Here is a 71,762-nt window from a genome sequence, read left to right as displayed (position 1 = left end):
GTTCATGCTGGGCCCACTCTCCCTCCTGCTGTTCATGCTGGGCCCACTCTCCCCGTTGCTGTTCACGCTGGGCCCACTCTCCCCGTTGCTGTTCATGCTGGGCCCATTCTCCCTGCTGCTGTACGCGCTGGGCCCACTCTCCCTGCTGCTGTTCGCGCTGGGCCCACTCTCCCCGTTGCTGTTCATGCTGGGCCCACTCTCCCCGTTGCTGTTCATGCTGGGCCCACTCTCCCTGCTGCTGTTCGCGCTGGGCCCACTCTCCCCGTTGCTGATCACGCTGGGCCCACTCTCCCTGCTGCTGTTCACGCTGGGCCCACTCTCCCCGTTGCTGTTCACGCTGGGCCCACTCTCCCTGCTGCTGTTCATGCTGGGCCCACTCTCCCTGCTGCTGTTCATGCTGGGCCCATTCTCCCTGCTGCTGTACGCGCTGGGCCCACTCTCCCTGCTGCTGTTCGCGCTGGGCCCACTCTCCCCGTTGCTGTTCATGCTGGGCCCACTCTCTCCGTTGCTGTTCACGCTGGGCCCACTCTCCCCGTTGCTGTTCATGCTGGGCCCACTCTCCCCGTTGCTGTTCACGCTGGGCCCACTCTCCCTGCTGCTGTTCACGCTGGACCCACTCTCCCCGTTGCTGTTCACGCTGGGCCCACTCTCCCTGCTGCTGTTCATGCTGGGCCCACTCTCCCTGCTGCTGTTCACGCTGGGCCCACTCTCCCCGTTGCTGTTCGCGCTGGGCCCACTCTCCCCGTTGCTGTTCATGCTGGGCCCACTCTCCCCGTTGCTGTTCACGCTGGGCCCACTCTCCCTGCTGCTGTTCACGCTGGGCCCACTCTCCCTGCTGCTGTTCATGCTGGGCCCACTCTCCCTCCTGCTGTTCACGCTGGGCCCACTCTCCCCGTTGCTGTTCGCGCTGGGCCCACTCTCCCTGCTGCTGTTCGCGCTGGGCCCACTCTCCATGCTGCTGTTCACGCTGGGCCCACTCTCCCTGCTGCTGTTCACGCTGGGCCCACTCTCCTTTCTGCTGTTCACGCTGGGCCCACTCTCCCCGTTGCTGTTCGCGCTGGGCCCACTCTCCCTGCTGCTGTTCACGCTGGGCCCACTCTCCCTGCTGCTGTTCACGCTGGGCCCACTCTCCTTTCTGCTGTTCACGCTGGGCCCACTCTCCCCGTTGCTGTTCACGCTGGGCCCACTCTCCCGTTGCTGTTCATGCTGGGCCCAGTCTCCCCGTTGCTGTTCGCGCTGGGCCCACTCTCCCCGTTGCTGTTCATGCTGGGCCCACTCTCCCCGTTGCTGTTCATGCTGGGCCCACTCTCCCTCCTGCTGTTCACGCTGGGCCCACTCTCCCCGTTGCTGTTCGCGCTGGGCCCACTCTCCCTGCTGCTGTTCGCGCTGGGCCCACTCTCCCTGCTGCTGTTCACGCTGGGCCCACTCTCCCCGTTGCTGTTCGCGCTGGGCCCACTCTCCCCGTTGCTGTTCGCGCTGGGCCCACTCTCCCCGTTGCTGTTCATGCTGGGCCCACTCTCCCCGTTGCTGTTCACGCTGGGCCCACTCTCCCTGCTGCTGTTCACGCTGGGCCCACTCTCCCCGTTGCTGTTCGCGCTGGGCCCACTCTCCCCGTTGCTGTTCGCGCTGGGCCCACTCTCTCTGCTGCTGTTCATGGTGGGCCCACTCTCCCTCCTGCTGTTCATGCTGGGCCCACTCTCCCTGCTGCTGTTCATGCTGGGCCCACTCTCCCCATTGCTGTTCACGCTGGACCCACTCTCCCTGCTGCTGTTCGCACTGGGCCCACTCTCCCTGCTGCTGTTCATGCTAGGCCCACTCTCCCCGTTGCTGTTCGCGCTGGGCCCACTCTCCCTGCTGCTGTTCGCGCTGGGCCCACTCTCCCCGTTGCTGTTCACGCTGGGCCCACTCTCCCCGTTGCTGTTCCCGCTGGGCCCACTCTCCCCGTTGCTGTTCATGCTGGGCCCACTCTCCCCGTTGCTGTTCACGCTGGGCCCACTCTCCCTGCTGCTGTTCACGCTGGGCCCACTCTCCCCGTTGCTGTTCACGCTGGGCCCACTCTCCCTGCTGCTGTTCATGCTGGGCCCACTCTCCCTGCTGCTGTTCGTGCTGGGCCCACTCTCCCTGCTGCTGTTCACGCTGGGCCCACTCTCCCCGTTGCTGTTCATGCTGGGCCCACTCTCCCTGCTGCTGTTCGCGCTGGGCCCACTCTCCCCGTTGCTGTTCGCGCTGGGCCCACTCTCCCTCCTGCTGTTCATGCTGGGCCCACTCTCCCTGCTGCTGTTCATGCTGGGCCCACTCTCCCTGCTGCTGTTCACGCTGGGCCCAGTCTCCCTGCTGCTGTTTACGCTGGGCCCACTCTTCCCGTTGCTGTTCACGCTTGACCCACTCTCCCTGCTGCTGTTCACGCTGGGCCCACTCTCCCCGTTGCTGTTCACGCTGGGCCCACTCTCCCCGTTGCTGTTCGCGCTGGGCCCACTCTCCCTGCTGCTGTTCGCGCTGGGCCCACTCTCCCCGTTGCTGTTCACGCTGGGCTCACTCTCCCCGTTGCTGTTCGCGCTGGGCCCACTCTCCCCGTTGCTGTTAACGCTGGGCCCACTCTCCCTGCTGCTGTTCGCGCTGGGCCCATTCTCCCCGTTGCTGTTCACGCTGGGCCCACTCTCCCCGTTGCTGTTCGCGCTGGGCCCACTCTCCCTACTGCTGTTCATGCTGGGCCCACTCTCCCAGCTGCTGTTCATGCTGGGCCCACTCTCCCTGCTGCTGTTCATGCTGGGCCCACTCTCCCTGCTGCTGTTCGCGCTGGGCCCACTCTCCCCGTTGCTGTTCACGCTGGGCCCACTCTCCCTGCTGCTGTTCACGCTGGGCCCACTCTCCCTGCTGCTGTTCACGCTGGGCCCACTCTCCCTGCTGCTGTTCACGCTGGCTGTAGAGCCGTTGGCGATTGCGGTGAGAGCTGCAAAGGGGTGGAAGGGGTGAATAGGGGGGGGTGGGGGGGTGGAACAAGAGTCTCTCTCTATGCGGACGACCTGCTCCTGTACATGTAGGACCCACTGGCCGGAATGGAGAGTATACTGGAAACATTGAAGAAGTTCGGCCTGTTCTCAGGGTGCAAATTAAATATGGCCAAGAGTGAGATGTTTGTGGTGCAGGCAAGGGGCCAGGAGAATAGACTGAAGGAGCTGCCATTTAGGCTGGTTGAGGAAAGTTTCTGGTACTTGGGGATACAGGTGGCACGAGACTGGGGCAGGTTGCAGAAGTTAAATTTGACTAGAGTGATGGAACAAATGAAGAGGGAGTTCCGGAGATGGGATGCACTCTCGCTGTCACTGGCGGGGAGGGTGCAGACTGTAAAGATGACAATCCTCCCTAGATTCCTGTTCATCTTCCAGTTCCTCCCGATCTTTATCCCACGGTCCTTCTTCGAGAGGACTGGCAAAATCATCATGAGCTTTGTCTGGGCGGGAAAATCCCCGCGGGTGAAGAAGGTGATGCTTGAAAGGAGCCGCAGCGAGGGAGGGCTGGCATTGCCGAGTCTGATTAACTATTACTGGGCGGCTAACATAGCCATGATAAGGATGTGGATGGTGGGTACGGGGTCTATCTGGGAGCGAGTGGAGGCGGCTTCGTGCAGGGGCACCAGTTTGGCAGCCCTGGTGACGGCTCCTCTACCGCTGTCGCCGGCCAGGTACTCCACCAGCGCGGTAGTGGGGGTGGCCCTGCGGATATGGGGCCAGTGGAGGAGGCATGTAGGGGAGGTGGGTGCGTCTGTCTGGGCTCCTATATGTGATAACCATCGATTTGCCCCCGGGAACATGGATGGAGGGTTTCGAACATGGTGGCGGGCGGGGGTGAGGAGTGTGGGCGATATGTTCCTGGAGGGGAGCTTTGCGTGTTTGAGGGGCTTGGAAGAGAAATTTGGGCTGGTAAAGGGAAATGACTTTAGGTACTTACAGATGCGGGACTTTGCCTGCAGACAGGTCCCATCCTTCCCATGCCTCCCGCCAACGGGGATCCAGGACAGAATAGTCTTAGGAGGAGAGGGTAGAGTCTCGGATATTTACGAGGTGCTCATGAAGTGGGAAGAGTCCCAGACGGAGGAACTGAAACTCAAATGGGAGGAGGAGCTTGAAGGGGAGATGGAGGACGGGCTGTGGGCGGAAGCCCCGAGTAGGGTAAACTCAACTGCAACATGTGCCAGGCTCGGTTTGATTCAATTTAAGGTCGTTCACCGGGCCCACATGACGGTAGCTCGGATGAGCAAATTCTTTGGGGTAGAGGACAAGTGCGCTAGATGCGCGGGAGGACCAGTGAACCATGTTCACATGTTTTGGGCATGTCCTAAGCTTAGGGGTTACTGGGAGGGGTTTGCAGGGATCATGTCCCGGGTGCTTAAAACAAGGGTGGTGTTCAGTCTAGGGGTGGCAATTTTTGGGGTTTCAGAAGACCCGGGAGTGCAGGGGGAGAAAGAGGCCGATGTTTTGGCCTTTGCTTCCCTAGTAGCCCGGCGGCGAATACTGCTGGCACGGAGGGACTCTAAACCCGAGAGGACCGAACTATGGCTTTCAGACATGTCTAGTTTTCTGGTATGGAAAAAACTAAGTTTGCCTTGAGGGGATCTGTACTGGGGTTCTCCCGAAGGTGGCAACCTTTCATCGACTTCTTCGCGGGAGAGTGAACGTCAGCGGGGGGGGGGGGGGGGATAGGGCGGAGGGAGTAGAGTAGAGTAGGAGGGATAAATAGGCGGGTAGTGTCTATGGGAGAGGAGCGGGTTTGTGCAGTATGGTTCGATTGAGACATTGGTTTTACGTTGGTGTTTGCATTTTTTGTCTTTTTTTCTGTTTGTTATCTGTAACTGTTTACAATGCTGAAAAACACCTCAATAAAATTGTTTGTTAAAAAAAAAGTATTCGAATAAAAGTATTAGAATAGGAAAAGTATTAGTATAAGAATTAAAAAGTATAAAAGTAAAAAGAATTAAAGAATTTAAAAAATAAGAATTAAAAAAGAATTAAAAATTCCTTTGAATGAAGGCCCAGGTTAATAAAATTTTAAGTGCCTCTCCAGAGGAAATCTTGGAGTACTGACTGAATTCTGTCGCCAGTAGCATTCAGTGGCTACGATCCCGAAGCATCCTAGGAAGACAACTTGCTGCAACAACTTCAACATCGGAAGCGAGGACATTCATCTGAAGCGGGCAGCACGGTATCATGGTGGTTAGCACAATTGTTTCACAACTCCAGGGTCCCAGGATCAATTCCCGGCTTAGATCATTGTCTGTGCGGAGTCTGCACGTTCTCCCCGTGTGTGCGTGGGTTTCCTCCGGGTGCTCCGGTTTCCTCCCACAGTCCAAAGATGTGCAGGTTAGGTGGATTGGCCATGCTAAATTGCCCTTAGGGTCCAAAATTTCCCTTAGTGTTGGGTGCGGTTACTGGGTTATGGGGATAGGGTGGAGGTTTGGGCTTGGGTAGGGTGCTCTTTCCAAGAGCTGGTGCAGACTTGATGGGCCGTATGGCCTCCTTCTGCACTGTAAATTCTATGATTCTGTGATTTCATATTAGACCCCTTATTATTTTCAACCATTCCAACCCCCTCTGTGTGTGTCTGTCTTGTGTGTGTTTGGGTAGAAGGTGTGACAGTAAATTAGCTGACCGTTATTCCATTGTAATTACTGCAATATTTCAACTTTGTTTCTGTTAGAAATTAATAATTATTGTGTTCAACTTCCAAACCTGGTGGCAATAACTTATTGAGCAGTCAAAGGGCCAAAGATTCTGCAAATATACTAATTATTCGTTAATTCACTTGTGTTTGGACTCCGGGGTCTCTGGGGCTGAAATTGACCATGCACTAGCCCAGGATGCCATAACAAAACTGATATCCTCTTTTATTTGGGCAGGTAAAACTCCTGGAATCCATAGTATTTTGCTCTGAAGGGAGAGTCAGTCCTGGTGCTTGGCCCTCCCCAATTTTTTGTTTTATTTTTGGGCAGCGAACATTGAAAAAATACTGTTCTGAGTTAGCGATCCCGGATCCATTTGGGGACGAACTCTTCTTGCAATAATTATGGAATCATTGCCTTTCTCACTGGTTAGATTTTTCTCAAATCCAGTTTAGGCAGCATTTTAAGGGCCCCAACATTGATCCCTGTGGGACACCACTGGACACAACCTTCCAGTCAGAGAAACACCCCTCCACCATCACCCTCTGCTTCCTGCCACTCAGCCAATTCTGGATTCAATCTGCCAAATTTACTTGGATCCCATGGGCTTCCACCTTTGCCATCAGTCTCCCATGTGGGACCTTATGTGTCCATGGGGTGTGGGTACACAGGTACGCCCACAGTGCTGTGATGGAGGTAATTCAAGGACTTTGTCCCAACGGCAGTAAATCACAGGCGTGAAGGAGGCCATTCGGCCCATCGTGTCTGCACCAGCTCTCCAAACGAGCATCATGACTTAATGCCATTCTGCTGCCTTTTCCAATACCGTAGCACATTGTTTCTATACAAATAATGATCTCATGCCTTTTTGAATGCCTTGATTGTACCTGCCTCCACCACACTTCCAGGCAGAGCATTTCTGTGAAAAAGCGTTTTCTCACATCACATTTGTTCCTTTAGAAAATCACTCTCAATCTGTGCCCACTTGTTCTTGATCCAAGCAGGAACAGTTTCTCCCTGTCTACACTGTCCCACCCCTTCATGATTTTGAACATCTTTATCAAATCTCCTCTTAGTCTTCTCTCCAAGGAGATTTACCAGGATATTGCCTGGGCTGCAGGGTTTTAGTAATGAAGAGGGATTGGATTGTCGTGCACAGTTTTGATTGAAGGAATTGAGGAGGGACATGACTGAGATGTATAAAATTTTGAGGAGAATAGATAGAGTAGACAGGAAGAAACTGTTTTTCTGACTGGAAGCCTGTGTCCAGTGGGGTCCCACAGGATCAGTGTTGGGGACCTTGATGTTTGTGGTTTATATAAATGATTTAGATTTGAATGTAGGAGGGTTAGTCAGTAAGTTTGCAGATGATACGAAAATTGGTGGGGTGGTAAATAAACAAATTTTAAAAAAAATCTCAGGCTGGACTCTCCATTTCAGCGGCTAAGTGCCGGCTCGAACGAAGAATTTGTGGGAGTTTTATGACCGAATGATTGGCGCCGACCCCTCACTGATTCCGGGACCGGCAAAGGGCTAGCAGTGGCGCTGGATGAAACTCCCGGTACCTGTGCCGAAAGCAGCTGGAGAATGGATGGATACTTGGCCGCACATGCGCACGGCTGACGATCTGCAGCAGTTGCACCGTACAAGATGGCACTGACCATGCGCCGACCCAACCCTCCATCCTCGACCCCACAGGCCACCCCCCACCAGGCCCCCAGCCCACGCTGAAGCCCCCAGGCCAGCGGCATGGATCCTGGCTATGTGTGGCGGCGGTGGGCATAGTCTGCAGCTGCCACACCGGGATCCTGATTGCTGAGACCACACGTGTTCCACGCAGTTGGAAACCCGGCCCATGGGGGGGTGGAGCATCGCTGGAGGGCCTGCCGATAACGTGACAACGCTGTTGCAACGGCACGCATGTGATTATGCCATTTCCGAGGGGACGGAGCATGGCTGACCAGCGTCAAACTGCCGCTGGCCCTGATTTGGATGTCAGAGTCGATTCTCCACCTGATCACCGATTACGATATCGGCGTCAGGCAGTGTTGAATCCTGCCCCTCAACTTCCCCAGTCTCTGCTGATAATTCTATTCCCTCATCCCTCATCACATTATAGGAACAAAGTGATTGCACTAGAGAGGGTGCAGAGGAGATTCACCAGGATGTTGTCTGGGTTGGTGCATTTCAGCGATGAAGAAAGGCTGGTTAGGCTGGGTTTGTTCTCCTTGAGCTGAGAAGGCTGAGGAAGGACCTCATTGAAGTGTGCAAAATATTTTCCCTCGGGCGAGGGGTCAATCACCAGGGGTCAGAGATTTAAGTTGTTGTGCAGGAGATTTAGAGGGGATGAGAGGAAAAATCTTTTCACCCAGAGGATGGTGGGAATCTGGAACTCACTGTCTCAAAGGGTGGTAGATCCAGGAACCCTCACTACATTTAAGAAGCATTTAGATGAGCATTTGAAACGCCATAGCAAACAAGGCTACGGACCAAGTGCTGGAATAGATAAGGGCCGGAATTCTCTGTCTGGGAGATACATGTTCCCGCCAGGACTACTTGTGATTCACGTTTCCATTGGGGTGCCATTTGGTAAGTGATTCAGGACATGCTAATGACCCAGCACACTGGCGGCGCGGACTGAGAGCAATACCCGCCTCAGCGGCCGTTCTAACCGCTGGAGCCTGAGTTGGCGCTAGAACGTCTGGCAGCCGGAGCAGTTCTTAAGTGCTCCACTTACCATGCACTCACTGCAGTCACCAAGATGACTCCTGGAACACCTGCCCCCCCCCCCCCCCCCCCCCCCCCCCGGGTTCGGGAGACCAAGATGGACCTACTGCTCTATGGCATTGAGGAGAGAAGGGCTACCCAGGGTGGGCTGCAGACTAATACCTGCCTTCCTGAACAATGCCTGGGAGGTGGTGGCAGAGACAGTCAGCATTGCCAGTCTCACCAGGTGGAGACAGCTTGGAAGAATGGAGGTCATGGGTGAGGTCTCTCCTGAGAGGGGCAGGGAACCAAAGGTCACATTGTAGGTGTCCTCTGGTTGGGGTGGATTCTGCTGATCCCCAGCTTCCTCTGCAGTGAGGCAGTGCTTCTGAGTGTCAACACCTGGTGGGCCTCTCATTGAGCTTAGTTACTCCCATCCCTTGGTGAAACCAGTGGGTATGAGGTTGTCCAGAGGGGAAACCTGGGAGGGCTCCCAGATGACCAGAGGCTCTCTGAACATTTACAGGACACAGGGAAGACTCAGTAATGTGTGTAGTCAGGAGCCTGTAAGTAGTACCAACACTTTAAAACACATAAAACTCCCAATAGTCCCAGATGAACATAGGCTGCAGTCACCCTTTGAGGGAGAAGAGCTGACTAGTGGTGATTTAAGCTGAGGATCACCATACCTCAGGCGAGGGGCAAGGTTGAGAAGGCGGGACCTTCATGAATAACCTCAGCTGGTACAGGAATTGAACTCACGCTGCTGGCCTTGCTGTGCATCACAAATCAGCTGTCCAGCCCACTGAGGTAAACTGAGCTGCTAATGATAATTAAATTCATGCAAATAACAGTTTTGCATGGATCCATCACGGGACACAAACTTAGGTAATGCCACCAGCAAGGGATCGGAGCATGGTGCTGGAATTGGCGCCAGCTGCAAAACAAGGGTTGGATTCTCTGATTTTCAGGGTATGTCCGGAGGAAGTGTCTGGTTTTACGATGAAAAAGTTGGTGCCGACCCCACACCGATGCTCCGACTGGTGAGGAGCTAGCAGCTGTGCCACATAAAACTTCCAACCTCCACAAAATAAACGGCCGGAGAATTGCCGGGTCGGTGGCCGCGCACGGCTACGACCTGCAGCGGTCGCGCTGTACAACATGGCGCCAGCCATGCGCGGACCTGGCCACCACCCAACAGCACCCCCCAGCTCTCGCCGAACCCCCCCTCAGCCAGCAGCACCACTCCCAACCCAACTGTGACACAGTCGCAGCTGCCACACCGGTTTCCCGGAAACTGAGAATACACATCCCCCATGCTGTCGGGCACTCGGCTCATTGGGGGTGGAGCATCGGGGGAGGGCCTTCAGGTAATAGAACATAGAACAGTACAGCACAGAACAGGCCCTTCGGCCCTCGAATTTGTGCCGAGCATTGTCCTGAGGCCGTACCAATGGCGTGCAGCTTACTTCTCAATGATGTCGTTTTGTAGGGGGCGGAGCATCCATAAACAAGCACCGCCCCGATTGGGGCGTAAACAGAGATTCTCCGCCCGATTGCCGATTAGGATGTCGGTGTTGGGCAACGGAGAATCCCACCCTGGATTTTTCCATTGTGTGCGATTCTCCACCCGATTGCGATTCTTGATTCCGGCATCGCAAAGCGGAGAATTCAGCCCACGTGCTTGATGGCTGTCATAGACAAAATGGCTGAAGTCTCTGCTCCAGTTTGAGTAAATCTCTTTTGTGCCCTCTTCAAAAGTGCAGAGCAATGACAGTGATCTATTTCTCCCTAAGTCCCAAATATTTGTCTATGCTGTGGAGTTGATCTTCGTGACAATCATAAACAAAAGATTTTCTCAGATCTACAGTTGATTCTGGGATAGGTTACTGAGGCTGGCTGACAGTTAGTAGCTTTGCATATAGAACGACACAGAATATACAGCACAGTAACAGATCTGTGCCAATGCTTAGCTCCAAACTAGCTTCCTCCCACCCTTTTATTGCAGCCTGATAGAGGTCTACAAGATTATGAGTGGCATGTATAGAGTGGATGGGAAGGCACTCTCTCCCAGGGTGAAGGGGTCAGTCACCAGGGGGCACAGGTTTGAGGTCCATGGGGCAAAATTTAAAGGAGCGTTTGATAAAGTTTCCGTTGGCAGGTTGATGGAAAAAGTGAAGTCGTATGGGGTTCAGGGTGTACTAGCTAGATGGATAAAGAACTGGCTGGGCAACAGGAGACAGAGAGTAGTGGTGGAAGGGAGTGTCTCAAATGGAGAAGGGTGACTAGTGGTGTTCCACAGGGATCCGTGCTCGGACCACTGTTGTTTGTGATATACATAAATGACCTGGAGGAAGGTATAGGTGGTCTGATTAGCAAGTTTGCAGATGATACTAAGATTGGTGGAGTTGCAGATAGCGAGGAGGACTGTCAGAGAATACAGCAAAATATAGATAGATTGGAGAGTTGGGCAGAGAAATGGCAGATGGAGTTCAATCCAGGCAAATGCGAGGTGATGCATTTTGGAAGATCAAATTCAAGAGCGGACTATATGGTCAATGGAAGAGCACTGGGGAAAATTGATGTACAGAGAGATCTGGGAGTTCAGGTCGATTGTACCCTGAAGGTGGCAATGCAGGTTGATAAGAGTGGTCAAGAAGGCATACAGCATGCTTGCTTTCATCGGACGGGGTATTGAGTACAAGAGTCGGCAGGTCATGTTACAGTTGTATAGGACTTTGGTTAGGCCACATTTGGAATACTGCGGCAGTTCTGGTCGCCACATTACCAGAAGGATGTGGATGCTTTAGAGAGGGTGCAGAGGAGGTTCACCAGGATGTTGCCAGGTATGGAGGGTACTAGCTATGAAGAAAGGTTGAGTAGATTAGGATTGTTTTCGTTGGAAAGACGGAGGTTGAGGGGGGACCTGATTGAGGTCTACAAAATTATGAGAGGTATGGACAGGGTGGATAGCAACAAGCTTTTTCCAGGATTGGGGGTGTCAATTACAAGGGGTCACGATTTCAAGGTAAGAGGGGGAACGTTTAAGGGAGATGTGCGTGAAAAGTTTTTTACGCAGAGGGTGGTGGGTGCCTGGAACGCTTTGCCAGCGGAGGTGGTAGAGGCGGGCACGATAGCATCATTTAAGATGCATCTAGACAGATATATGAACGGGCGGGGAACAGAGGGAAGTAGACCTTGGAAAATAGGAGACAGGTTTAGATAAAGGATCTGGATCGGCGCAGGCTGGGAGGGCCGAAGGGCCTGTTCCTGTGCTGTAATTTTCTTTGTTCTTTGAGATGTGCGAGGCAGTTTTTTTACGCAGAGGATGATGAGTGCCTGGGATGTGTTGCCAGGGGAGGTTGTGGAAGCAGATACATTAACGGCATTCAAAAGGCATCTTGACAAACACATGGATAGGATGGGTACAGAGGGATATAGCACGAGGAAAGTGCTGAGGGTTTTGGCAAAGGTTGGTATCATGACCGGTACAGGCTTGGAGGGCCGAAGGGCCTGTTCCTGAGCTGTATTGTTCTTTGTTCTATCAGCAGATCCTCCAATTCCTTTCTCACTCCTCAGCTTATCCAGTTTTATTCACTTCACTCCTTCAGGTTGTGAGTTCCACTTTCAGCACTCCGAAAGCCCCTGTCTGGATTTATTATCTTCTGGTTTGAATTCCTCTGCAAGTGAAACGTTATGCTTATCCCATCACACACTTACATAATCTTAAACACTTTCCTTAGTCACCACACAGGCTTCTCTTTTCTGTAGAAAACTGCCTGACACGTGCTTAATATGAGAGTTGGTTTGTTCACCATCCCCTGCTTTCCAGGAAGGATTGGTTTGCCAGGCTCCACGCTAGAAGGAGTTTGCAGAGAGGGATTTGAGTGGTTAAGTTTGAAGCAGAGACAAAGAGAGAGAGAGAGAGACAGACAGCAGAGGGAGTCTGGTGAATGGTTCCACATGTAAGGAAATGACGAGGAGGAAGCAGCCTTGGGGGCTGTGACTGGGCTGTTGATGCGGGAGGATTCTTGCCGAGTCCCGGGCACTGAGCCCCGTCACCTCCTCTGCCCTCCCAGCAATGCCCATCCCGCATCTGCACTCGATGTTGGAGTTTGTCCCGTTCCTGCTCCTGTTACTGTTGCTCCTCTCGCTGCTCCTCGTCTTCCTGTACAGCCAGCAACCTGGCCCGGACTCCAAGCGGATTTGAGCCAGGCTCACCTGGAGCTGCTGCCAGGTAAGTGACGCAGAGACTGCTCCTCTTCACAGGACAGCCCGAGCCAGGGCCCCCTCTCCAGGGGCACTTCCCTCTCCCCGGCTGCCTCCACCCACCGGCTCCTCGGGGAGGCAATTCGTTCATAGGAGGCATCATCGCCAAGATCCAGATCCTGTCCGTTTGTGAGTGCACATTCATTTAGTATAGTCACAAACACTGAGCACTAACTCACACTCAATAATACAACTCACAAACTCATTTTCACGAACACACACTAACCCACATACACTAACGCAGTCACACATATACCAACCCTCTAACAGTCACACACTAACACAACCCCACACTCACGAACACAAAACCACACTCACTAATTCACACTCACTAACACAACTCACAAACTCACTTTCACTCACTAACACACAACTCACAAACTCACTTTCACTAACAGTCACACACACACACACGAACACAACCCCACACTCACTAACACACACACAAACACACTCACTAACAAACTCACACCCACTCACAGTCATTCATTCACAAACATACTCAGTAACACACTCATAAACACACATACACATTAACTTAAATACACTTATGCACACACAAGCACCCGCACAACACACTAACACACACACCTGCAAAACTCACTCACACATCTGCACACACACCCACATCCCTGCGCACATACAGCTGCACAGACACACCCGCACACACACACACGTGCACACGCAAACACACAGCTGCACAAACACACTTGCAAACACACACACACACATATACCTGCACACACACAGGCATAAACACACACACACACACACACATACCTACACACACACACACACACCGGCACAAACACACGCACACACACCGGCACAAACACACACACACAAACACAACTCACATTCATCTGCTCACAACCACACAATTCACTCACACATATTCACCCACACACTCATACACGCGCCCGCACATCTCACTCACACACACCCACACACTCTCACACACTTGCACGCACACCCCCCACACACACACATACACACACACACTTGCACGCACACACACCAGCACGCACACACACCTGCACACACAAACTCCTGAACACTCTGACACACGCACACAAACTCACATTCACCTGCTCACACCCACACAATTCACTCACACACATTCATCCGCACACTCACATACTCACGCCCACACATCTCACTCACACACACTCACACCCATTCATGCACATGCACACACACACACAAACCCACACAACTCACTCATACACACACCTGCGCAATTCACACACACACACTTGCACACTCTCACACACTCACAGACACCCCCACGCACACACATACACACCCGAATACACATACATACCCGCATACTCACACACACACTCACTCACTTACTCACACTAACACTCGGGCTACCCACATTCATATTCTAAGACACATTCTTGCAAAAACTTAACACACATCATGCACGCTTACATTTTCACTTAATCTCACTTTGTCACTCTCACATTCTCATTCACACACTTACTCAAACTCTCATCCTTTCGTTCAAACTCACTGAAGAACTTTGCTTTTCACCCCCACACATGGGAAATTTCCAATATGGAATCAGTGACAGGTCTAGGGTGGGGTGGAGATTTTCTGCACCCCCCCCCCCCCCCCCCCCCCCGCCTCCACCCCTCACCATCTGAGGACACAGGTGGGGGCACCAGAGATCTACTAAACAACCTTTCATAGATACATAGAATATAGCGTGCAGAAGGAGGCCATTCAGCCCATTGAGTTTGCACGGACCCACTTAAGCCCTCACTTCCACCCTATCCCCATAACCCCTCCTAACCGTTTTTGGACACTAAGGGCGCTTTATCATGGCCAATCCACCTAACCTGCACGTTTTCGGACTGTGGGAGGAAACCGGAGCACCCAGAGAAAACCCACACAGACACTGGGAGAACGTGCAGTGACCCAGCAGGGAATCAAACCTGGGTCCCTGGTGCTGTGAAGCCACAGTGCTAGCCACTTGTGCTACCATGCTGCCCTGTTCATAAACAGTTAAGAATTGTTACTGTCAGTATTTCATATTGGAAACGTTTTACTGGTGGTGCAACAGGGTAGATTCAAATCTAAATCTTTCCTCCTGTACAGGGTGAGTTTTCTGGGCTGCTCCTGGGGCTTTTCTCACACCTGAAACCCACACTGCACACGTCAGCCATACCTTAGTGGGAGCAATTCCCCATCTGGAGATTGTTGGTTTGCATCTCTCTCCATTTCCAAGTGTTTCTCTATTGATATAAGGAACTGAAGGCACCGTTGCTAAGTTTGCAGATGATACAAAGATCTGTAGAGGGACAGGTAGTATTGAGGAAGCAGGAGGGCTGCAGAAGGACTTGGACAGGCTCGGAGAGTAGGCAGTGAAGTGGCAGATGGAATACAATGTGGAAAAGTGTGATGTTATGCACTTTGGAAGGAGGAATGGAGGCACAGACTATTTTCTAAATGGGAAAAAGGTCAGGAAATCAGAAGCATTATGGGACTTGGGAGTTTTTGTTCAAGGTTCTTTTAAGGTTAGCGTGCACGTTCAGTCAGCAGTTAGGAAGGCAAATGCAATGTTAGCATTCATGTCAAGAGGGCTGTTGGGGAGGGTTTAAACTAATGTGTCAGGGGGATGGGAGCCAAATGAGGAGATTAGTGGACAGTAAGGAGGTAGTAACTAAAGCCTGTAAGGAACTAGATCATGAAGTCAGCGAGACTAAGGGGAAGAGTAGGCAGGGAGCAGATGATGAATGCAAAGGGACTGGTGATCTGAGGTGCATTTGTTTTAATGCAAGAAGTGTAGTTGGTAAGGCAGATGAACCGAGGGCTTGGATTAGTACCTGGGAGTATGGGGCAGCAGGGTAGCATGGTGGTTAGCATAAATGCTTCACAGCTCCAGGGTCCCAGGTTCGATTCCCGGCTGGGTCACTGTCTGTGTGGAGTCTGCACGTCCTCCCCCTGTGTGCGTGGGTTTCCTCCGGGTGCTCCGGTTTCTTCCCACAGTCCAAAGATGTGCGGGTTAGGTGGATTGGCCATGCTAAATTGCCCGTAGTGTCCTATTAAAAGTAAGGTTAAGGGGGGGGGTTGTTGGGTGACGGGTATAGGGTGGATACGTGGGTTTGAGTAGGGTGATCATGGCTCGGCACAACATTGAGGGCCGAAGGGCCTGTTCTGTGCTGTACTATTCTATGTTCTATGTTCCATAATGTTATTGCTATTACTGGGACTTGGTCGAGGGAAGGGCATGATTGGCAACAAAATATCCCAGGATATCGATGCTTCAGGCAGGATAGAGAGGGAGGTAAAAGGGGTGGAGGAGTTACATTACTGGTCAGAGAGGATATCACAGCTGTGCTGAAGGAAGGCACTATGGAGGACTCGAGTAGTGAGGCGATATGGGCAGAGCTCAGAAATAGGAAGGGTGCGGTAACAATGTTAGGGTTGTACTACAGACCTCCCAACAGCGAGCGTGAGATAGAGGTACAAATATGTAAATAGATTATGGAAAGATCTAGGAGCAACAGGGTGGTGGTGATAGGAGATTTTAATTTTCTAAACATTGACTGGGATACACTTATTGTCAGAGGCCGGAATGGAGCAGAATCTGTAAGGAGCATCCAGGAGGGTTTTCTAGAGCATTATGTAAATAGTCCAACTCTGGAAGGGGCCATACTGGACCTGGTGTTGGGGAATGAGCCCGGCCAGGTGGTTGAAGTTTCAGTTGGAGATTACTTTCGGAATAGTGATCACAATTCCGTAAGTTTTAGAATACTCATGGACAAAGATGAGAGTGGTCCTAAAGGATTGGGGGAAGGCCAATTATACCAAAATTCGGCAGGAGCGAGATAATGTGGATTGGGAGCAGCTGTTTGAAGGTAAATCCACATTTGATATGTGGGAGGCTTTTAGAACATAGAACATAGAATTTACAGTGCAGAAGGAGGCCATTCGGCCCATCGAATCTGCACCGGCTCTTGGAAAGAGCACCCTATCCCCTACCCAAGGTCAACACCTCCACCCTATCCCCATAACTCAGTAACCCCACCCAACACTAAGGGCAATTTTGGACACCAAGGGCAATTTATTATGGTCAGTCCACCTAACCTGCACACCTTTGGACTGTGGGAGGAAACCGCAGCACCCGGAGGAAACCCACGCACACACGGGGAGGATGTGCAGACTCCGCACAGACAGTGACCCAAGCCGGAATCGAACCTGGGACCCTGGAGCTGTGAAGCGATTGTGCTATCCACAATGCTACCGAGGTAGATTAGAGTGCAGGACAGACATGGCCCTGTGAAAATGAGGGATAGAAATGGCAAGATGAGGGAACCATGGATGACAGGTGAAATTGTGAGACTAGCTAAGAGGAAAAAGGAAACATACATAAGGTCTAGGCGACTGAAGACAGACGAAGCTTTGGAAGAATATCGGGAATATAGGACCAATCTGAAATGAGGAATCAAGAGGGCTAAAAGGGGTCATGAAATATCTTTAGCAAGCAGGGTTAAGGAAAATTGCAAATCCTTTTATTCATATATAAGGAGCAAGAGGGTAACTTGAGAAAGGGTTGGCCCACTCAAGGACAAAGGAGGAAAGTTATGCGTGGAGTCAGAGAAAATGGGTGAGATTCTTTTTTTTTTAACAAACAATTTTATTGAGGTAGTTTTTGGCATTGTAAACAGTTACAGACATGGACAGAAAGAAAGCAAAAAAGGCAAAAATGTGCAAACACCCACGTACATTCAATACTTCAGTCATAGGTTGAACTCCATCTGCCACTTCCCAGTCCCGTTCTGCATCCTGTCAATATCCTGTTGTAACCTGCAACAGTCCTCCACACTATCTACAACTCCACCAACCTTCGTGTCATCGGCAAACTTACTAATCTACCCTTCCACTTCCTCATCCAAGTCATTTATAAAAACCACAAAGAGCAGAGGTCCCAGAACAGATCCTTGCGAGACACCACTGGTCACCGACCTCTAGGCGGAATACTTTCCATCCCCTACCACTCGCTGTCTTCTTTCGGCCAGCCATTTCTGTATCCAGACAGCCAAATTTCCCTGTATCCCATGCCCCCTAATTTTCCGAATGAGCCTACCATGGGGAACCTTATCAAATGCCTTACTGAAATTCATATACACCACATCCACTGCCCGACCTTCATCAATGTGTCTTGTCACATCCTCAAAGAATTCAATGAGGCTTGTGAGGCATGACCTGCCCTCAAAGCCATGCTGACTATCTTTAATCAAACTATGTTTTTCTAAATAATCATAAATCCTATCTCTCAGAATCCTTTCCAATATTTTGCTCACCACAGACATAAGACTGATACGACTGTAATTCCCAGGGATTTCCCTATTCCCTTTCTTGAATAGGGGAACAACATTCGCCTCCCTCCAATCATCCGGTACTACTCCAGTGGAGAGTGAGGATGCAAAGATCATCGCTAACGGCACAGCAATCTCTTCCCTCGCTTCCCGTAGTAACCTTGGGTATATCCTGTCAGGCCCAGGGGACTTATCTGTCCTGATACTTTTCAAAATTTCCAGCACATCCTCATTTTAATATTGACCTGTTTGAGACTATTAACCTGGTTCACGCTGTTCTCATGAACAACAAGGTCCCTCTCTCTAGTGAATACTGAAGCAAAACATTCATTTAGGGCCTCCCCCATCTCCTCAGACTCTAGGCACAAGTTCCCTCCACTATCCCTGATCGGCCCGACTCTCACTCTGATCATCTTCTTATTTCTCACATAAGTGTAGAACGCCTTGGGGTTTTCCCTAATTCTTCCCGCCAGGGTTTTTCACGCCCTCTTCTAGCTCTCCTCAGTCCATTTTTGAGTTCCTTCCTGGCTACCTTGTAACCCTCTAGAGCCGAGTCAGATCCTTACTTCCTCAATCTTACGTAAGCTTCCTTCTTCCTCTTGACTTCTCTTCTCTTCTCTTGTCATCCAAGGATCCTTCACCTTACCATTCCGTCCTCGTCTCAGTGGGATAAAACTATCCAGCACTCGCAGCAAGTGCTCCTTAAACAACCCCACATTACCGTTGTCCATTTCCCCCAAGAACAATTGTTCCCACTTTATGCTCCTCAGCTTCTGACTAATAGCAGTATAATTTCCCCTCCCCCAATTAAATACCTTCCCATACTGTCTGTTCCTATCCTTCTCCGTGACTATGGTAAAGGTCAAGGAGTTGTGGTCACTGTCACCAAAACGCTCTCCCACCGAGACATCTGACACCTGGCCTGGTTCGTTGCCGAGCACCAAGTCCAATATTGTCTCCCCCCTAGTCGGCCTATCTACATATTGAGTCAGGAACCCTTCCTGTACACACCTGACAAAATATACTCCTCCTTATTTGCGAGATGAACAAAGGACAAAACAGATTCACAGTTTAATACAATTTTATTCACAATTCTATTACTCAAGAAAATATGACTCAGACTCACGGCTGAGCTTTGGGTTTTGCCCGCACTTAGTGAAGGAGGTGGCCAGGCTACGATCACTCCATGTGGATATCTTCTCTGTGTTTGAAACCAGGGTCCTTTCTTTTTGCGATGGTTGTGCCTGGGGGCTCCCAGGTTATCGCTCAAGATCTGTTCGATGCTCCTTTCTTTATGCTTGGATTGAGTCATATGTATATGCCCACGACCGGCCATTGTCCGAGTCAGACCCCACTGGTTAATGGGAAAGACAGGATATTCCTATATATCCATGGTGGTTCAATCAAGACCCATTGTTCTCTGAAACTCCCTTTGTCTGACCAGCCATCAGCTCATTATGGAGTTTGTTGGCTTCTTTTGTCTGTCCTTTGTCCTGCTGCAAAGTTGATCACCTGTGTCTGGAAGTTTATTACATATCCATAGTCTTTGGAGTGAGTAATCACAAAGTCCATATAGCAATAACAGATTTATGCTTTGATTTTAGTCTTTGGAGTGAGTAATCACAAAGTCCATATAGCAATAACAGATTTATGCTTTGATTTGAGTGCTTTTGCAGATGGCCAGTATCGATTCCAGCCAGGGTCTCATGAGACAGTTTCTGTTCCTAGCCTATCTGTATCTTCTCAGCCTGTTTTCAGTACCACATTGTCGTATGAGGAACGGTTGAGGACTCTGGGTTTGTACTCATTGGAGTTTAGAAGGATGAGGGGGGATCTTATTTAAACTTACAGTGTACTGTGAGGCCTGAATAGAGTGGATGTGGAGAGGATGTTTCCACTTGTAGGAGAAGCTAGAACCAGAGGGCACAATCTCAGACTAAAGGAACGATCCTTTAAAACTGAGATGAGGAGGAATTTCTTCAGCCACAGGGTGGTGAATCTGTTGCACTCTTTCCCGCAGAAGGCTGTGGAGGCCAGATCGCTGAGTGTCTTCAAGACAGCGTTAGATAGGTTTATGATCAATAAGGGGATCAGGGGTTATGGGGAGAAGGCAGGAGAATGGGGATGAGAAAAATATCAGCCATGATTGAATGGCAGAGCAGACTCGATGGGCCGATTGGCCTAATTCTGCTGCTAGTGTTATGGTCCTCACTACTCCCTCACTGAGGACATACACATTTTTGGGTGTAAGTGGGCAATCTAGGTTGGTTATTCAACCAAAGAGGCATTACCGGCAGGCCACATTTTGTCTGCACCTGGTGTCCTGACCCATTTGATTTCCAGCAGGGGTGACTGAACAGTGAGCCGGAACATTGTGGGGTGCAGATTGTGTCAGGAATTCAGAGTCTCCGAGCTGACTTTCTGTAAAAGAGAGGAACATTGGCTAGCAACGGCTTGGTTGTGAAGCTGCACAGAAGAGGAATCCAAAGTGGGATCTGCCTTCTCAATTACTCACTCGATAAATGGGCAGCTAGTGTGATTAGATGATCATGGTCAACATGACCATCGGGCTGTTGCAGCTAGCCCCAGTGCCCAGCACTGAGAGAAGGGAAAGATCAGCCAGGATTCCTGATCCTCGATTTAAAAGAAATTCTCCAGTGAGATGTGGGGGGCTGTTGGAATACCATTATTTATTGCCTCTCCCTAATTTCCCTTGAGAAGGTGATGGTGAGCCACATTCTTGAACTTGCTGCAGTCCCTGTGGTACAGGTTAAAAAAATCCTTCCACAGGGTGTGGGTGTTACTGTTTGGGCCAGCCTTTGTTGTCCATCCGTAATTGTTCTTGAACTGAGTGATTTGCTGGGGTAGTTCCAGAGGGCAGTCAAACACCAACCACATTGCAATGGATTGGGAGCCATATGTAAGTCAGACCGGGTAAGACGGCAAATTTCCTTCCCGAACGAGGATAGCTGGGTTTTTACAACAATCATTAATAGTTTCACTAGCTTTCAATTCCAGATTTTATTAATTTGACTTAGATTCCCACCATCTACCTTGCCGAGATTTTAACCTGTGTCCCCAGAACATTAGCCTGGGCCTCTTGATTACTAGTCCAGTCACATTATCACTACGCCACCATCTCTGTGGGACACCCAAATGCTGTTATGGGGGAGGGGGGAGTTCCAGAATTTTGAGCCAGTGCCAAAGGAACGGCGATATACTTCCAAGTCAGAATGGTGTGTGACTTAGAAGGGAACTTCCAGGTGGTGGTGTTTCCAGGTCTCTGCTGCCCTTGCCCTTCCAGATGGTAGTGACCATGGGTTTGGAAGGTGCTGTCTGAGGAGGCTTGGTGAGTTGTTGCAATGCATCTTTTGGATTGTATACGCTTCTGCCATTGTCCATTGTTTTTTTTTTTTAAATTTAGAATAGCCAATTATTTTTTCCAATTAAGGGGCAATTTAGCATGGCCAATCCACCTACTCCACACATTTTTGGGTTGTGGGGGCGAAACCCACGCAGACACGGGGAGAATGTGCAAACTCCACACGGACAGTGACCCAGAGCCGGGATCGAACCTGGGACCTCAGCGCCGTGAGGCGATTGTGCTAACCACTAGGCCACCGTGCTGCCCTCCATTGTCCATTGGTGATGGGGGGAGTGAATGTTGAAGGTGCTGGATGGGGGTCGATAAAGCATAGCTGCTTTGTCCTGGATGATATTGAGCTTCTTGAGTGTTGTTGGAGGTGCATTCATCCAGGCAAGTGGAGAGTATTCCATCACACTCCTGAATTGAGCCTTTTAAATGGTAGACAGATTTTGGGGAGTCAGGAGATAAGTTACTCATTTCAGAATTTGTCCTTCTGACCTGCTCTTGTAGCCACAGTATTTTTATGGCTGGTCCAGTTCTGTTTCTGGTCAATGGTAGCCCCCAGAATGTTGATTGTGGGGGATTTAGCGATGTTAATGCCATCAAATGCCAAGGGGTGATGGATTGTTTCTCTCTTGTCATTGCCGGCCACTTGTGCGGCATGAATGTTACTGGTGACTTATCTGTCCAAGCCTGAATTCTATGCAGGTCTTGCTGCATTTGGGCATGGATTGTTACAGTATCTGAGGATATGAATGGTGGTGAACATTATGCAATCTTCGGCGAACATCCCCAGTTTTGACCTGATGTTGGAAGAAAGGTCATTGATGAAGGAGCTGAAGATGGTTGGGCCCAGGACATTACTCTGAATGATTACCTGCAGTGATGTCCTGGAGCTGAGATCATTGACCTCCAACCACCACAACCATCTTCCTTTGTGCCAGGCATAACTCCAACCAGTGGAGTTTTCCCCCTGATTCCCATTGACTCCAGTTTTACTAGGGCTCCTTGATGCAATGTCGATTAATGCTGCCTTGCTGTCAAGGGCAGTCACTCTCACCTCACCTCTGGAGTTCACCTCTTTTGTCTACGTTTGAACAAAAGCGATAATGATGCCAGGAGATGAGTGACCCTAGCAGAATCCAGATTGAGCTTCAGTGAGCAGGCTACTGCTGTGTAAGTGTTGCTTGATAGCACTGCAGGCAACACTATCCAACACTTTACTTCAATGCCAGGAGCATCCGGAATAAGGTGGGTGAACTTGCGGCATGGGTTGGTACCTGGGACTTCGATGTTGTGGCCATTGCAGAGACATGGATAGAGCAGGGACAGGAATGGTTGTTGCAGGTGCTGGGGTTTAAATATTTCAGTAAGCTCAGGTAAGGTGGTAAAAGAGGGGGAGGGGTGGCATTGTTAGTCAAGGACAGTATTACGGTGGCAGAAAGGACGTTTGATGAGGACTCGTCTACTGAGGTAGTATGGGCTGAGGTTGGAAACGGGAAAGGAGAGGTCACCCTGTTAGTGATTTTCTATAGGCCTCCGAAAAGTTCCAGAGATGTAGATTGCAAAGATGATTCTGGATAGGAGCGAAAGTAACAGGGTAGTTGTTATGGGGGACTTTAACTTTCCAAATATTGACTGGAAACGCTATAGTTCGAGTACTTTAGATGGGTCCGTTTTTGTCCAATGTGTGCAGGAGGGTTTCCTGACACAGTATGTAAATAGGCCAACGAGAGGCGAGGCCATATTGGATTTGGTACTGGGTACTGAACCAGGACAGGTGTTAGATTTGGAGGTAGGTGAGCACTTTGGTGATAGTGACCACAATGGATTACGTTTACTTTAGTGATGGAAAGGGATAGGTATATATCGCAGGGCAAGAGTTATATCTGGGGGAAAGGCGATGATGCGATGAGGCAAGACTGAGGATGCATCGGATGGGGAGGGAAATTGCAGGGGATGGGCACAATGGAAATATGGAGCTTGTTCAAGGAACAGCTACTTCGTGTCCTTGATAATTATGTACCTGTCAGGCAGGAAGAAGTGGTTGAGCGAGGGAACCATGGTTTACTAAAGTAGTTGAAACACTTGTCAAGAGGAAGAAGGATGCTTATGTAAAGATGAGAAGTGAAGGTTCAGTTAGGGCGCTCGAGAGTTACAAGTTAGCTAGGAAGGACCTAAAGAGAGAGCTAATAAGAGCCAGGTGGGGGCATGAGAAGTCTTTGGCAGGTAGGATCAAGGATAACCCTAAAGCTTTCTATAGATATGTCAGGAATAAAAGAATGACTAGGTTAAGAGTAGGGCCAATCAAGGACAGTAGTGGGAAGTTGTGCATGGAACTGAGGAGCTAGGAGAGGTGCTAAATGAATATTTTTCATCAGTATTCACACAGGAAAAATACAATGTTGTCGAGGAGAATACTGAGATACAGGCTAGAAGGCCTGAGGTTCATAAGACTAGAAGGGCTTGAGGTTCATAAGGACGAGGTGTTAGCAATTCTGGAAAGTGTGAAAATAGATAAGTCCCCTGGGCCGGATGGGATTTATCCTAGGATTCTCTGGGAAGCTAGGGAGGAGATTGCTGAGCCTTTGGCTTTGATCTTTAAGTCATCTTTGTCTACAGGAATAGTGCCAGAAGACTGGAGGATTGCAAATGTTGTCCCCTTGTTCAAGAAGAGACAACCCCGGTAACTATAGACCAGTGAGCCTACTTCTGTTGTGGGGAAAGTCTTGGAAGGGTTTATAAGAGATAGGATTTATAATCATCTGGAAAGGAATAATTTAATTAGGGATAGTCAACATGGTTTTGTGAAGGGTAGGTCGTGCCTCACAAACCTTATTGAGTTCTTTGAGAAGGTGACCAAACAGGTGGACGAGGGTAAAGCAGTTGTTGTGATGTATATGAATTTCAGTGAAGCGTTTGATAAGGTTCCCCACGATAGGCTATTGCAGAAAATACGGAGGCATGGGATTCAGGGTGATTTAGCAGTTTGGATCAGAAATTGACTAGCTGGAAGAAGACAAAGGGTGGTGGTTGATGGGAAATGTTCAGACTGGAGTCCAGTTACTAGTGGTGTACCACAAGGATCTGTTTTGGGGCCACTCCTGTTTGTCATTTTTATAAATGACTTGGAGGAGGGCGTAGAAGGACGGGTGAGTAAATTTGCAGATGACACTGAAGTCGGTGGAGTTGTGGACAGTGCGGAAGGATGTTACAAGTTACAGAGGGACATAGATAAGCTGCAGAGCTGGGCTGAGAGGTGGAAAATGGAGTTTAATGCAGAAAAGTGTGAGGTGATTCATTTTGGTAGGAATAACAGGAAGACAGAGTACTGGGCTAATGGTAAGATTCTTGGTAGTGTGGATGAGCAGAGAGATCTCGGTGTCCATGTACATAGATCCCTGAAAGTTGCCACCCAGGTTGAGAGGGTTGTTAAGAAGGTGTTAGCTTTTATTGGTAGAGGGATTGAGTTTCGGAGCCATGAGGTCATGTTGCAGCTGTACAAAACTCTGCTGCGGCCGCATTTGGAGTATTGCGTGCAATTCTGGTCGCCGCATTATAGGAAGGATGTGGAAGCATTGGAAAGGGTGCAGAGGAGATTTATCAGGATGTTGCCTGGTATGGAGGGAAGATCTTATGAGGGAAGGCTGAGGGACTGAAGGCTGTTTTCGTTAGAGAGAAGGTTAAGAAGTGACTTAATTGAGGCATACAAGATGATCAGAGGATTAGATAGGGTGTACAGTCAGAGCCTTTTTCCTTGGATGGTGATGTCTAGCATGAGGGAACATAGCTTTAAATTGAGGGGAGATAGATATAGGACAGATGTCAGAGGTAGGTTCTTTACTCAGAGAGTAGTAAGGGCGTGGAATGCCCTGCCTGCAACAGTAGTGGACTCGCCAACACTAAGGGCATTCAAATGGTCATTGGATAAACATATGGATGATAAGGGAATAGTGCAGATGAGCTTTAGAATGGTTTCACAGGTCGGCGCAACATCGAGGGCCGAAGGGCCTGTACTGCGCTGTAATGTTCTATGTCCTATGTTCAATGATGAATGAAAGTAGACTGATGGGGCAGTAATTAACCTGATATGGTTCTGGATTGATTTTTGTGGACAAGACGTCCCTGGGCAATTTTCCAACTTTTGGTCACATGTCAATGTTGTAGCTGTTTTGGAATAGTTTGGCCAGGGCTGTGAATAGTCCTGGACGAAGAGTCTTTTGTACTATTACCTGAATGTTATCAGGACCTTTGCTGTATCCAGTGTCTCCCATTTGTGCAGGCTTGGCTGAGAATTGGACCCGGCTAAAGCATCTTTTACAGCCCCAGAACATTCAAATGAAATGTAGTCACTGTGGTAATGTAGGAAACATGACAGCTAATTACACAACAAACTTCCATAAACAGTGATATGATAATGACCAGATAATGTGTTCTTATATGATGTTGATTGAGGGATAGAATGCCATGGATAACTCACCAGCTCTTCTTTTGAAATAGTGCCATGGGATCTTTTACACCCACTTCGGGGGCAGATGGAAATGGAAATCACTTATTGTCACAAGTAGGCTTCGATGAAGTTACTGTGAAAAACCCCTAGTCGCCACATTCCGGCGCCTGTTCGGGGAATTGAACCCACGCTGCTGGCCTGCCTTGGTCTGCTTTCAAAGCCAGCGATTTAGCCCAGTGTGCTAAACCAGCTTTATTGTTTCATGGAGAAGTGAACACCTCTGATAGCGCAACACTCCCTCAGTAGTGTAGGCCTTGAATATATGACGTTTTGACAAAGTTGATACTGACTGACCCACAGCGGACATCAAGTTGAGAACGGGATCATGCTCGATTGCCTCTGAAGGTTATCATTTATTTTATTCATTCAAGGGATGTGGGCTTTGTTGCCAATCCGAATTGCCCTTGAGAAGGTGGTGGTGAGCTGCCTTCTTGAACTGCTGCAGTCCATGTGATGTAGATACACCCACAGTGCTCTTAGGGAGGGGGTTTCAGGATTTTGTCCTAGCGACAGTGAAGAAACAGTGAATGTTTCCAAGTCGGGGAGGTGAGTGACTTGCCAACTTGGAAATATATCAGCCATTCCTTCACTGTCACTGGTTAAAATCCTGAAACTTTTTCCCTAACACTGCAGTGCTGTACCTACAGCAGATGGACTGCAACAGCACAAGAAGTATCACCACCTTCCCGAGGGCAATTAGGGATGGGCAACACATGCTGGTCTGGCCAGTGAAGCTCACTTGAATTATTTTTAAAAATTCACCTTGAGAGGTAATTGAGTACAATCTCAACATTCACTACATTGACAACTTGGCTGAGGTATTGGGGAGGCTGCCGGAATATATGGAACCCCAATCCCGGCACAAGTCAGAAAGGAGCAGAACAATGGAGACGTGGCATTTCAATATTTTCATTACTCTCGGCTAATCGACAAGCCCTGTTGCCTGTGATTGGCCTGTGTTAGGCTCCATTGAACAGGAACTGATGAATTAAATCCCCAGACTTGAGTAGACAAAGGCAGTGTGAAATTGTGATCCTTGTGATTCCCATTCAACTGCTGCCAGCCCAGTGCTGAGCTGGCACATTGCATAGATGCATTGTGGGGGATGTGGGTGGGGTTTCAGACAGTGACCTGGACACTGGATGCTCCCTGGTCCAGTGGCAATCAGGAAGGAAGCAGACCATCAGAGAGGAAAGCGAATCCAGGAGATCAGCTTTCCACACACAGGATATGGTAATCCTGGGATGGGGTGCTGGGCTAGCCAGGCTGAGAGGCTGCTGTGATTGGTTTAGGGTAGAAGGAGGGGTAGGGATGTAGGAAAGGCAGGACAACGGTGGTAAAAGAGCCCCTGAATCTCTTGGATTGATTCACCCATGTGCTTGAAGAAAGTAAATCTGCCGTCCTTACCCAATCTGGCTGACATGTGGTTTCAGATCCAGAATCGTAGCAGCCCTCTGAAAGTGACTGATAGGATTGCACAAAGCAGGCCTAACACCACAGCCTGCTCGAGATGAAGAGAGAGGACTGAGAAATGCTGGCCTAGCCAACAATGTCCATATTCCAAAATTATAGAGACAAGGAAGAAACGTCAAATTCAAGGGGCTGGTTTAGCACACTGGACTAAATTGCTGGCTTTTAAAGCAGACCAAGGCAGGCCAGCAGCATGGTTCAATTCCCGTACCAGCCTCCCTGAACAGGCGCCAGAATGTGGCGACTAGGGGCTTTTCACAGTAACTTCATTGAAGCCTACTCGTGACAATAAGCGATTTTCATTTCATTTCATTTCAAAATATACAACAGGTCTATCAGCATCTGAGAGAGCAAGTACTGGGCGAACCTGTCACCCCCCGACCTGGCTCAGGAAGACTCTACGCAGTGATATATTATGGATCTCGCCAGAAACTTGGACTAGCTTCTGCTCTTTCTTGACACTGAGCGAGCTGCAGTATATTTGCTGATTTTAGGCCGTGTACTGGTGCTACAATGGTTAGCTATGCAGCAGGAATCCTGCTGAACTTTTGGGCTGTGGTTTGCCCCTGGGCCCTGTCCTTTATCCCTCATCATCTCTGGCTCCCTCTTCCTGTATCATTTCCCTTTCAGAGTCTATCAGCTTCGAGGTTTTGCTTTGGTGTTAATATTGGACACAACCTGATTGTTTACCAGCTTTGTTGGAATGGTCAGAATATGGATGTTGTTTTCTCTGATAAGACTTGGATGTAGGGTTAGAAGGTACTGTAGCCAAACTTGCGGATGACATTAAAATAGGTAGGATAATAAGTTGCAATGAAGAAATAAGACATTTTAAAAAATGGATACAGGTAGGTTAGGTGAGTGGACCAAGATTTGGAGATGGAGTTTGTGTGAGGTTATTAGCTTCGGACAGAAAAATGTAAAGGCAACTTATTATCTAAATGGAGAGAAACTTCAGAGTGCTGGGTGTCCTCATGCATGAACCTCAGAAAACTAGTAAGCAGGTAGAGTAAGTATAAGGAACTTTGGCCTTTATACCTAAAGGTAGAGAGTATAGAAATGGGGAAGTGTTGCTGCAACTGTATAAGGCATTGGTGAGGCTACACCGAGAGTACTGCGTACAGTTTTGGTCCCCTTATTGGGGAATGCGGATTACAGGGTCAATGGCAGGGTTCTGAGGAATGTGGAGGAACAGAGAGATCTTGGGGTTCATGTCCACAGATCTCTGAAGGTTGCCACTCAAGTGGATAGAGCCGTGAAGAAGGCTTATAGTGTGTTAGCGTTTATTAACAGGGGGCTTGAGTTTAAGAGCGCGGGGTTATGCTGCAACTATACATGACCCTGGTGAGACCTCATTTGGAGTATTGTGTACAGTTCTGGTCACCTCATTATAGGAAGGATGTGGAAGCATTGGAAAGAGTGCAAAGGAGATTTACCAGGACGCTGCCTGGTTTGCAGGATAGGTCTTATGAGGAAAGGTTGAGGGAACTAGGGCTTTTCTCTTTGGAGTGGAGGAGGATGAGAGGCGACTTAATAGAGGTTTATAAGATGATGGGGGGATAGATAGAGTGGACGTTCAGAGACTATTTCCTCGGGTGGATGTAGCTGTTACAAGGGGGCATAACTATAAGATTCAGGGTGGGAGATATAGGAGGGATGTCCGAGGTAGGTTCTTTACTCAGAGAGTGGTTAAGGTGTGGAATGGACTGCCTGCTGTGATAGTGGAGTCGGACACTTTAGGAACTTCCAAGCGGTTATTGGATAGGCACATGGAGCATACCAGAATGATAGGGAGTGGGATAGCTTGATCTTGGTTTCGGACAATGCTCGGCACAACATCGAGGGCCGAAGGGCCTGTTCTGTGCTGTACTGTTCTATGTTATTTGAGGAGGGATGTAGTTGCATTAGAGACAGTTCAGAGGAGAGTTACTAGATTGATTCCAGAGAGGAGGGGCAGGATCTACCAGTCGCATTGCGCCCGAAAAGCAGCGCGGCACATCGCAACTTGTAGATGAAGGGAGATCCCACTTCAGCGATTTACCCGGCTTGCCACACTTCGCAAAATCTAACATGATATTGTGTTGTGAATCCTGCCCTTTCTGGCAAATCTGCATATTAGAGCGAGACAGCTAGTCTCACTCTGATATGCGTTCCTGAGATCTAACCAAGGCATGGGATCTAACTCCCTCACCTTGGAGACCTTAGGTGAGTGCCGTTCAGTGCTGGTCCTCACAAATGGGGTAGCTGATTTCAAACAGAAATGTGAAATTATTTCTCTCAAAGGGTCATGAATCTGTAGACTTCACCGCCCCAGAGCTAAACTCCAGTCAGGCTGAGTGTCGTGTGGTCTCGAAGCTGTAATGTATCACCTTCAGTCCAACTTCTCGAGGGAAAAGGAAAAAAGTCACACTAGGAGTGAGCTTTATTCTATATCTAACCCCGTGCTGTACCTGTTCTGGGAGTGTTTGATGGGGACAATGTAGAGGGAAGCTTATTCTGTATCTAACCCTGTGCTGTACCTGTTCTGGAAGTGTTTGATGGAAAAAGCGTAGAGGGAGTTTTACTCTGAATCTAACCCCATTCTGGACCTGTCCAGGGACTGTTTGATGCGGACAGTATAGAGGGAGCTTTATTCTGTATCTAATCCCGTGCTGTACCTGTCCTGGGAATGTTTGAATTGCAAAGTTTCCTATACGTAGACTTTTTTATGCAGAACATACTGTGCAATTCGGCCCATTGAGTCTGCACCCACCTGCTTAAGCTTAAGCCCTCACTTTCACTCTATCCCCATAACCCAATAACTCCTAACCTTTTTGGACGTGAAGGGCAGTTTAGCGTGTCCAAGAATCTCCAACACTAATGTCCATTTTTTTCATTGAGTATGAGAAACCAGGACAGTAAGAGCAGGAATTTTGCAGTTTGTCAAATTGCCCAATGTTGGACCTTTGCTGTTTGTCCACCTGTTGCTGTTTGTTTGTCACTGACTGGCATTTTCTCTCTCACCAGTCTGTCTCTGAAGTGAATGCGTGTGTGGCCAAAGCAGCTACCATGGAAAGTTCAGCAAAGGATGATTACAAGATCCAGTCATTTGATGCAGACACACAACAGCTGCTGAAAACAGCACTGAAAGGTATGAAACGGTGAGAGTGATAGAAAATTCTGGCTTTTAGTTTTCTCTCATCCCTCCCAGACTGGTGTGTGCAGCTTTCCTAGGGCACCAGCTGCTCTCTGATAACTTCACACGAGTGGTCACTCAGAGAGCAGAAGCCTATATGATGAAGTGTCGCTGGGCTTTTGGAACAGAGGAGGCATTACAGCCTGAACGGTACGGTTCTGAACTGAATAGGCCTCCTTCTGTGCTGTGACGATTCTGTGATTGTACATATTTGCTTACATGGTGTCTTCCTGATCCTTGTAGCTCAGTTCCACAGAGAGTAATGTCTGCCACTCTGACCAGGCTGACTGAATATGGATGCCCCTCACTGTTGGGCAAACTCAGTGAGTCTCTTGTTTTCATGGGGGCTGGGGTTGGGAGACTGTCTAATGCCCTGTCTGTATCAGTAAATGTGGTCCAGGGCTGATACCCACTGAGCTCCCACCTCGAACCAGATGCATCAAATTCTCCTGAATCAGCTCCTGTGTTGGGGCTATGGGGGTTCAGGGCTGTGGAACAGACACCTGTTTACCAGAGGCAGCACACTGACACCAACAACTGGTCAGCACCCAGCAGTGGAGGGCAATTACTTTGTTACCCTTTCCAACTAATCAAACCTGTCCCATTCCTGATGACTAAATGGGAAGTACTGCCAGTGAGAGAACATCCATTTGCCTGGATGAGTATAGCTCCAACATCACTCCAGAGGCTCGACACCATCCAGGACAAAGGAGCCTGCCCCATCCACTCACTCCACTGTGCACAGTGGCAGTAACTCATCAAGTCTTCTTGATGTCCTAGGACAGATGTCCTAGGGGAGGTGTTTGCTAGAGCTGTTGGGGAGGGTTTAAACTAATGTGGCAGGGGGATGGGAACCGATGCAGGAAGTTGGAAGGTAGGAAAACAGGGACAGAAACAAAAGGCAGTAAGGGCGAAGGTGTAAGGCAGAGAAGCCAGAGTCAAAAATCAAAAAGGGCGACAGTACAAGGTACAGTGACTGAGGGGAGCTCAGTGAATAGGCCCAGTAATACTAAAAGGAATAAAACGGGAAGTAAAACGATAAATGGTAAGCGACGCGGCAGATTATTACATGAAGATATGGGTTCAACGACAAGGAAAATTAGGAGAAAAGTTAAGAGGCAATATAATTTAGGTGAGATTACTGATCGGGGTGTTAAGATTCATAACAGAGTTATAAAAGCCGACTTAAGTGTACTTTACCTGAATGCTCGTAGTATTCGGAATAAGGTAAATGAGTTGATGGCGCAAATCATCGTGATGACTATGATTTAATGGCCATTACTGAAACATGGTTAAAGGATGGTCACGACTGGGAGTTAAATATCCAAGAGTATCAAACTATTTGGAAGGACAGAGTGGATGGTAAAGGAGGTGATGTAGCTCTGTTATTTAAGGATGACATCCGGGCAATAGTAAGGATGACATCGGTGCTATGGAGGATAAGGTTGAATCCATTTGGGTGGAAATCAGGAATAGTAAGGCGAAAAAGTCACTGATAGGAGTAGTCTATAGGCCACCAAATAGTAACATTATGGTGGGGCAGGCAATAAACAAAGAAATAACTGATATATGTAGAAATGGTACAGCAGTTATCATGGAGGATTTTAATCTACACATCGATTGGTTTAACCAGGTCGGTCAAGGCAGCCTTGAGGAGGAGTTTATAGAATGTATCCGTGATAGTTTCCTAGAACAGTATGTAATGGAACTTACAAGGGAACAAATGGTCCTAGATCTGGTCCTGTGTAATGAGACAGGATTGATTAATGATCCCATAGTTAGGGATCCTCTCGGAAGGAGCTATCACAATATGGTGGAATTTAAAATACTGATAGAGGGTGGGAAGGTAAATGCTTAAAGAAAGGAGATTACAATGGGATGAGAGAAGAATTAGCTAAGGTAGACTGGGAGCAAAGACTTTATGGTGAAACAGTTGAGGAACAGTGGAGAACCTTCCAAGCAATTTTTCACAGTGCTCAGCAAATGTTTATACCAACAAAAAGGAAGGACGGTAGAAAGAGGGAAAATCGACCGTGGATATCTAAGAAAATAAGGGAGAGTATCAAATTGAAGGAAAAAGCATAGAAAGTGACAAAGATTAGTGGGAGACTAGAGGACTGAGAAATCTTTAGAAAGCTACTAAAAAAGCTATAAAGAAGTATAAGATAGATTATGAGAGTAAAGTTGCTCAGAATATAAAAACAAGTTTCTACAAATATATAAAACAAAAAAGAGTGGCTAAGGTAAATATTGGTCCTTTAGAGGATGAGAAGGGAGATTTAATAATGGGAGATGAGAAATGGCTGAGGAACTGAATAGGTTTTTTGGGTCGGTCTTCACAGTGGAGGACACAAATAACATGCCAGTGACTGATAGAAATTAGGCTATGATAGGAGAGGACCTTGAGATGATTGTTAGCACTAAGGAGGTAGTGATGGGCAAGCTAATGGGGCTAAAGGTAGACAAGTCTCCTGGCCCTGATGGAATGCATCCCAGAGTGCTAAAAGAGATGGCTAGGGAAATTGCAAATGTACTAGTGATAATTTCGCAAAATTCACTAGACTCGAGGGTGGTCCCGGCGGACTGGAAATGAGCAAACGTGAAACCACTGTTTAAAAAAGGAGGTAGGCAGAAAGCAGGTAATTATAGGCCAGTGAACTTAGATTCCAGCATCTTCCCTACTACCGAAGTTAAGTTCACTTAAGGTAGTAAGGAAGAAATAGCAAGACATCTGGATGGAAATTGTCCCATTGAAAATTGTCCCATTTCACTGGCGGGTGAAAGCAGAACTAGGGGGCATAGTCTCAAAATAAGGGGAAGTAGATTTAGGACTGAGTTTAGGAGCAACTTCTTCACCAAAGGGTTGTGAATCTATGGAATTCCTTGCCCAGTGAAGCAGTTGAGGCTCCTTCATTAAATGTTTTTAAGGTAAAGATAGATAGTTTTTTGAAGAATAAAGGGATTAAGGGTTATGGTGTTCGGGCCGGAAAGTGGAGCTGAGTCCACAAAAGATCAGCCATGATCTCACTGAATGGCGGAGCAGGCTCGAGGGGCCAGATGGCTACTACTGCTCCTAGTTCTTATGTTCTTATGTTCTTCGACAGCACCTTCCAAACCAGAAATCTCTGGCACCTAGAAGGACAAGGGCAGCAGAAGCACAGGAACATCACCATCTACAAGTTCCTCATCAAGTCAAACACCATCCTGACTTAGAAAAATATTTCTGTTCCTTCACTGTGTCAAAATCCTGGACAGCACTGTAGGTGTATCTCAATGGGGCCAGAATAGCAGGTTCTGCTGATGGGTTGTCAGGCTGATAAAGTAGGTACCTCTTTTTCTCACCACCAGCCCGAGCAACGAAAGAAACATAGAAAATAGGTGCAGGAGTAGCCCATTCGGCCCTTCGAGCCTGCACCACCATTCAATATGATCATGGCTGATCATGGAAATTCAGTAACCACTCCCGCTTTCTCTCCATAACCCTTGATTCCTTTAGCCGTAAAGGCCATCTCCAGCTCCCTTTTGAATATATCCAATGAACTGGCCCCAACAGCTTTCTGTGGTAGAGAATTCCACAAGTTCACAACTCTGAGAGAAGAGGTTCTTCCTCATCTTAATCCTGAATGGTGTACCCCTTATTCTTAGGCTGTGATCCCTAGTTCTGGACGTCGCCGACATCGGGAACATTCTTCCCGCATCTAGTCTGTCCAGTGCCATCAGGATTTTATATGTTTCTATTTTTAAAAAAAATTTAGATTACCCACTTATTTTTTTCCAATTAAGGGGCAATTTAGTGTGGCCAATCCACCTACTCTGCACATTTTTGGGTTGTGGGAGTGAAACCCACGCAGACACGGGGAGAACGGGCAAACTCCACACAGACAGTGACCCAGAGCCGGGATCGAAGCTGGGACCTCAGTGCCGTGAGGCAGCAATGCTAACCACTAGGCCATCGTGCTGCCCTTTTATATGTTTCTATAAGATCCCCTCTCATTCTTCTAATCTCCAGTGAGTACAAGCCCAGTCGATCCAGTCTTTCTTCATATGTCAGTCCTGCCATCCCGGGAATTAGTCAGGTGAACCTTCGCTGGACACCCTCAATAGGAAAAATGTTCTTCCTCAAACGAGATCAAAGCTGCACACAATGAAGGTGCGGCTTCACCAAAGCTCTGTATAACTGCAGCAAAACTCCCTGTCAGTTTTTCCACTTGGTGCCAACCTCTGCCCATGACGGAAAAACTGCAGCAGGGATACGAAGAGGCCCTTAAGAAGCCATTACTTGGCGACATAAAGGCCTAAATTCATCCACAGCTGACAGGGCCACCCAACCTCTCCCTCCTCAAATATAAAATTGATGTGTGAGCAGTGCCAGCAGTATTAGCCCCACCCATCTGCTAACCAGACCCTGTGAGATGCAGTGGGGGGAGAGGGGTAAAATTTAGCTTCATGTTTCTAGATTAAATAGTAACTTTCAAAGGGCATTGGATATTGAAGAGGAATTTGCAGCGCTTTGGAGAAGGATCATTGTGCCTTGGGAATACTCAGATAGCTTCTAATCAGCTGGCACAGTGACCTACTCCTGCGCTGTATCATTTTGAAGCTGGACTGGAGTAAATATGGAATAATAGACAGATCTGTATTGTGAGATTCCGACTGGAATTTCATAGAATTTACAGTGCAGAAGGAGGCCATTCGGCCCATTGAGTCTGCACCGGCTCGACTTCCGGTGGCGGCGATGATGTAGGAAGCCACACATTTGGGAGCTCCCATTTTAAACGGACTTTTCGGCTCTTTTTAGAGCCCAAAACGGAAATTTTTCGACGTCTCCCGGTGGGAGAAGGTGTGCTGATCGACTTTCCCCGCAGTCCATGACTCGAACTCAGAGTGGAAAGGGGGAAAAAACGGCAGCAGCTCCCCAGAAAAAACGGGGGAAGGAATCCAAGATGGCGGCCGGCGGAGCTCCAGAGGAGTGGAAGCAGTGGGCCCAGGAGTAACAAGCTGCTCTCCTGCGCTGCTTTACAGACTTCAAGGCTGAGGTACTGAGCTCGCTGCAGGAAACGAACAGAAGGCTGTCGGAGATTCAGACAACCCAGGGTGCTGCCATCAAGAAGTTGCAGGCGCAGGCCACTGAACGAGAGGAGGAGGCCGTGGTCCTCGTGAGTAAGGTGGAGGGGCACGAGGCACTCCACAAGAAGTGGCAGGAACGCTTCGAGGAGCTTGATCACCGCATGAGGCGGAAAAACCTGCGGATCTTGGGCCTTGCGGAGGGGCTGGAGGGGTCGGACCTGACAACCTACGTGGCTACAATGCTGAACTCGCTAGTGGGGGCCGGGTCTTTCCATCTGCCCTTGGAGCTGGAGGGAGCACACAGAGTACTGGCCAGGAGGCCTAAGGAGAATGAACCCCCGCGTGCGGTGCTGGTGAGGTTCCACCAGTTCAGTGATCGGGAGTGTGTGCTGCGCTGGGCCAAGAAGGTGAAGAGCAGCAATTGGGAGAATGGGGTAGTACGGATCTACCAGGATTGGAGTGTGGAGGTGGCTAAGCGGCGGTCTGGATTTAATCGGACGAAAGAGGTTCTTTACAGGAAAAAGATAAAGTTCGGAATGTTGCAGCCCGCGCGCCTGTGGGTAACTTATTCGGACCGGCATTATTATTTCGATTCCCCAGGGGAGGTGTGGGCCTTTGTGCGGACGGAGAAACTGGACTTGAACTAGGGGTTGGGGGTTGCGGGGTCGGTTGTAATGCTTTATTGCTGGTTTCTGCTGTTGCTGTGTCCTTTTTTTTGTTTTTTTGTACATTTGTAATTTTGATATGGTTATTTATGGGGGTGTTGTTCTGTTATTTTTTTTTGCTGTGGGCATTGTTTGAGTTTTGTATCTTGCGGGGATGGTTGGGGGGGTTTGTTGTATTCTATGTCGGGTTGGGGGTATGGAGTGGGGCTGGTATTTGGGAGCTGCGTCAGAAGGGTGTGATGGGGCAGTGCGAAAGCGCGGGCTTTCCTCTGGTTTCCCGCGCTGCGGGGCTGGGGGGCGGAAACTAAGACGGGGGAGGCGAGGCCTTAACTGGTTCTTCCCCGCGCTGGAGCGGTGCCTGGAGGAGGGATAGATTGGGGGATGATCCCACTTTTGGAGGGGTCGGGTTATTGGCGGGAGTTTCCGGGGTCAGCAGAAGTTAGCTGACCCACGGAAGTACAATGGAGGACGGTTCGCGGCTGGGAGGGTTCCTAGCCTGGGGGGGGGGGGGAAGGGAGGGGGGGAAAGGGGAATACCGGGTTGCTGCTGGTAGGGTCAGGAAGGAGCTGGTGGGGGCTGGGGGGACAGAGGTGAGGTGTTGTCGCTGTGGGGACTGGGTCGGGCAGGGGGTGCTGGCCTGGGGCGGGCTGTTGACGGGCTATGGCTAGTCGACGGGGGAGGGGGGCTGGACACCCTCTGATCTGGTTGGTCACCTGGAATGCGAGAGGATTGAATGGGCCGGTGAAGCGGTCAAGGGTACTTGCTCATCTGAAGGGGCATATGTGGCAATGCTTCAGGAGACCCACCTGAAGGTGGCGGACCAGGTCCGTCTGAGGAAGGGGTGGGTGGGGCAGGTTTTCCACTCTGGGTTGGATGTGAAGAACTGGGGAGTGGCGATTCTGGTGGGGAAAAATGTGTTGTTTGAGGCATCGGAGGTGGTGGCGGATAAGGGGGGTAGGTATGTTATGGTTAGGGGCAGGCTACAAGGAGAGAAGGTGGTACTTGCTAGTGTGTATGCCCCAAATTGGGACGATGCGGGCTTTATGAGGCGTATGTTGGGACGGGTCCTGGATCTGAAGGCGGGAGGTCTGATCATGGGGGGGGGGACTTCAATACGGTGTTGGATCCTTCACTGGATCGGTCCAGCTCTAGTACGGGTAGGAGGCCGGCGGAGGCCAAGGTACTGAGAGGGTTTATGGACCAGATGGGTGGGGTGGATCCATGGAGGTTTGTGAGGCCGAGGGCACGCGAGTACTCTTTCTTCTCCCACGTACATAGGGTCTACTCTCGGATAGGCTTCTTCGTGGTGAGTAGGGGACTGATTCCGAGAGTGGAGGAGGCCGAGTATTCGGCCACTGCAATCTCCGACCACGCTCCGCATTGGATAGAGTTGGAGATGGGGGAGGTGCGGGACCAGCGCCCGTTGTGGCGGTTGGATGTGGGGTTGCTGGCGGAGGAGGAGGTATGTAGGAGGGTCCGGGCAAGTATTGAGGGGTACCTCGAGGTGAATGATATGGGGGAGGTTCAGGTGGGGATGGTCTGGGAAGCCCTGAAGGCAGTAATTCGTGGGGAGCTGATATCCATCCGGGCACACAGGGAGAGGAGCGAGAGGAGTGAGAGGGATAGACTGGTGGGAAAGATGCTGGAGGTAGACAGGAGGTATGCAGAGGCACCAGAGGAGGGACTATTGGGGGAGAGGCGCAGCCTGCAGGCTAAATTTGATTTGCTGACCACTAGAAAGGCGGAGGCACAGGCGGTGGAAGGCACAAGGGGCAGTGTACGAACATGGTGAAAAGGCGAGTAGGATGCTGGCTCATCAGCTCCGCAAGCGGGATGCGGCTAAGGAAATTGCTGGAGTGAGAGACAAGAGTGGGAATGTGGTGCGGAAGGGGGTAGAGGTGAATGAGGTCTTCAAGGACTTTTACGGGGAACTGTACCGGTCGGAGCCAACGGGGGAGAGGAGGGAAATGGAGAGGTTCCTCGACGGGCTTCCTTTCCCGAAGGTGCAGGAGGAGAAGGTGGAGAGGTTGGGTGCGCCGATTGAGCTGGAGGAGCTAGTTAAGGGGATCGGGCAGATGCAGTCAGGGAAGGCACCGGGGCCGGATGGGTTCCCGGTGGAATTTTATAAAAAGTTTGTGGACCTAGTGGGCCCCTTGCTGGTGCGGACACTCAATGAAGCGTGGGAAGGGGGGACTTTGCCCCTGGCGATGTCGCGGGCGCTGATCTCGTTAATTTTAAAGAGGGACAAGGACCCCCAGCAGTGTGGTTCATACAGGCCCATATCTCTCCTCAACGTGAATGCTAAGGTGCTGGCAAAAATCCTGGCCATCAGGATAGAGGACTGTGTGCCAGGGGTTGTGCACGAGGACCAGACAGGTTTTGTGAAGGGAAGGCAGCTGAACATGAATGTGCGGAGATTGTTGAATGTCATCATGATGCCGGCGATTGAGGGGGAGGCAGAGATAGTGGTGGCGCTGGATGCGGAGAAGGCCTTCGATAGAGTGGAGTGGGGGTACCTATGGGAGGTGATGGGGAGGTTTGGATTTGGTGAAAGGTTCATTAGATGGGTAAGGCTGCTATATGAGGCCCCGATGGCGTGCGTGGCCACGAATGGGAGGAGGTCGGAGTACTTCCGGCTTTACCGAGGGACCAGGCAGGGTTGCCCCCTGTCCCCCTTGTTGTTTGCACTGGCAATCGAGCCGCTGGCGATGGCGTTGAGGGATTCAGAGAGGTGGAGAGGCTTGGTGCGAGGTGGGGAGGAACATAGGGTGTCGTTGTATGCCGATGACCTGTTACTGTATGTGGCGGACCCGGTGGGAGGGATGCCGGGGGTGATGGAGCTGCTAGCTGAGTTTGGGACCTTTTCAGGTTATAAATTAAATTTAGGCAAGAGTGAGGTGTTTGTGGTGCACCCTGGAGACCAGGAGGAAGGAATTGGTAGGCTCCCGCTTAGGCGGGCAGGGGAGAGCTTTAGGTACCTGGGGGTGCAGGTGGCCAGGGACTGGGGGACTCTTCACAAACATAATTTCACCAGACGTGTAGATCAGATGGAGGAGGAGTTCAAGAGGTGGGACATGCTGCCATTATCGTTGGTGGGGAGGGTACAGTCCGTCAAAATGACGGTGCTTCCGAGGTTCTTGTTCCTCTTTCAGTGCCTGCCCATCTTTATCCCCAGGGCCTTCTTTAGGAGAGTGACTAGCAGTATTTTGAGCTTTGTGTGGGCACATGGGACTCCGAGAGTGAAGAGGGTGTTCCTGGAGCGAGGGAGGGATAGAGGCGGGCTGGCGCTGTCCAACCTTCTGGGGTACTATTGGGCGGCCAATGTGTCAATGGTGCGTAAATGGGTGATGGAGGGGCGGCGTGGAAAAGAATGAAGATGGCATCATGTAGAGGTACGAGCCTGGGTGCCATGGTAACGGCGCCGTTGCCGCTCTCCCCAAAGAGGTTTACCACGAGCCCGGTGGTGGCGGCGACCCTAAGAATCTGGGGACAGTGGAGACAGCATCGGGGGGAAACAGGGTGCTCGATGGAGGCTCCACTGGGTGGCAATCATCGGTTCATCCCGGGGAACACTGATGGGGGATTTAGGGGGTGGCAAAGGGCGGGCATTAGTAAATTGAGGGACCTGTTTATTGGCGGGAGGTTTGCGGGCCTGGGGGAACTGGAAGATAAATTTGGGCTTCCCCAAGGGAACATGTTCAGATACTTGCAGGTAAAGGCATTTGCTAGGCGACAGGTAGAGGGATTCCCTCTACTGCCCTCGCGGGGGACGATGGACAGAGTGCTTTCAGGGGTGTGGGTCAGAGAGGGGAAGGTGTCTGACATCTATAAGGTAATGCAGGAGGTGGCGGAGTCGTCAGTGGAGGAGCTGAAGGCTAAATGGGAGGAGGAACTCGGGGAGCAGATAGAGGACAGGACTTGGGCGGATGCCCTGGAGAGAGTCAACTTTTCCTCCTCATGTGCGAGGCTTAGTCTCATCCAATTTAAGGTGCTGCACCGGGCCCACATGTCCGGGACTAGGATGTGTAGGTTCTTTGGGGGTGAGGACAGGTGCACCAGATGTTCGGGGAGTCCAGCGAACCACGCCCATATGTTCTGGGCATGCCCAGCACTGGAAGAATTCTGGAAGGGGGTGGCGAGGACGGTGTCGAGGGTGGTTGGATCCAGGGTCAAACCAGGGTGGGGACTCGCTATTTTTGGAGTTGCGGTAGAGCCGGGAGTGCAGGAGGTGAAAGAGGCCGGTGTCCTGGCCTTTGCGTCTCTAGTAGCCCGACGAAGGATCTTGCTGCAGTGGAAGGATGCGAGGCCCCCAAGGGTGGAGACCTGGATCAGTGACATGGCGGGATTTATAAAATTGGAAAGGGTCAAATTTGCTCTGAGTGGATCAATACAAGGGTTCTATAAACGATGGCAGCCTTTTCTGGACTTCCTGGCTCAGAGATTGGTATCTTGGTCAATAACAGCAGCAGCCCGGGGGGGGGGGGGGGGGGGGGGGGTGTTCCTTATTGTAGTTTCTATTCTGTAACTTTATATTGTGTTAATTTGTGTTGTTAAAATGCTGTGTTGTTCATGGAGGTGGGGCGAATGTTTATGATTGCTAATATTATTGTTATTTTTGGTATTTTACTATGGTGCGTTATTGTTGTATAAATTCAAAATTTTTCAATAAAAATTATTTAAAAAAAAAAGAGTCTTCACCGGCTCTTGGAAAGAGCACCCTACCCCCAGAACCCAGTACCCCACCCAACACAAGGGAAATTTTGGACACTAGGGGCAATTTAGCATGGCCAATCCATCTAACCACATCTTTGGACTGTGGGAGAAAACCGGAGCACCTGGAGGAAATCCACGCAGACACGGGGAGAATGTGCAGACTCCGCACAGACAGTAACCCAAGCCGGGAATCGAACCTGGGACCCTGAAACTGTGAAGCAGTGTTACCGTGTTGCCGTGTTACCGTGCTGCCCAAGAGTGTAAAGACTGTGCTGCTCTTGTGTACCCCTCAGTGTCTGAGTGAAGAGTGTCTCTCTGTGGGAGGAACATCTCAGAAGGAATATTAAAAGCTTCTGTGATTCTTGTTTCACAGAACCTGCCTCAGTGGACCTGGAGAAAGTGGCCTCTGTTATAATCGAACAATCCATGAAAGACCTGGTGTTCAGTAAAGAAGCCGGCCGTATTTGCTACACTATAGTACAGGTACAGTGTAGAACTGTGGTAGATATACCCCTCCCCCACACTTACTGCATGGGGCTCAGAGAGCCCAAAGTCCCAATTGACTCGGGTGACACTAGAAGAAATGCCCATGTTGGCATTTACCTGCCACACAAATGGTTCAAATCACTTTTAGCTGCCCTGTTCATATCAATTCATTCTCTTCCGATCAGCCCCGTACGGTGTCAAAATCCCACAGTCGCTATTCTGAAGAGAAGGGGAGTTTGTTCCAGGGACCTTGGCAATATTTAGCCCACAATCATCAACACAAAACTTGTTATCTGGTTATTATCACACTGCTGTTGTGGGATCTTGCGCTGCACAAATTGGCTGTCATATTTCCAAAATTACAACAGTGACTATTCTTCAAAATGTGCTTCATTGGTTGCCTTGGAACGTCCTGCTAAATAAATAGAAATATTTCTCTTCCTTCCCCTCTCAATGAACAAAGAACTAAAAAAAGTACAGCACAGGAACAGGCCCTTCAGCCCTCCAAGCCTGCATCGACCACGCTGCCCGTCTGAACTAAAATCTTTTACACTTCCGGGGTCCATATTCCTCTATTCCCATCCTAAAAGAACGTTCCCCATCTCGTTCCCCATCTCATTTTCTCCCTTTAATTTCCTGCTTAATTTTCTCCCCCTCTGTTCATTTTCAATCATCCACCTCTCCTGTCTAACATTGAATGTTGAAGTAGTTTTTGCCACAGCCACTAACCCTGGGAGACAGCCCTGCCATGCTCTCTGTGTGAAGAACTTTTCCCTGTTCTCTGTTCTACATCTCTGACATTTAACTTTGTAACTGGTCGCTTCTTCCAGACTCCTCAACCACTAGATAGAGCCTCCTTCTATCCAGCCTGCCCGACCATTCAGAATTTTAAATATTTCAGCCATATCGCTCCATTTTGCATTGTTCTAACAATTTAGTATCAAGTCTCACTCTGTCTCACTGTGGCCGATTGTCACTTAATTCAGTTCTTCTTTCTTCCCAATAATTTCATGTGGCTTCTTCAAATCACAGTGCTTTTTAATTAATTATTTAGATTGCTTGAATCTTCTTTACATACAAACCCTACAGTCAACATGGGAATGTAGATCCTAACAGGGTTTGTCTCCAGGCCCAAGAGGTATCAGCCCCTGTTGCCCAGCTGCCTTCCTATTGGTTGCTTGTGTAGGCCAGAGATTGGGAGTTAGACTGGATTCTGCTCTTAGCTCAGTATAGGCTGAACCCCAGGGTCAGGCTCGCTTCCTTTACTGGCTTGTTCCCAGTGTCAGGCTCGCTGCCTCAGTACAGGCCAGACCCCAGGATCAGGCTCTCTGCCTCAGTACAGGCCAGACCCCGGATCAGGCTCACTGCTTCAGTACAGGCCATATCCCAGGATCAGGCTCACTGCCTCAGTACAGGCCAGACCCCAGGATCAGGCTCTCTGCCTCTGTACAGGCCAGACCCCAGGATCAGGCTCTCTGCCTCTGTACAGGCCAGACCCCAGGATCAGGCTCTCTGCCTCAGTACAGGTCAGACCCCAGGATCAGGCTCTCTGCCTCATTACAGGCCAGACCCCAGGATCGGGCTCACTGCCTCAGTACAGACCAGACCCCGGATCAGACTCTCTACGTCAGTACAGGCCAGACCCCAGGATCAGGCTCACTGTTTCAGTACAGGCCAGATCCCGGATCAGGCTCTCTACGTCAGTACAGGCCAGACCCCTGATCAGGCTCTCTACGTCAGTACAGGCCAGACCACAGGATCAGGCTCACTGCTTCAGTACAGGCCAGACCCCGGATCAGGCTCTCTACGTCAGTACAGGCCAGACCCCGGATCAGGCTCTCTACGTCAGTACAGGCCAGACCCCTGATCAGGCTCTCTACGTCAGTACAGGCCAGACCCCAGGATCAGGCTCACTGCTTCAGTACAGGCCAGACCCCAGGATCAGGCTCTCTGCCTCAGTACAGACCAGACCCCGGATCAGGCTCTCTGCCTCAGTACAGACCAGACCCCGGATCAGGCTCTCTGCCTCAGTACAGACCAGACCCCGGATTAGGCTCTCTGCCTCAGTACAGGCCAGACCCCGGATCAGGTTCTCTGCCTCAGTACAGGCCAGACCCCGGATCAGGCTCTCTGCCTCAGTACAGGCCAGACCCCAGGATCAGGCTCTCTGCTTCAGTACAGACCAGACCCCAGGATCAGGCTCTCTGCTTCAGTACAGACCAGACCCCAGGATCAGGCTCTCTGCCTCAGTACAGACCAGACCCCAGGATCAGGCTCTCTGCTTCAGTGCAGGCCAGACCCCGGATCAGGCTCACTGCCTCAGTACAGACCAGACCCCAGGATCAGGCTCTCTGCTTCAGCACAGACCAGACCCCAGGATCAGGCTCTCTGCCTCAGTACAGACCAGACCCCAGGATCAGGCTCTCTGCCTCAGTACAGACCAGACCCCAGGATCGGGCTCTCTGCCTCAGTACAGACCAGATCCCAGGATCGGGCTCTCTGCCTCAGTACAGACCAGACCCCGGATCAGGCTCTCTGCCTCAGTACAGACCAGACCCCAGGATCAGGCTCACTGCTTCAGTACAGGCCAGACCCCAGGATCGGGCACTCTGCCTCAGTACAGTGTTTTTGGGATCTTTAAGGGGGAGGGGGAGCAGCCCCAAGTCGTGGTCCACATAGGTACCAACGACATAGGTGGGAAGAGAGATGGGGATTTGAGACAGAAATTCAGGGAGCTAGGGTGGAAGCTGAGAGCTAGAACAAACTGAGTTGTTATCTCTGGGTTGTTACCCGTGCCATGTGCTAGCGAAGTGAGAAATAAGGAGAGAGAGGAGTTGAACACGTGGCTACAGGGATGGTGCAGGAGGGAGGGTTTTGGTTTCCTGGATAATTGGGGCTCATTCTGGGGTAGGTGGGACCTCTACAAACAGGATGGTCTTCACCTGAACCAGAGGGGTACCAATAACCTGGGGGGGAGATTTGCTAGTGCTCTTCGGTGGGGTTTAAACTAATTCAGCAGGGGGATGGGAACCTAAATTGTAGTCCCAGTGTACAGGATGTTGAGAGTAGTGAGGTCAGGGATAGGTTAAAAATTCGAAAGAGGGCACCGGCAAGCAAGACGCTGGTTTGAAGTGTGTCTACTTCAACGCCAGGAGCATCCGGAATAAGGTGGGTGAGCTTGCAGCATGGGTTGGTACCTGGGAGCTCGATGTTGTGGCGATTTTGGAGACATGGGTAGAGCAGGGACAGGAATGGTTGTTGCAGGTTCCAGGATTTAGATGTTTCTGTAAGAACAGAGAAGATGGTAAAAGAGGGGGGGGGGGGGGGGGGGGTGGCATTGTTAATCAAGGAAAGTATTACGGCGGTAGAAAGGACGTTTGAGGACTCGTCTACTGAGGTAGTATGGGCCGAGGTTAGGAACAGTAGAGGAGAGGTCACCCTGTTGGGAGTTGTCTATAGACCTCCAAATAGTTCCAGAGATGTAGAGGAAAGGATTGCAAAGATGATTCTCGACAGGAGCGAGAGTAACAGGGTAGTTGTTATGGGGGACTTTAACTTTCCAAATATTGACTGGAAATACTATAGTTCGAGTACTATAGATGGGTCAGTTTTTGTGCAGTGTGTGCAGGAGGGTTTTCTGACACAGTATGTAGACAGGCCAACAAGGGGCAAGGCCACATTGGATTTGGTACTGGGTAATGAACCCGGCCAGGTGTTAGATTTAGATGTAGGTGAGCACTTTGGTGATAGTGATCACAATTCGATTATGTTTACTTTAGCAATGGGCAGGGATGGGTATGTACCGCAAGGCAAGAATTATAGCTGGGGGAAAGGCAATTATGATGCTATTCGGCAAGATTTAGGATGTATAGGATGGGGAAGGAAACTGCAGGGGATGGGTACAAGCGAAATGTGGAGCTTTTTCAAGGAACAGCTACTGCGTGTCCTTGATAAGTATGTCAGGCAGGGAGGAAGTTGTCGAGCAAGGGAACCGTGGTTTACTAAGGAAGTTGAAGCACTTGTCAAGAGGAAGAAGAAGGCTTATGTTAGGATGAGACATGAAGGCTCAGTTAGGGCACTTGAGAGTTACAAGTTAGCCAAGAAGGACCTAAAGGGAGAGTTAAGAAGAGCGAGGAGAGGACACGAAAAGTAGTTGGCGGATAGGATCAAGGAAAACCCTAAGGGTTTCTATAGGTATATCAGGAACAAAAGAATGACTAGAGTAAGATTAGGGCCAATCAAGAATAGTAGTGGAAAGTTGTGTGTGGAATCAGAGGAGATGGGGGAAGCGTTAAATGGATATTTTTCATCAGTGTTTATACTGGAGAAAGACAATGTTGTCGAGGAGAATACTCGGGTTCAGTCGACCAGGCTAGATGGAATTGAGGTTCACAAGGAGGAGGTGTTAGCAATTTTGGAAAGTGTAAAAATAGATAAGTCCCCTGGGCTAGATGGGATTTATCCTAGGATTCTCTGGGAAGCCAGGGAGGAGATTGCAGAGCCTTTGTCCTTGATCTTTATGTCGTCTTTGTCGACAGGAATAGTGCCGGAAGACTGGAGGATAGCAAATGTTGTCCGCTTGTTCAAGAAGGGGAGTAGAGACAACCCTGGTAATTATAGACCTGTGAGCCTTACTTCGGTTGTGGGTAAAATGTTGGAAAAGGTTATAAGAGATAGGGTTTATAATCATCTTGAAAAGAACAAGTTGATTAGCGATAGTCAACACGGTTTTGTGAAGGGTAGGACATGCCTCACAAACCTTATTGAGTTTTTTGAGAAGGTGACCAAACAGGTGGATGAGGGTAAAGCGGTTGATGTGGTGTATATGGATTTCAGTAAGGCGTTTGATAAGGTTCCCCACGGTAGGCTATTGCAGAAAATAAGGAAGTATGGGATTGAAGGTGATTTAGCGGTTTGGATCAGTAATTGGCTAGCTGAAAGAAGACAGAGGGTGGTGGTTGATGGCAAATGTTCATCCTGGAGTTCAGTTTCTAGTGGTGTACCGCAAGGATCTGTTTTGGGGCCACTGCTGTTTGTCATTTTTATAAATGACCTGGAAGAGGGTGTAGAAGGATGGGTTAGTAAATTTGCAGATGACATCAAGGTCAGTGGAGTTGTGGATAGTGCTGAAGGATGTTATAGGTTACAGAGGGACATAGAGAAGCTGCAGAGCTGGGCTGAGAGGTGGCAGATGGAGTTTAATGCGGAAAAATGTGAGGTGGTTCACTTTGGAAGGAGTAACAGGAATACAGAGTACTGGGCTAATGGCAAAATTCTTGGTAGTGTAGATGAACAGAGAGATCTCGGCATCCAGGTACATAAATCCCTGAAAGTTGCCACCCAGGTTAATAGGGCTGTTAAGAAGGCATATGGTGTGCTAGCCTTTATCAGTAGGGGGATTGAGTTTCGGAGCCACAAGGTCATGCTGCAGCTGTACATAACTCTGGTGCGGCCGCACCTGGAGTACTGCGTGCAGTTCTGGTCACCACATTATAGGAAGGTTGTGGAAGCTTTGGAAAGGGTTCAGAGGAGATTTACTAGGATGTTGCCTGGTATGGAGGGAAGGTCTTACGAGGAAAGGCTCAGGGACTTGAGGTTGTTTTCGTTAGAGAGGAGAAGGCTGAGAGGTGACTTAATAGAGACACATAAGATAGTCAGAGGGTTAGATAGGGTGGACAGTGAGAGTCTCTTTCCTCGGATGGTGATGACCAACATGAGGGGACATAGCTTTAAATTGAGGGGTGGTAGATATAGGACAGATGTCAGAGGCAGTTTCTTTACTCAGAGAGTAGAAGGGGTGTGGAACCCCTGCCTGCAACAGTAGTAGACTCGCCAAATGTAAGGGCATTTAAGTGGTCACTGGATAGACCTATGGATGAAAATGGAATAGTGTAGGTCAGATCGGCTTCAGATGGTTTCACAGATCGGCGCAACATCGAGGGCCGAAGGGCCCGTACTGCGCTGTAGTGTTCTATGTTCTATGTTCTAGTACAGGCCAGACCCCGGACCAGGCTCTCTGCCTCAGTACAGACCAGACCCCAGGATCAGGCTCTCTGCCTCAGTACAGGCCAGACCCCGGATCAGGCTCTCTGCCTCAGTACAGGCCAGACCCCGGATCAGGCTCTCTGCCTCAGTACAGGTCATACCCCAGGATCAGACTCTCTGCCTCAGTACAGACCAGACCCCAGGATCAGGCTCTCTGCCTCAGTACAGGCCAGACCCCAGGATCAGGCTCTCTGCCTCAGTACAGGCCAGACCCCGGATCTGGCTCTCTGCCTCAGTACAGGTCATACCCCAGGATCGGGCTCTCTGCCTCAGTACAGACCAGACCCCAGGATCAGGCTTTCTGCCTCATTACAGGCCAGACCCCAGGATCAGGCTCAGTGCCTCAGTACAGACCAGACCCCGGATCAGGCTCTCTGCCTCAGTACAGGTCATACCCCAGGATCAGGCTCTCTGCCTCATTACAGGCCAGACCCCAGGATCGGGCTCTCTGCCTCAGTACAGGTCATACCCCAGGATCAGGCTTTCTGCCTCATTACAGACCAGACCCCAGGATCAGGCTCTCTGCCTCAGTACAGGTCATACCGCAGGATCAGGCTCTCTGCCTCATTACAGGCCAGACCCCAGGATCAGGCTCTCTGCCTCAGTACAGGTCATACCCCAGGATCAGGCTCTCTGCCTCATTACAGGCCAGACCCCAGGATCAGGCTCTCTGCCTCAGTACAGGCCAGACCCCGGATAAGGCTCACTGCCTCAGTACAGGCTGGAACCCAAGGTCAGGCTTCCTGCCTCAATACTGATCAGAGTTCAGGGTCAGGCTTCCTGTTCCAGTGCCGGCTGGACCTCAGGGTCAGGCTTGTTTATTCTTTCTTATCTCTAGGCGGAGAACAAGCAGAGTGGGAACAGCAACTTCAGACGTAACATCCTGATCCGCCTGCAGCAGGAATTCCTGTTAAAGGAGCAGCTTCGGGAGCGCTCGGTGAATGATTGGGTTTGTCTGGTCACCTTCATCTGCAACATTTTTGATTATCTGAAGGTGAGTAACACCTCCCATAACCTCAGGGCTTGGGACATGGCCTGGGAGATTCTTGAGGCAGCAGCTAATAATACTTATCTAGTTAAACCCCCTTTTAAGGTAAAGATAGATAGTTTTTTGAAGAATAAAGGGATTAAGGGTTATGGTGTTCGGGCCGGAAAGTGGAGCTGAGTCCACAAAAGATCAGCCATGATCTCATTGAATGGCGGAGCAGGCTCGAGGGGCCAGATGGCCTACTCCTGCTCCTAGTTCTTATGTTCTTATGTTCTTATGTCAAGTTTTTTATAATAATACAGTCTGTTACATATTTCCAAGAAAATAACTTAGTTATAAACCTCCCTTCTATTACATGCCCCGTTCAGTATAACACTCACTCTGGTTCTGTTACTGACAAACATGACTTTTTAAGCTGGCTGATATGGTGTGAAAGACTCTGCCAATAGATGAAGCTGAGGCAGAGCTATTGTGCATTCAAGATGTTTTAGAACATAGAACATTGAGAAATACAGCACAGAACAGGCCCTTCGGCCCACGATGTTGTACCGAACTTTTGTCCCAGGTTAATCATAGATCATAGAATTTTGGACACTAAGGGCAAGTTATCATGGCCACTCCACCCAACCTGCACATCTTTGGACTGTGGGAGGAAACCGGAGCACCCGGAGGAAACTGGAGCACACACAGGGAGGATGTGCAGACTCCACACAGACAGTCACCCAAGCCAAAATCGAACCTGGGACCCTGGAGCTGTGAAGCAATTGTGCTATCCACAATGCTACCGTGCTGCCCTTAAGAACAAATTAATATACACTCCATTATTCTACCATAATCCATGTACCTATCCAATAGCCGCTTGAAGGTCCCTAATGTTTCCGACTCAACTACTTCCACTGGCAGTGCATTCCATATCCCCATTACTCTCTGGGTAAAGAACCTACCTCTGACATCCCCCCTATATCTTCCACCATTTACCTTAAATTTATGTCCCCTTGTAATGGTTTGTTCCACCCGGGGAAAAAGTCTCTGACTGTCCACTCTATCTATTCCCCTGATCATCTTATAAACCTCTATCAAGTAGCCCCTCATCCTTCTCCGTTCTAATGAGAAAAGGCCTAGCACCCTCAACCTTTCCTCGTAAGACCTACTCTCCATTCCAGGCAACATCCTGGTAAATCTCCTTTGCACCTTTTCCAAAGCTTCCACATCCTTCCTAAAATGAGGTGACCAGTACTGCACACAGTACTCCAAATGTGGCCTTACCAAGGGTTTGTACAGCTGCATCATCACCTCACGGCTCTTAAATTCAATCCCTCTGCTAATGAACGCTAGCACACCATAGGCCTTCTTCACAGCTCTATCCACTTGAGTGGCAACTTTCAAAGATCTATGAATATAGACCCCAAGATCTCTCTGCTCCTCTACATTGCCAAGAACCCTACCGTTAACCCTGTATTCCGCATTCATATTTGTCCTTCCAAAATGGACAACCTCACACTTGTCAGGGTTAAACTCCATCTGCCACTTCTCAGCCCAGCTCTGCATCCTAGCTATGTCTATTTGCAGCCAACAACAGCCCTCCTCACTATCCACAGCTCCACCAATCTTCGTATCATCTGCAAATTTACTGACCCACCCTTCAACTCCCTCATCCAAGTCATTAGTGAAAATCACAAACAGCAGAGGACCCAGAACTAATCCCTGCGGTACGCCACTGGTAACTGGGCTCCAGGTTGAATATTTGCCATCCACCACCACTCTCTGACTTCTATCGGTTAGCCAGTTCGTTATCCAACTGGCCGAATTTCGCACTATCCCATGCCTCCTTACTTTCTGCATAAGCCTACCATGTGGAACCTTATCAAATGCCTTACTAAAATCCATGTACACTACATCCACTGCTGTACCTTCATCCACATGCTTGGTCACCTCCTCAAAGAAGTCAATAAGACTTGTAAGGCAAGACCTACCCCTCACAAATCCGTGCTGACTATCCCTAACCAAGCAGTGTCTTTCCAGATGCTCAGAAATCCTATCCCTCAGTACCCTTTCCATTACTTTGCCTACCACCAAAGTAAGACTAACTGGCCTGTAATTCCCAGGGTTATCCCTATTCCCTTTTTTGAACAGGTGCACGACATTCGCCACTCTCCAATCCCCTGGTACCACCCCTGTTGACAGTGAGGACAAAAAGATCATTGCCAACAGCTCTGCAATTTCATTTCTTGCTTCCCATAGAATCTTTGGATATATCCCATCAGGCCCGGGGGACTTGTCTATCCTCAAGTTTTTCAAAACGCCCAACACATCTTCCTTCCTAACAAGTATCTCCTCGAGCTTACCAGTCTGTTTCACACTGTCCTCTCCAACAATATGGCCCCTCTCGTTTGTAAATACTGAAGAAAAGTACACGTTCAAGACCTCTCCAATCTCTTCAGACTCAATACACAATCTCCCGCTACTGTCCTTGATCGGACCCACCCTCGCTCCAGTCATTCTCATATTTCTCACATATGCGTAAAAGGCCTTGGGGTTTTCCTTGATCCTACCCGCCAAAGATTTTTCATGCCCTCTCTTAGCTCTCCCTTTCTTCAGTTCTCTCCTGGCTATCTTGTATCCCCCCAACGCCCTGTCTGAACCTTGTTTCCTCAGCCTTACATAAGTCTCCTTCTTCCTCTTAACAAGACATCCAACCTCTCTTGAGAACCATGGTTCCATCACTCGACCATCTCTTCCCTGCCTGACAGGGACATACATATCAAAGACACGCAGTACCTGTTCCTTGAACAAGTTCCACATTTCACTTGTGTCCTTCCCTGACAGCCTATATTCCCAACTTATGCACTTCAATTCTTGTCTGACAGCATTGTATTTACCCTTCCCCCAATTGTAAACCTTGCCCTGTTGCATGCACCTATCCCTCTCCATTACTAAAGTGAAAGTCACAGAATTGTGGTCACTACCTGCAAAATGCTCCCCCACTAACAAATCTATCACTTGCCTTGGTTCATTACCAAGGACCAAATCCAATATGGCCTCCCCTCTGCGGACAATCTACATACTGTGTTAGAAAAGCTTCCTGGACACACTGCACAAACACCACCCCATCCAAACTATTTGATCTAAAGAGTTTCCACTCAATGTTTGGGAAGTTGAAGTTACCCATGACTACTACCCTGTGACTTCTGCACCTTTCCAAAACCTGTTTCCCTATCTGTTTCTCCACATCTCTGCTGCTATTGGGGAGCCTATAGAAAACTCCCAACAAGGTGACTGCTCCTTTCCTATTTCTGACTTCAACCCATACTACCTCAGTAGGCTCCTCGAGAACTGCCTTTCTGCAGCTGTTATACTATCTCTAATTAACAGTGCCACCCCCCCCCCCCCCCACCACCTCTTTTACCATCTTCCCTAACCTTGTTGAAACATCTATAACCAGGGACCTCCAACAACCATTTCTGCCCCTCTTCTATCCAAGTTTCCGTGATGGCCACCACATCATAGTCCCAAGTACCGATCCATGCCTTAAGTTCACCCACCTTATTCCTGATGCTTCTTGCGTTGAAGTATACACACTTCAACCCATCTCCTTGCCTGCAAGTACTCTCCTTTGTCAGTGTTAACTTCCCCACTGCGTCACTACACACTTTAGCGTCCTGAATATTGGCTTCCTTAGTTGCTGGACTACAAATCCGGTTCCCACTCCCCTGCCAAATTAGTTTAAAACCCTCCCGAAGACTACGAGAAAACCTCCCTCCCAGTATATTGGTGCCCCTCTGGTTCAGATGCAACCCGTCCTGCTTGTACAGGTCCCACCTTCCCCAGAATGCGCTCCAATTATCCAAATACCTGAAGCCCTCCCTCCTACACCATTCCTGCAGCCACGTGTTCAACTGCACTCTCTCCCTATTCCTAGCCTCGCTATCACGTGGCACCGGCAGAAAACCAGAGATGACAACTCTGTTTGTCCTGGCCTTTAACTTCCAGCCTAACTCCCGAAACTCAGGTACAGTCGACCAGGCTAGATGGGATTGAGGTTCACAAGGAGGAGGTGTTAGCAATTTTGGAAAATGTCAAAATAGATAAGTCCCCTGGGCCAGATGGGATTTATCCTAGGATTCTCTGGGAAGCCAGGGAGGAGATTGCAGAGCCTTTGTCCTTGATCTTTATGTCGTCTTTGTCGACAGGAATAGTGCCGGAAGACTGGAGGTTTGCAAATGTTGTCCCCTTGTTCAAGAAGGGGAGTATCTCTGGTAATTATAGACCTGTGAGCCTTACTTGTGGGTAAAATGTGGAAAAGGTTACAAGAGATAGGGTTTATAATCATCTTGAAAAGAACAAGTTGTTTAGCGATACTCAACACGGTTTTGTGAAGGGTAGGTCATGCCTCACAAATCTTATTGAGTTTTTTGAGAAGGTGACCAAACAGGTGGATGAGGGTAAAGCAGTTGATGTGGTGTATATGGATTTCAGTAAGGCGTTTGATAAGGTTCCCCACGGTAGGCTATTGCAGAAAATACGGAAGTATGGGATTGAAGGTGATTTAGCGGTTTGGATCAGTAATTGGCTAGCTGAAAGAAGACACAGGGTGGTGGTTGATGGCAAATGTTCATCCTGGAGTTCAGTTACTAGTGGTGTACCGCAAGGATCTGTTTTGGGGCCACTGCTGTTTGTCATTTTTATAAATGACCTGGAAGAGGGTGTAGAAGGATGGGTTAGTAAATTTGCAGATGACACGAAGGTCGGTGGAGTTGTGGATAGTGCTGAAGGATGTTATAGGTTACAGAGGGACATAGATAAGCTGCAGAGCTGGGCTGAGAGGTGGCAGATGGAGTTTAATGCGGAAAAGTGTGAGGTGGTTCACTTTGGAAGGAGTAACAGGAATGCAGGGTACTGGGCTAATGGCAAGATTCTTGGTAGTGTAGATGAACAGAGAGATCTCGGCATCCAGGTACATAAATTCCTGAAAGTTGCCACCCAGGTTAATAGGGCTGTTAAGAAGGCATATGGTGTGCTAGCCTTTATCAGTAGGGGGATTGAGTTTCGGAGCCACGAGGTCATGCTGCAGCTGTACAAACCTCTGGTGCAGCCGCACCTGGAGTACTGCGTGCAGTTCTGGTCACCACATTATAGGAAGGATGTGGAAGCTTTGGAAAGGGTTCAGAGGAGATTTACTAGGATGTTGCCTGGTATGGAGGGAAGGTCTTACGAGGAAAGGCTCAGGGACTTGAGGTTGTTTTCGTTAGAGAGGAGAAGGCTAAGAGGTGACTTAATAGAGACATATAAGATAGTCAGAAGGTTAGATAGGGTGGACAGTGAGAGTCTTTGTCCTTGGATGGTGATGACCAACATGATGGGACATAGCTTTAAATTGAGGGGTGGTAGATATAGGACAGATGTCAGAGGCGGTTTCTTTACTCAGAGAGTAGTAGGGGTGTGGAACGCCCTGCCTGCAACAGTAGTAGACTCGCCAAATTTAAGGGCATTTAAGTGGTCACTGGATAGATATATGGATGAAAATGGAATAGTGTAGGTTAGATAGGCTTCAGATGGTTTCACGGGTCGGCGCAGCATTGAGGACCGAAGGGCCCGTACTGCGCTGTAATGTTCTATGTTCTACTTGTTTATTACCTCCACACCCCTTTTCCTACCTACATCGTTGGTACCAATGTGCACCACGACTTCTGGCTGCTCACCCTCCCCCTTCAGGATCCTGAAGACACGATCCGAGACATCCCTGGCTCTGGCACCCGGGAGGCAATATACCTTCCGGGTGTCTCGCTTGCGACCACAGAATCTCCTATCTATTCCCCTAACAATTGAATCTCCTATTACTATTGCTTTTCTATTATCCCCCCTTCCCTTCTGAGCCCCAGAGCCAGACACAGTGCCAGAGACCTGGCTGCTAGGGCCTTCCCCTGGTAGATCATCCCCCCCAACAGCATCCAAAACGGTATACTTGTTTTGAAGGGGAACGGCCACGAGGGATCCCTGCACTGTCTGCCTGTTAGTTTGCTCTCCCCTGACTGTAACCCAGCTACTCTTGTCCAGTACCTTGGGTGTGGCTACCTCCCTGTAACTCTTCTCAATAACCACCTCTGCCTCCCGGATGATCCAAAGTTCATCCAGCTCCAGCTCCAGTTCCCTAACACGGTCTCTGAGGAATTGGAGTTGGGTGCACTTCCCACAGGTATAGTCAGCGGGGACACCGGTGGTATCCCTCACTCCCTCACAACCCACATCCTACAGGAGGATCCTCCATCCCCTCTTACTTTACAGAATATAGCTGTCCTGTAGACCAACTGGACCTCCGCCCTCCGACTCTGCTTCCAGTCAGCTGCACTCTGTAAACTCCTGGCTCCCTTCTCGCTCTTTGCGGAAATGGAAATGAAAGGAGCACCTTACTCCCTCCTCACCTAACTCCCTCAGTCACCCAACTCTCACTGTAGCATTCAAATGCACATTTAAAAAATGTGATCGGAATACTCTGGTATCCAGATTTTCCTTTTCAACATGGCCTACTCAGGCCCAGATGTGTGCTGGTTTCAGAGTGACATGAGGAGAATGTCACGTTTCCATTGTTTGAAAGGGAGAGGGAGAGCAGCCTGGAGCCTGACATAGAACATAGAACATATAGTGCAGAAGGAGGCCATTCGGACCATCGAGTTTGTACCGACCCACTTAAGCCCTCACTTCCACCCTATCACCGTAACTCAGTAGGCCCTCCTAACCTTTTTTGGTCACTAGGGGCAATTTATCAATCCACCTAACCTGCACATCTTTGGACTGTGGGAGGAAACCAGAGCACCCGGAGGAAACCCACGCAGACACGGGGAGAACGTTTGACCATGAATTTATTGTCTAGTCATTCTCCCTGGTCCTTGCTATCCATTCATTCTGATCACACCAAGCATCATGATTAGAGGTGCTATATAAATGTAGCTGGTTACTGAGTGTAAGAGCATTGCTGTGCTCCTCACCTTCCTGGAGAGGTTAATCCTGATGTTAGTCACTTAGTGCATCCGCTGTAATCATCTGCCATTTCGGGTAGACCACAGATTGACAGTATGAAGAAAAGGCAGTGGGAAATATGCTGGGTTTGCAAATGCCCCCTCCTCCGTCCTGCCCATCCCCAATAAAGTCATCAACAGATGCTACAACAGGTCAGGTGGCACTCCCTGCATTGAACCCTAACCAAATTGTGTTTGTGCCGAGGATGAGTCATTGCTTCCAGTTTTGGAATGGAGTTGCTGTGAAGATGGATGGGCTGTGTGCATGGGCTCTCACTCCTGTTCTCTATTTCAGGTGAATAACATGCCCATGATGGCGCTGGTTAACCCTGTGTATGATTGTTTGATGCGTCTCACCCATCCTGATTCACTGCAGAACGAAGAGGAGGTGAGGAGGAGCCCTGATTCCCTGTCTCTGTCTGTAGATACTCTGATTATCTGGGCCTTATACCCCTGTCTTTCTCAATGACCTCCGTTTCTATTTCTTCTTGTTTTTATGTCTATTCTCTATATTTTTCATTCTCGTCATACATCCTTTCATTTCTCTCCTCTTGGATTCTCTGCCCTCCCAAATCCCTATTGCAGCCCTTTGGGACTGCTCAACCTGTCTGTTCCCTTGTTACCATTGCCACTGACTCCCTGTGAGATAAGCCGACAGTTTCTCTCTGCTCCTCTCGGTATTCTGCAAAGGGCTCATCAAGGTACCTGTGTTACCTCCGCATAAGCAGCAACATCAACTTTCCTATCTCACCCTATCATCTGCCTACTGGCCCAGTGTACCCACTGGGGAATAATCTTGATAACATTCTCCCTGTCCAATTCACCTTTCCAGTGCTAATCCTGTAGACTCTGCCAGTCGATCAACTCTCAATACCCCTCCATGCATCTCCCTCCAAAATATCCGTTTACTTGTGAACAAGGCCCGCGCCATCCAGAAACTTCTTGTGGATGATTGCATCAACATTGTGGTTTTGGTTAAGAAAGCCTGAGACCTTCTTACCTGAAGCCTCTCTGTCTGGCTATACCTTTCACCACTGGCTCTGTCAGGATCATTGCCATGACGCAAATCACACCTTGCTCGTTCCCCTAATCTTCTGGCACTTTTACGTCCTTTGAACATCTCACCTTGTTCTAACCTCTCATTTAAAATTCTTATTTCCTCCCACTCACACCCACGCCATTTTTCTCACCACCATTTCTTCATCACTTTCCTCCCTCAGCCCCTGTACCCAGCAACTATAGGCTCCCCAAGGTCCCCTGAATTCAAAAATGATGCAAGGCTTAAAAATATTCCATTTGTTTGTAAAGAACAGGTACTTGCTTGGAGTAAGGGTATGTTGTGAGCTTGACTACGATAGTAATGTTTAAGGGGCATCTTGACAAATACATGAATTCGATGGGAATAGAGGGATACGGACCCCAGAAGTGTAGAAGATTTTAGATGGGCAGCATGGTTGGTGCAGCCTTGGAGGGCCGAAGGGCCTGTTCCTGTGCTGTACTTTTCTTTGTTCCTTGTTTGTTCTTTGACAGATTGCCTTAAATTGGTTGTTAGCGTAGCTGTGAGTGCACACAGGATTATTCATAAGTGCTATCCCATTGTGGAATCACAACTAACAATAGACAGTTTTGGGTTTTGCAAGGGTGGGCTGGTTGAGTACGGTCTGTACTCTGCCTATTGCGAACAATCGAAAAGAACATATCGTTTGATTTGATTAGCTAATGACTGGGATGTAAGCCTATGTTGCACTGAAGAACAAAGAACAATAGAGCACAGGAACAGGCCCTTCGGCCCTCCAAGCCTGCACTGGTCACGATACCAACCTTTGCCAAAACCCTCAGCACTTCCTTGTGCCGTAACCGCCTATATCCATCCTATCCATGTGCTTACCAAGATACCTTTTGAATGCCGTTAATGTATCTGCTTCCACAACCTCCCCTGGCAATGCGTTCCTCTGCGTAAAAAACTGCCTCGCACATCTCCTCTAAACCTTGCCCCATGGACTTTAACCCTATGCCACTTGGTGATTGACCCCTCCACCCTGGGAAAGAGTGCCTGCCTGTACACTCTATCCATGCCCTTCATAATCTTGTAGACCTCTATCAGGTCACCCCTCAACCTCCGTCTTTCAAATGAAAACAGTCTGAGTCTATTCAGCCTCTCCACATAGCTAACACCCTCCAGACCTCCTGGTAAACCTCCTCTGCACCCTCTCCAAAGCCTCCACATCCTTCTGGTAGTGTGGCGACCAGACTTTTGAGCAATATTCCAATTGTTCTATACAACTGTTCTATACAACTGTAGCATGACTTGCCAGTTTTTATAGTCGATGCCCCGTCCAATGAAGGCAAGCATTCCGTATCCTTTCTTGACTACCTTGTCCACTTGTGTTGCCGCCATCAAAGATCTGTGGACCTGCCCAGATCTCTCTGACTTTCTATATTCCTAAGAGTTTTGCCATTTACGGTATATTTCCCTCTATGTTAGACCTACCAAAATGCATTACCTCACACTGTCCACAATAAACTCCATTTGCCATTTCTGTGCCCCACTCTCCAACCTATCTATGTTCTGCTGTATCTTCTGACAATCCTCAACACTATCTGCCACTCCACCAACCTTGGTGTCATTTTCCTCCAAATTGTTTATGTACACTACAAACAACAGAGGCTCAAGCACAGATCCCTGTGGAACACCACTAGTCACAACCTTCCATTCTTAAAAACACCCTTCTACTCTACCCTTTGCCTTCTGTGACTGAGCCAGTTCTGTATCCATCTTGCCACCTCACCTCTGATGCCGTGCGACTTTACATTTTGTACTAGTCTGCCATGAGGCACCTTGTCAAAGGCTTTACTGATTCAGTAAACAACATCCACCGCCCTTCCCTCATCAATCATCTTTGTCACCCCCTCAAAAAACTCGATCAAGTTAGTGAGGCACGACCTCCCCTTCACAAAATCATGCTGTCTATCGCTTATGAGTCCATTTGTTTCCAAATGGGTATAAATCCTGTCCCTGAGAACTCTCTCAATTAATTTACATACAACTGACGTGAGGCTCTTCGGCCTATGGTTTCCAGGATTATTCCTGCTACCTTTCTTAAACAGCGGTACCACATTAGCTATTCTCCAGTCCTCTGGGATCTCACCTGTAGCCAATGAGGATACAAAGATGTCAGTTAAGGCCGCAGCAATTTCCTCCCTTGCTTCCCTCAGTATTCTGGGGTAAATCCCATCCAGCCCAGGAGACTTTTCTATTTTAATATCTTCTAAAATACCCAATAACTCCTCCTTTTCGATGTTAACATGATCCAGACTGTCCACACACCCTACCCAAGAATCATCTTCCACAAAGTCCCTTTTTTTGGAGAACACTGATGCAAAGTATTCATTTACTACTTCGCCCATTTCCTCAACACATAGATTCCTCCCACTGTCCTTAAGTGGTCCAACCCTTTACCTGGCCACCTTCTTGCTTTTTACATATGAATGAAAAGCTTTGGGATTCACCTTAAAGGATTAAAGGATTGTCCTACTTGCCAAGGATGACCCCTCCTAGCCCTCCTAATTTCCCGCTTCAGTACCTTCCTACTTTCTTTATACTCCTCGAGGGTGTTGACTGTCCCCACCCTCCTAGACCAAACAAAAGTCTCCTATTTCTTTTTGACGAGGATATTGTTCAATTGTTGTGGTGGGCAGAATGTTGTTTTGGACTAACAGCAGCACCTCTGCTGTTAGTTCTGGACAAAACTCAAGAAATTCATTAGCCTTTTGACATGGGCTAATCTGCTTATCCCAATTTATACAACAGTTAAAATCACCCATTCTGGACTCTGCCTCTTCTCCATGCTTATGTAATCTCCACATTTATATAATTTACCACTTCATAGCTGCTATAATGTGTCCAAACACAACTCCCAACACTGTCTTAAATCCTTTTCTATTTTCTAATTCAACCCGGAAAGTTTCTGCTACCTGCTTACTGTCGTGTTAATCACCCTGGGGTAACACAGACTGCAACTGAATGCAGTTGTACTTGAATGTAGACTCCAAACTTTGACGTTAGTTCAATACGCTTTATTGAACTTGTTAAGCAGTGCACACAGTTTGCTGTGGGTTTGATACTCTACTAATCTAAGTGTGCTCACTATAACTAATTAGACCAGACTAGCTCTGAGCCACGTGTAGAAGGTGCTAACTAATGACTGTCACTACAGTTGTCACCAGTAGAAAGAGGCAGAGTGTTGATGCCTCGTGTGTTTTATAGTGGGAGTCTGCCTTCTAGTGCTCTGCCTGGTGATTGGTTGTGTTCTGTCCTGTGTGTTGATTGGCTGTACTGGGTGTCTGTCACTGCCTGTCAGTATCTCATTATGTGCATGAGTGCATATCATGACATCCCCCCTTTAAAAAAAAAATGTTGGAGCATATGCGACTGTATTTACAAGTAGAACTATTTACATTAAATGGCGAGTGGATGAAAGTGAGTGGATGAAAATATACATAGAACATAGAACGATACAGCGCAGTACAGGCCCTTTGACCCACGATGTTGCACCGACATGGGAAGTCAAAAACTAAAGGCCATCTAACCTACACTATCCCATTATCATCCATATGCTTATCCAATAAACTTTTAAATGCCCTCAATGTTGGCGAGTTCACTACTGTTGCAGGTAGGGCATTCCACGGCCTCACCACTCTTTGCGTAAAAAACCCACCTCTGACCTCTGTCCTATATCTATTACCCCTCAATTTAAGGCTATGTCCCCTCGTGCTAGCCACCTCCATCCGCGGGAGAAGGCTCTCGCTGTCCACCCTATCTAACCCTCTGATCATTTTGTATGCCTCTATTAAGTCACCTCTTAACCTTCTTCTCTCTAACGAAAACAACCTCAAGTCCATCAGCCTTTCCTACATAAGAGGTGTCTAGCGTGCAGAACAAAATTTACAAGATAAATGTCTATAAATCCAATCTTTGGGGTTTGCGTCTGATCCTTGTCGAGAGGTGGAGGTGGGGACGACGGCGCCTTGACAGGTGGGATTGCTGCCAGATTGGTGGCCTTGTGGTGTGAGGTGTCCAGAGGAGGCGTAACAACATATGGAAAAGTAGGATCTGGTGGTGGGCAACTTTCCGCAGTGCCCTTCTGTTGCGCCTGACAATGGAGCCATCAGCCATACAAACTACAAACGATCTGGGAGCCGCCTGTTGAACAACAACTGGAGCTGACCAGCCTCCATCAGGTAGCTGGATCCGAACAGCATCTTCAGAGATAGCACAGGTAAATCGGTAGCATCAGCATCGTACGTCAGCTTTTGCCGATTCCTGAGTTGCTGCACCTTTTGCAGCACTGGGAGGTGATCCAGGTCTGGTCAGTGAATGGCTGGAACAGTCGTCCCGCAGGTCTCTATTCATGAGGAGTTGAGCCGGAGACATACCGGTGGACAGAGGGGTTGCCCTGTACGCCAACAGCGCCAGGTTGAAATCAGAAGCAGAGTCCGCAGCCTTGCAGAGCAGTTGCTTCACTATATGGACCCCTTTCTCAACCTTCCCGTTGGACTGCGGGCAGTGTGGGCTTGAGGTAATGTAGTTGAATTGGTACGACTTGGCGAAATTGGACCACACTTGGCTGTGGAAGCAGGGACCATTGTCACTCATGACAGTGAGTGGAATACCATGCCTGGCAAATGTCTCCTTGCAGGCCTTGATGACCGTCCTTGATGTGAGGTCTGACAGCTTCACAACTTCCGGGTAATTTGATAAGTAATCTATGATGAGCATAGTCGTGAGCATAGCCCATTGGTGTGAAAAAGGTCAATTCCCACCTTGGACCACGGAGAGGTCACAATCTCGTGTTGCTGGAGTGTTTCTTTTGTTTGAGCAGGCTGGAAACGCTGGCAGGTCGCACAATTGAGGACCATGTTGGATATATCCTGGCTGATTCCAGGCCAATAGACAGCCTGCCGGGCCCTGCGCCTACACTTTTCAACACCTACGTGTCCCTCGTGGATTTGTTTGAGCACTAAGCTCTGGAGGCTGTGAGGAGTAATGATACGATCTAGCTTGAGGAGGTCTGTGGTCAGTCTCCACTGTGAATGTTGGTAGACCGTAGACGTAGTCATGGAACTTTACAATGCCGGTTAGGAAGCCCAGGCACTGTTTTTCTATCTGGACGTACCTCTGTTCAGTAGGAGTCAGGGCCCTTGACGCATAAGCAACTGGAGCCCAGGACGAGGAGTCATCCCTCTGGAGGAGCACCGCACCAATGCCGTCCTGGCTTGCGTCATGTGGAGATATTTGTTTCCCTGTCCAGGTCAAAAAACGCTGATACCGGAGCAGTGGTGAGCTTTGCTTTGAGCTCGAGCCACTCTGCTTTGATGTGTGGGTATCCACTGGAATGCAGTGGACTTCTTCACCAGATGCCTGAGAGCCGTGGTGTGTGAGGCCATGTTGCTCACTGAGCTAAATCGCTGGCTTTTAAAGCAGGCCAAGCAGGCCAGCAGCACGGTTCGATTCCCGTACCAGCCTCCCCGGACAGGCGCCGGAATGTGGCGACTAGGAGCTTTTCACAGTAATTTCATTGAAGCCTACTCGTGACAATAAGCGATTTTCTTTTTTTTTCATTTCCCAAGAAGTTCACCATTCCGAGGAAGCGTAGTACCCCTTCTTGTCCTCCGGGTTCTTCATGGTGTTAACGGCCTTGACCTTGTCTGAATCTGGTCGCACACCCTGCTGGGATATCTGGTTGCCCAAGAACTTGATGGTTGACATGCCAAAGGAGCACTTGGCCTTGTTCAGCTTGAGGCCATTTGTATGGACACGTCAAAAGACTTGTTTGAGATGAGATATATGTTCCTCGGGGGTCGTGGACCATATGATTACATCATCTACGTAGACACGCACACCCTCAATCCCCTCCATCATCTGCTCCATGAGCCTGTGGAAGTTTTCAGAGGCTGAGACAATGCCGAACGGCATACGGTTATAACTACCTGCCAAATGGTGTGTTGAACGTGCAGCGCTTCCTGCTGGACTCGTCCAGTTGTATCTGCCAGAAACCACGCGATGCATCTAGCTTTGTAAAGAATTTGGCGAGTGCCATCTCACTGGTTATCTCCTCCCCCTTCGGGATCGGGTAGTGTTCCCGCTTATGTTCCGGTTAAGATCTTTGGGATCTATGCATATCCGCATCTCTCCTGAGGGCTTCTTCACACACACTATCAAGCTGACCCAAGCTGACGGTTCCGTCACTTTGGAGATGATGCCCTGGTGTTGAGTTCCTGTAGCTATACCTTTAAACGTTCCTTCAGAGGAGCCGGCACCCAACATGGTGCATGGATTACAGGCATGGCATCAGGCCCGAGTAGGATCTTGTAGCAGTACGGCAGAGTACCCATTCCATCATACACATCCGGATATTGAGCAAGGATGTCATCAATGTCAGCCTGAAGATCCACATTGGAAGAAGACATGGCATGGACTCGCTGTACGAGGTTGAGTAGCTTGCACGCATGGGTACCAAGCAGGGATACCTTATCAGGCTTGACGATTTTGAATCGCAGTTTGACATTGACGAAGAGATGACAAGATTCTAGTGCAGTTATGGCATTGCCATTATAATCGAGGAGCTGGCAGGCTGGTGGACGAATTTTGGGTTGCTTTTTAATGTGGCCAAAGTCAGCTTGAGAGATGAGATTGGCAGAAGCACCAGTGTCCAGCTTGAACTGGAAGCTGCATTGATTTACTTGTGTGACAGCACGGCATTCGTCCGCGGAATCCACAGCATTCGTCCTGCTGAATTTGAGGAGGGATATTCACATGTAGTTACGATGCCCACACGATAAGGGGACTCCAGGCAGTCGTCCTCTGGATCCGTAGTGCTACCAGGATCAGAATCCTGTAAACCCTGCTGTACACATCGAACGCGCTTGCGTTGGAATTGTGATTGGTGGTGCAGACCTGCACAAGGCTGCATAATGTCCAGGCTTCCCGCAATTTAAACATTGCCTGCCTTTTGCAGGGCATAGCCACTTTAAGTGGGCGGTGCCGCAGTTTGGGCACGTCATGACGTTGTTACATTCCGTGCGTCGTCGCACATGCGCAGTGCGGTCAGCTGACGTTCGCACATGCGCAGTGCGGTCAGCTGACGTTCGCACCTGCGCAGTTTGGTTTTCATGCCCCACGCATGCACAACACGAACGGGAGAACAAAGCGGCCGAAAACCAAACTGCGCAGGTGCGAACGTCAGCTGACCGCACTGCGCATGTGCGACGATGCACGGAGAAAAGCGTGCGAAATGGCCACTTTAAACAATACTGAGACCCTGCATCCGAGCGATGGCAAGGTTTTCGTATTCTGCCGATTTGAAACGGGAGTACCAATTTCTCGCATGCTCATGTACTATGGACGTCTCGATTGCGACTGGTAGGGTCATGTGCTTAATTTTGAGGAGTTGCTCCCGCAAGGAATCGGAGTGCAACCCAAACACGATCTGATCCCTGATCATGGAATTGGCGGTTACACCATAATTGCAGGACTGTGCTAATATACGGAGATGAGTTAGAAAGGATTGGAAAGGTTCATCCTTACCCTGAAAGCGTTGCTGGAAGATATAGCGCTCAAAGCTCTCGTTTGTTTCGACTTCACTATGACTGTCGAACTTCTCTAAAACGGTCTTGAATTTGGTTTTGTCCTGGCCGTCGGTAAAATTAAGCGAGTTGAAAATCTGGATGGCTTGGTCCACCGCAGTTGATAGGAACAGAGCAATTTTTCTGGCATCGGACGCATCCTCGAGGTCTGAGGCCTCAATGTAGAGAAGGAACCTTTGCTTGAAAACCTGCCAGTTTGGCGGCGTGGTTGGCGGAGATCCGTAGCTGTGGAGGGGCCTGGATCTTCTCCATACCGCTGGAAGACACTTGCTAGTTGTCACGGAATCACTCGAGGCAAACCACTTAGAGATAGTAGACTACTGGTACCATGTCATGTTAATCACCCTGGGGTAACACGGACTGCAACTGGATGCAGTTGTACTTGAAAGTAGACTCCAAACTGATGTTGGTTCAATACGCTTTATTGAACTTGTTAAACAGTGCACACAGTTCGCTGTGGGTTTGACACTACTAATCTAAGTGTGCTCACTATAACTAACTAGGCCTGACTAGCTCTGAGCCACGTGTAGAAGGTGCTAACTGATATATACACCCTGACTGTCACTACAGTTGTCACCAGTGCAAAGAGGCAGAGTATTGATGCCTCGTGTGTTTTATAGTGGGAGCCCGCCTTCTAGTGTTCTGCCTAGTGATTCATTGTGTTCTGTCCTGTGTGTTGATTGGCTGCACTGGGTGTCTGTCACTGCCTGTCTGTATCTCATTATGTGCATGAGTGCATATCATGACACTTCTGTCTTTTTTTATCATTGAAATGATTTTATGCTTTATAATTATAGCTACTACTCTCCCTCTACTATTTTCCCTGACTTTTCTGCAGACCTTACAACCTGATATATTTAGGGGCAGCAGGGTAGCATGGTGGTTAGCATAAATGCTTCACAGCTCCAGGGTCCCAGGTTCGATTCCCGGCTGGGTCACTGTCTGTGTGGAGTCTGCACGTCCTCCCCCTGTGTGCGTGGGTTTCCTCCGGGTGCTCCGGTTTCCTCCCACAGTCCAAAGATGTGCAGGTTAGGTGGATTGGCCATGCTAAATTGCCCGTAGTGTCCTAATAAAAGTAAGGTTAAGGGGGGGGTTGTTGGGTTACGGGTATAGGGCGGATACGTGGGTTTGAGTAGGGTGATCATGGCACAACATTGAGGGCCGTAGGGCCTGTTCTGTGCTGTACTGTTCTATTCTATTTAGTTCCCAATTCTGACTGTCTTGTATCCATGTCTCAGTCAGGTCTACCTTGTCATGTAGACCGTAAGTTGAATTTGTGTCTACAATTCATTCAATCTGTTCATTATCCTCCATTAATTTGTCTAATTAGTTTGGCTTAAACATCTCCCGCTGTCCTTTTTTAAAAAATTTAGATTACCCAATTATTTTTTCCAATTAAGGGGCAATTTAGCATGGTCAATCCACCTACTCTGCACATTTTTTGGTTGTGGGGGCGAAACCCACGCAGACACTGGGAGAATGTGCAAACTCCACACAGACAGTGACCCAGAGCCGGGATCGAACCTGGGACCTCGGCGCCGTGAGGCGGTTGTGCTAACCACTAGGCCACCGTGCTGCCCTATCTCCCGCTGTCCTAATGTTTACTCACATTTTAAAATTTATTTTTGCTGGTTTAATTACTTTATATTTTTTCATTTTCCCTGTACCACAATTACAATTATAGAAAGTACAATTTCTATTTTAAACCTTTTCATTTTTTAGTTATTCCTCTTCCCCCACTCTAGATGGTCTGATTAGCTCTGTTTCTGCCTCTGTCTGTCCCCCACACTTCTAGGTAGACTGCCTGGTGTTGCAGTTACATCGTATCGGGGAGCAGCTACAGAAGATGAACGCTCAGAGGATGGATGATCTCTTCTGCCAACTGCGAGATGGCTTCTTGCTGCAGAACCAACCATCCTCGCTGACCCGCCTGCTGTTGTTGGAGATTATTGAGTTCCGTGCCGGGGGCTGGAAGATGTCTGAGAATGCTCAGAAATATTACTACAGTGAGGTGGCAGACTGAGGAGGATGTGGATATTTGGGAGGAGCGAGAGAAGGACCGAGCTGAGCCTTTTCTGCAACTGATATTTCAGCAAAGTGAAACCTTGCGTTGATTTTAAAGGTGACTGATGTATGGGAGACTCACCAGCAGAGGGCGCTGATGGTCCACATTGCCAATCATTGAAGCTTGAATTATTTTTTTGATAGAATTTTGATAATGTTGGAACCGATTATTGGAATAGGTGATTGGTACCAGTCTGCATCATGTGTGCTCCCGCCCAAAGATAAATTTTGTATCACCAAGGTTTGTTTTTAATATATCTATTTCTTGATAGCTGTTGGGACTCCCTGTTTGGCAGCTTTGCTATAGGAAATAACAGATGGACTAAGCAGTGTTTGGTTTTTGGCCTGGTGCCTGTTTCCATAACACCATGAGGTGTAGCCAGTGGGGAGCTTGTGTAGTGACAGTATTGGGCAATATTGCCCAGTTTCTGAGTAGGCAGGGGTGCAATGACAATGTTCAGAATAATGAGCTGTCAACCAACACATTCAAAATTCTTCATTCTCCCCTGCCACTGACCCTTTTTCATCTCCCCTCCCCGTTTCCGCATGACCTGCTTCTGGCCTTATTGCAAAGTGCCAAGTGTAGCCCCAGGGCCCAGCAGCTTCTCTTTGGGGAAGTGTAGACACAGTCTGTGATTACCTGCTCACCCCATCACTCAGAATGATTGACTCTGCAGCTCAGATGACAAGGGCTGATGCTGCAAGTGCTTAACATTAGTTAAGGCTGATTGGTTTTGAGATGTTTTGTCATAATAAAGGAGCTGGTTTGATTTTGAGGCCCTGGTAATCCTTCATTAACTGATCAGAGATCACAGCCTGAAAGAGGAACCTGTTGAAGCCAGCTTACCCATTCCAATCGATTATGGCTGATCTGCCCATTAAGTTCATCCTACCCACCTGAGTTCTTGACCTTTAACCTAAGGCAAATCCAACAATCACCGTTTTGAAATTTTCTTTTTTAAAAATATTTTATTCAAGACATTTTCATATAAACAAACAAAAGCAGAAGAACAACCAAACAACTTTATAAATAATCAACCCCCGCTCCCCAATACCACCCACTTCTCACATCCCGCATTCCCCACACCCCCTATTCCCCCCCACTTTGCTGACCCCTCAAAGCTCCATAAATAAATCAGTAAACGGCTGAGTGAACCCATCCGCGACCCCCGCACGGTGAACCTGACCTTCTCCAGCCTCAGGAATTCCACCAGGTTGCCCACTCGCTTTCGGCGGCTCCGAGTCCCTCCATCCGAGCAAGCTCCATCCGGCTATCAGGGAGGCAAAAGCCACAACTCGCCCCCTCCCCCCCCCCCCCACCGGATTCCCGAATATCTGCACCATTAGACTCAGGACCGCCTCCACCCCCTGCACCTCAGACACTATGTCCGAGAACCTCTGCCAGAACCCCTTCAGCCGTGGACATGCCCAGAATATGTGGCCGTGATTCGCGGGCTCCCCCAGCACCGCCCACACCAACCCTCTACCCCCTCAAAGAACCTACTCATTCTTGCCACCATCATATGAGCCGCATGTATTACTTTAAACTAAATGAGGCTTAGCCTCGCACATAACGAGGACGTGTTCATCTTCCACAGGGCCTCTGCCCACATGTTGGCCCCCACCTCCCCTCCTAGCTCCTCCTCCAACTTGCGTTTATGTCCCCCACCAGGGCCCCCTCCCTACTGACATCGAGCACCTTCCCCTCCCCTATCTCATCCCTCGATAGCCACCTTGTCTTGCAACCCCAGGGGTGGCAGCCCAGAAAAGGACGGTACCACTCTCCTCACAAAATCCCGGACCTGCAGGTACCTAAATCAGTTCCCCCTTTGCAGCTCGTATTCCTCCTTCAGGTCCTCCAACCTCGCAAATTTACCCCATACGAACAGATCACCAAATCGCTCGATTCTTTCCTGCCGCCACCCCTGAAACCTCACATCCAAGCCCCTTCCTGGCGCAAACCTAGGTTTGTAACAGATCACTGCCCACACCGAGGCACCCTCCAGTCCCAAATGCTGCCTCCACACCCTTAGTGCCGACACCACCACTGGGCTCACTGAGTACCTGGCTGGTGAGAATGGCAGAGGCACTGATAACAAAGCCCTTAAACTCCTTTCCCTACACGATACCGCCTGCATCCGACTTTACGCTGACCCCTCCCCTACGACCCATTTCCTAACCATAGCACTATTCACCGCCCAGTCGTAGTTCTTCATGTTCAGCAGCGGCAGCACCTGCCACACCCAACCCCCTGCTCCAGAAGAACCTTTCTGACCCGCGAGGTCTTGCCCTCCGACACAAACCTGGAGATCAGCGCATTAACTTTCTTGAAAATGACTTCTAGATGAAAAGTGGGAGGTTCTGGAACACGGACAGAAACCTTGGCAGCACCGTCAATTTTACTGTCTGTACCCACCCTGCCAGCGATAGCGGCGACACATCCCACCTCTTAAAATCCACTTTCATCTACTCCACCAGCCGAGTGAGGCTCAATCTGTGCAGCTGCGCCCATCCCCGGGTCAACTGGATACCCAAGTGTCTAAAACTCGCCGCCACTATCCTGGACGGCAGCTCCCATAACCTGCTCTCCTGCCCTCTAGTCTCAATGGGAAACAATCACGTCGCTCTTTCCCATATTCAACTTATAGCCTGTAAACGGGCCAAATTCCTCTAAATTCCCCATAATGCTCCCGATACTGCCCACTGGATCCGAGGTATATAACAACAGGTCGACCGCATACAATGTGACCCTGTGTTCAATGCCCCCCCCCCACTCAATCCCTCTCCAGTCGCTCTCCTCCCCAAGCGCCATTGCCAATGGCTCTATTGCCAAGGTGAAGAACAACGGGGAAAACGGGTACCACGGCCTCGTCTCCCGATGCAACTCAAAATACTCCAAACTCACTCGGTTCGTCCGAGTGACGTCTGAGCGCACACTTGGAGATGGCGCCATATACAGCAGCCGGACCCAGTTCACAAACCCTTGTCCAAACCTGAACTGCCCCAAAACCTCCAGCAGATACTCCCACTCCACCCAATTGAATGCCTTCACCACTGCCTCCACCTCCTGCCCCTCCGAAGTCATCATCATTACATTAAGCAGCCTCCTCAAGTTCGCTGTCAACTGCCTCCCTTCACAAACCCAGTTTGATCCTCGCCTATCACCCCGGGACACAAGTCCTCGATAAGCGAGGCCAACACTTTCGCCAACAGTTTGGCGTCTACATTCAGTAACGATATCGGGTGGTGCAACCCAACTGCTCTGGATCCTTATCTTTTTTTAATATCAGGGAAATGGAAGCCTGTGACAATGTAGGGGGAGAGTTCCCCCCTCTCCCTTGCTTCATTATATGTCCTCATCAGCAGTGGCTCCAGGTCTGCCTCAAACCTTTGTAAAACTGCACTGGGAAGCCGTCCGGACCCGGGGCCTTTGCTACCTCCATTTGGGGCCCCTAATCTCTGAACCAGCTTCTTCCTCTACTTGAGGAAACTCCAGCCTGTCCAAAAACCGCCGCATCCCCTAACCTCCTTCCCCCCCCCCCCCCCCCCCGGTCAGTGTTCGTATAGCCTTCTGTAGAACACCTCAGACACACCATTCACCCCCCTCTGGGTCCATCATCACCTTACCCTTATCATCCCTAACTCTACCGATCCCGCTCTCTGCCTCTTGCTTTCTCAATTGGTGGGTCAAAATCTTGCTCGCTTTCTCCCCATACTCATAAACTGCCCTCTGGCCCCCATAGCTGCCCCAGTGCCATCCCTGTAGACACCAGCCCAAACTCCATCTGGAACCTCTGCCTCTCCTTCAACAACCCTGCCTCCACGGCCTCTGAATACCTCCTGTCTACCCTCAAAATATCGTCTACCAGCCTCACCATTTTCAACTGCTCTGCTTTCTCCCTGTGTGCTCAGATGGAGATAAACTCCCCCCTAACTACCGCATTGAGTGCCTCCCATGGTGGCCGTGAACTCCCCTGTGTCGTTTAGCTCCACTTATCCCCAAATGGCAGCCCTCACCTGCTTGCACACCTCCTCTTCCACCAACAACCCCGCATCCAGTCTCCACTGCGGGTGCTGGGCCCCCTCTCCCGGGCCATGCGCAAATCCACCCAGTGTGGCGTGCAGTCGGAAACCACAATCGTCGAATAGATCGAGTTGGCAACACCCGACAGCAACTCCTTGTCTAACACCATTAAATCAATCCTGGAGAACTGGTGCACATGGGGAAAGTATGAAAATTCCTTTGCCCTCGGCCTTCCAAATCTCCATGCGTCCAGCTCCGCCATGTGCTCCATGAACCCCTTCAGGTCCTTCGCCACTGTTGAGAACTTCACTGACTTTGGACTTGACCGGTCCAAGCTTGGTTCTATAACCGTGTTAAAATGCCCCCCACCCCCTGATAATCAACCAGTGCGAGTCCAAGTCAGGAATCATAAAATCAACACCATCCCAATTTGGGGTACAAAATTTTATCAGAACCGCCGACACTCAATTCACTCTCTCAATCCCCAAATCAGCTCCACCACCTTAGCCAGGTCTTCCAGGACCTCTTTTCTCTGCTGGCAAAACCTTTCATTGAAGAACTCTATTAACTGCTCCGTTGACCACTGGGCAGGCAGAGCAGCTCCTGTATCCTCTGCCATTATATCCTGTGACGCATCAGCACGACTCTCCTTTCCTTTGTGCCCCACTCCTAGTCCGTGGATCTACCCAACAACCACACCAGAGGAGTAAAACCTTATCAAGCACTCCTGCGCCTCCTGCACTCAAATACTACGCCCTACAAGTGGGGAAAAGACTGAAAAAATCCACCTTGAGCCGGAGCCAACATGTGACTGCTCACTCCATGGCCACCATGGAAGTCCCCATTTTGAAATTTTTAGTTGACTCTCTGCATCAACAACTTTTTGGGGAGAGCATTCCAGATTTCCACAACCCAATGTGTGAAGAAATTCTTCCCGACATCATTCCTGAAGGACCTGGCTCCAATTTTGAGGCCACACCTCCTCATTCTTAACTCTATCGATCCAAGTCAGGACGGTAGCATAATGGTTAGCACAACTGCTTCACAGCTCCAGGGTCCCAGGTTCGATTCCAGGCTTGGGTCACTGTCTGTGCAGAGTCTGCATGTTCTCCCCGTGTCTGCGTGGGTTACCTCCGGGTGCTCCGGTTTCCTCCCACAGTCCAAAGATGTGCAGGTTAGGTGGATTGGCCCTTAGTGTCCAAAATTGTCCTTCGTGTTGGGTGGGGTTACTGGGTTATGGGGATGGGGTGGGGGTGTGGGCTTGGGTAGGGTGCTCTTTTCAAGAGCCAGTGCGGACTCGATGGGCCGAATGACCTCCTTCTGCACTGTAAATTCAATGATTCTATCAAACGCTTTAGTCAGCTTAAATACCTCAATTAGATTAGCTCAGGTTTGCTAGGTAGAAACAGCTGGTTCTGGAGGATGATGGTTTTGGGGCCACTTGGGGCACTTGCTGAATCAGCTATCTCCCGCACAGTTTCAGAATCAACGCAGGGCTCTCTGGAGTGTGGATCTTAGTGGAACCTGTCCACTAACTCGCCTGGGGAGCCTTAACTGTTGCTATTTAA

The 71,762-nt window shown here is 49.3% G+C and overlaps 1 protein-coding gene across 3 annotated transcripts; it reads left to right on the top strand.

The window, feature by feature from the left end:
• Positions 1-12,335: 12,335 nt before the first annotated feature.
• Positions 12,336-66,443, top strand: mif4gdb (MIF4G domain containing b). Of its 3 annotated transcripts, XM_038777332.1 has the most exons (6): positions 12,342-12,599; positions 30,315-30,438; positions 41,302-41,411; positions 48,298-48,453; positions 55,756-55,848; positions 65,902-66,443. In XM_038777332.1, exons 2-6 carry the CDS (start codon positions 30,357-30,359, stop codon positions 66,127-66,129), a joined length of 669 nt encoding a protein of 222 aa, XP_038633260.1. In that variant the 5' UTR covers positions 12,342-12,599; positions 30,315-30,356; the 3' UTR covers positions 66,130-66,443. The 3 variants fall into 3 exon arrangements, with proteins under 3 accessions (XP_038633262.1, XP_038633261.1, XP_038633260.1); XM_038777334.1 differs by lacking the exon at positions 48,298-48,453 and having other exon boundaries at positions 12,336-12,599; positions 65,902-66,129; XM_038777333.1 differs by lacking the exon at positions 55,756-55,848 and having other exon boundaries at positions 12,340-12,599.
• The last annotated feature ends 5,319 nt before the right edge of the window (positions 66,444-71,762 follow it).

The sequence above is a fragment of the Scyliorhinus canicula genome, chromosome 18 (assembly GCF_902713615.1).
Source record: "Scyliorhinus canicula chromosome 18, sScyCan1.1, whole genome shotgun sequence".
Classification (NCBI taxonomy): domain Eukaryota; kingdom Metazoa; phylum Chordata; class Chondrichthyes; order Carcharhiniformes; family Scyliorhinidae; genus Scyliorhinus; species Scyliorhinus canicula.
This window is presented reverse-complemented; position numbering and strand designations above follow the sequence as displayed.

Bases quoted from the DNA above. Each gene is read 5' to 3' on its own strand.
- mif4gdb (XM_038777332.1), top strand. From the start codon at position 30,357: ATGGAAAGTTCAGCAAAGGATGATTACAAGATCCAGTCATTTGATGCA. The intron at 41,412-48,297 runs GTACAGTGTAGA...TCTTATCTCTAG, and splicing joins TTTGCTACACTATAGTACAG to GCGGAGAACAAGCAGAGTGG. The intron at 55,849-65,901 runs GTGAGGAGGAGC...CCACACTTCTAG, and splicing joins CACTGCAGAACGAAGAGGAG to GTAGACTGCCTGGTGTTGCA.